Source organism: Podarcis bocagei (genome assembly GCF_964188305.1).
Source record: "Podarcis bocagei genome assembly, chromosome: 3".
Classification (NCBI taxonomy): domain Eukaryota; kingdom Metazoa; phylum Chordata; class Lepidosauria; order Squamata; family Lacertidae; genus Podarcis; species Podarcis bocagei.
The window spans coordinates 29,051,841-29,110,379 of record NC_138127.1 but is presented as its reverse complement, the minus strand read 5'-3'; the positions used below and the strand labels follow the sequence as shown (position 1 = coordinate 29,110,379).

General features: G+C 42.2%; 2 protein-coding genes across 3 annotated transcripts; both read left to right on the top strand.

Annotated features, from left to right (window-relative positions):
- Positions 1-215: 215 nt before the first annotated feature.
- UBE2J1 (ubiquitin conjugating enzyme E2 J1) lies at positions 216-13,702 on the top strand. Its single transcript, XM_081186676.1, has 9 exons — positions 216-332; positions 375-548; positions 7,109-7,182; positions 7,424-7,555; positions 9,124-9,208; positions 9,712-9,817; positions 10,377-10,506; positions 10,945-11,079; positions 12,698-13,702. The coding sequence occupies exons 2-9, from the start codon at positions 518-520 to the stop codon at positions 12,959-12,961; spliced, it is 957 nt and encodes a 318-aa protein (XP_081042802.1). The 5' UTR covers positions 216-332; positions 375-517; the 3' UTR covers positions 12,962-13,702.
- Positions 13,703-13,894: 192 nt separating this feature from the next.
- LOC308582992 (gamma-aminobutyric acid receptor subunit rho-2) lies at positions 13,895-39,920 on the top strand. Of its 2 annotated transcripts, XM_081186616.1 has the most exons (10): positions 13,895-16,076; positions 21,860-21,966; positions 27,378-27,445; positions 29,611-29,834; positions 30,459-30,541; positions 32,169-32,309; positions 33,386-33,538; positions 34,410-34,606; positions 34,713-34,850; positions 36,456-39,920. In XM_081186616.1, the coding sequence occupies exons 1-10, from the start codon at positions 15,886-15,888 to the stop codon at positions 36,762-36,764; spliced, it is 1,611 nt and encodes a 536-aa protein (XP_081042742.1). In that variant the 5' UTR covers positions 13,895-15,885; the 3' UTR covers positions 36,765-39,920. The 2 variants fall into 2 exon arrangements, with proteins under 2 accessions (XP_081042742.1, XP_081042743.1); XM_081186617.1 differs by lacking the exon at positions 34,713-34,850.
- Positions 39,921-58,539: the final 18,619 nt, after the last annotated feature.

The window sequence follows — 58,539 nt, the reverse complement described above, 5'->3', positions numbered from 1 at the left end:
TGGGTGTAGAGAAGGCTAACCCTGTTAGCGAGTGCTGAGCGGGTACCTGGGGTTGTGGCAATTACTCCGGATTAGTTTACTCCGGATCAGTAAATGGAAGGGTGATGGTCTTTGCAGTGCGGGTCAAGGGGAGGTGCCGGAGACCTGAACGAAGCGGCAGGGGCAAGCCAGGAGTGCACCCCGAGGGCCGCCTGCCGCTGCCCCCTTCGGGAAGGTGAAGCGAAGGGGAGGCGGCTCCGTCCTCCTCCGAGTCGCCGCCGCCGCCACGTCAGGGGGAGTTTCCCGGCAGCCTGCGAAGAAACGAAGGGCGGGCGGCTGCCTCCTCCTCCTCCTCCTCCTCCTCCTCCTCCTCCTCCTCCTCCTCCTCCTCCTCCCGCCCCTTCCACGGTCTCGCCTCGCCGCCGGCGTTGCTGTTCTCCGCCCGGCCGAAGGAAGAAGCCTTACGTGGCCCCGGCGGAGTCCGCGAAGGGACGGGCGAAGGAGGGCGGGAGAGGGAAGAGGCATCGCGGGCGCCGCCATGGAGACTCGCTACAACCTCAAAAGCCCCGGTGAGCCCCGGTGGGGAAGGGGCGGGCGGGGGGAGAATTGCGAAGGGGTTCATCTTTTTTTTTTTTTTTAAAGGGAGGGGATCCGAGACGGTCCTTTCGTGGCCTTCCCTGGGAGATGGCACTGCGGGAGTTAGGATCCAGCATCACGCGAGCCCCTGGTTCGGATGCTCGGCTAGGCCAAGGCCACCGGCTCTCTCCCCGGCCTCCTCCGCCCGCTGCCGCAAAGTGCCTGGCAGGAGGAATGGAGGGCGGGGGGAGTCATTTTGCTTTATGTATTGTTATGGTTATGGCCCCTCAGTGGGTGCTGCCCTGGCGCTCCTCCTTCAGTTTCGATTCCCCAAGAGGGTGACGAGGAGGCGGCTTGGAAAACAGAGGTTATTCGTGTCACTGGGGTGGAGGGAGGGTTGTTGTTGTTGTTGTGTCTTTCAGTTGCTCAGGGTTGCGGGGGGGGGGGGGCATTCCTGCCCCAGTCCAGAGCTCCCCACCCACAGCTCATCTCTTGTGGCTCCATAAGAATCTTCTGCGTCTATTTTGGATCAAGCATATTTCCGGTTCTTCTGGCACACGTGTACCTAACACTCATCTCCATATAAGCTTGCAGTGTGTGTGTGTGTGTGTGTGTGTGTGTGTGTGTGTGTGTTTTCTTGCCTGAAGGATGCTTGTTCTTAAATTATTATTTTTTTTAATCGGGATGGGGCAGGAAAAAACTCCACACCATCACACTGTCAGTTCACATGACCAAATTGGTATGCAGGTTGAGTTGCTCTGTTTGTCTTATGGTACATATACAGGAAGCTGTCATCTACTGAGTGAGAACATTAGTCCCATCTAGCTCAGCAGTATCTACACTGACTGGCAGCTGCTCTGCCAGATTTCAAACAGGGGCCTCTCCCATCCCTACCTAGGGATCTTAGGGATTGAACCAGGAACCTTCTCTGTGCAAAGGAGATGCTAGTCTGTTTAGTTACAGGTAAAAGGTGTTTAACTCTAGCTGCATACACAACACATTTATAGCACATTCTCTCCCTGCCCCCCCCAAATCCTAGGAACTGTAGTTCATTAAGGTTGCTAAGAATGACAGCTCTCTGAGGTGTGTACACAGCCTCAGTTCACGTGTAATTTTGCCAGTGCAGTGTTATGAAAAGCTGTTTGAGCAGAGACATGGTAAATGAACACCTGAAGAAACAATCACAAGATCACTTAAGTATGTGGCAACCGCTATAGTCACAATTGATGTTGATAATGTGGAATTTGGTCAGACTCCAGCAGTGGTTGCCAGCCTTTTTGAGCCTGTGGACACATTTGCAGACTTGAGAAACTGTTATGGGCACCACACATGCACCACAACCATACAGAAACATGTGCACTCATACTCTCCCCACCCCATCCCACTCCCGACAGCAATTAGGCTTGAAAAAATGTTTTAGCTCCCCCTTCCTCTAAGTCTAATGGGGGGAAGCAATCTTCCTGGAGAGTGCAGCTGGCAAGGCAAGAGTTAATTGTCCCTCCCCAGCTTCAAGATCATGCCCAGTCAAGTCATGACTAGACTTGAAAAAGGCATTCTGTTGACTATAATAGAATATATATTTCAAGTGAAATTGCAACAGGGATGGGGATTTAGCATGGGGGTCCATACTTGTGGAGGGTTTATTCTTCTTTCCCCAATTATAAAGGCCCCCCAATAAGAAAAATTTGGTGGGGGAACCTGGACCTTGTAGGCACTGGCAAAGGCTTCTGCAGGTGCACCCATGAGTTCAATGATGGTGACTCATGCTCTAGTGTATTACATAATGGATACATTGTGAATACTGAAGCTCCACACAATGGACACAACTAATTGCAACCTGGAAAGTAGCCATTTTGAAACTTTATTTATGTACTTCTAGTACAAGATGTTGTACATTTTGATTTGCTAAATATTACCTGGCCAACATGGAAGTGGGAAGATTCTGAGTAGAAAACCATCCAAAGGGAAAGAGAGGTGAACCTCCTATATCCAGCCACTTGTTTGTCTTTCCCTTAGATTGCAGCCTTTATGACTGTATTTTGTTATAGAAAAAAACTGCAAGGCAAACACATGTGACCAATCATCACATGCAGTTTGGCTAGTGGGCCTTTTGAGCTTGTGGTAGCTGAGGCTTTGGTTAGTATGAGCTGCCATAGGCTCATACTCCCATACATAGGCTCATAGGAAAAGCTGCTGCTCAGCATGTGCTGAGCTCAGATCTGATTAGCTTTTGTACTCAATCCCCACTGTGATTTTTAAGACTGTTTGTGCCTGCATGGAAATAGCTGATATAGACTGAGCTTAGCAGCTGCCAGATTTCTCATGAACCTTTGAGCCAAGGTGGTGGTAGGTTCTTTCTAGTCTGACTGAAAGAAAAGATTATATGCTGCTACCATAGGCCTAAGAATATTGTTTCAAATGAACCTTCTGTTTGGATATCCTTTATGCACTCGCTGCCTTCAGTGTATCCAGTACTTTATGAAGTGTATGTTGCAAGGAAGTCTGCAGTCACACAGTTCTCAAAAGTTCTCAGAACACCCACAATTTGTGGTAGCATGGAGGACCACAAAGCTTACTTAAATCATGATGCTTTCTGGGTGAAAAATGAATGCATTTGAGACATACCTGAAAATGTAATGGCATTTTGTATCTGAAATGGGTTTTTAATGTTTAGTATACCACAGGTAGGGAACCCTGACTGACTTAAGGTCATTGCTTTCAGTGGGTCTACTCTGAATAAGACGTGATTGGATGCAACATTCTGGTGTCTGGAAGACAGTGGGTGTTGCTAGAAACAAGAGTGGGCAAAGCAAGGGATGTGATTCTTAACTTTGTACAGTAGGCTGCATTCCATTCCCAAAACAGTCAGAAATTTCTACTCATGCAACTCTCCTCATCCTTCATCCAGGCATCAGGTAGTATCACAGGTCACAGACACATTCCAGCCATGCGAAAGCTCTCAAGGAGAGTGCAGAGCAGTGGTGACTGTGGCCTGGGGAAAGTCCTGAGAACTGGACAGAGAGGCTGGTGGGTCACATTCAGCCTCTTGCCAGAAATATTGGAAGTACCTAAGTACAATTTTTTTAAAAAATGAACTCTTCTGCAATACAGCCTTCACAGTCAGTGCTCATTCCTCTACATGGTTCTCTGCATTTAATATACCCTACACAGTTACCAAGGAATATGGTAAGTCCTGCACTGAAGGCAGCCCTGTTTAGGAAAGCTTTTAATGTTTAACAGACTATTGCATTTTAATATTTTGTTGGAAGCTGCCCAGAGTGGCTGGGAAACCCAGCCAGATGGGCGGGGTATAAATAATTTATTATTATTATTATTATTATTATTATTATTATTATTATTATTATTATTATTAAACACAGTTAATTCTGAGTAATTGCACAGAGGATTCCTTTGTGACTAGCTCCAGAGTAGACACTATACAGAGTAGAATGCAAAGTTGCATTCTTGTCCTTCACAGTTCAGATGTGATTGGCACATCACTTTTCATACATATAGATTACTGTTTAAAGGATAGCTCAGTGCAAATATCTTCCTTGCCCCCGGCAATTACGGTAATTGGAATTGTTCTCTTCCCCTGTATACTCAACTCAGTCAAGGTAGGACAGAAGAATGAAAGAATGGAACATTTCAAGGGAGATTCAAGAATAGAGACAAAGAGTAGACATACTTTTTTTAAAGCTGAATATAAATTTCATGCCTGCAAGTCATAAGAGTATTAGTCAAAGTCACTATTGAATAAATGTATTTCAGGGTTATTTTACAGATTTATAGAAATGTATATACTATACTTTGTTTCAGGCTTAAGATGGTGATAAAGGAAGATATTGCAGACTTAATTAGATTAGAACTATATTAGGTTACATTGAAGCCTGCTGGGACAAAGAAGCAATAAATTATGGCAGCCACTTTGGAAATACAAAACTGCACTTAAATCTTGACTCACTAATCCCTTCAGAGTCAGAAATGAGAAGCAAAGAAAAACATGTGTCCTTGTGTTTAATAAATAAAATAATAAGAAATTTGTCTCTGTTTATACATATACACTGCATTAAACAGTCTGATAGGTAAATGGCCCAATGCTTGCTTAAGATTTTTTTTTCTCCACAAGAATGATAAAAGTATTATTTACTGCGTATTTTTAAAATCATGATACTGTTTTGGCATTGCGGGCATGTCATCTGCTACAGGGGTCTAAAGGTAAAGGGACCCCTGACAGTTAAGTCCAGTTGCAAACGACACTGGGGTTGCAGCGCTCATCTTGCTTTACAGGCCAAGGGAGCCGGCGTTTGTCCTCTCCGCAGACAGTTTTTTCTGGGTCATGTGGCCAGCATTACTAAGCCGCTTCTGGCGCAACAGAACACCGGCACCAGAGCAGTGCACGGAAATGTCCGTTACCTTCCCACTGGAGCCGTACCTATTAATCTACTTGCACTTTTTGGTGTGCTTTTGAACTGCTAAGTTGGCAGGAGCTGGGACCGAGCCATGGGAGCTCACCCCATTGCGGGTATTCAAACCGCTGATCTTTTGATCGGCAAGCCCAAGGCTCAGTGGTTGAGACTACAGCGCCACCAGCATCTAGGGATCTAGGGTGGAGCTAAAACTGCAATCCATCCTGATAGGGTCCTTCTAATCAAATGCTTGCCAATGGTTGGAGATAAAAGTACTCCAGTGAAATATAATAATGACCACTATCGAAATTTGTTTTCAAAGGATTGTGCCTGAGTCTTTATATTTGTTTAATGTATAATTTTAGGTGGCCTGTTAAAATTTCATATTTTGTAATCTATAAAATGAAGGCTGGAGTGTTTTTAATCCAGTAGGTGGCAGCCTCCCCTCTGAGGTGAAGTGACGTTCTGATGTTAGCAGTCCAACTTACATAAATTGTGAAAAGCAAAACGGTTCATCAGTATTGCTCAGAAGCTCTTGTCCTTGCCTTGCTCATTTGCCCTTGCAAAGCCTGCTTCTTGCCCTTGCCATTTCAAAAATTATTATATTAGAAATGTTATTATATACACTTATTTTAGTAGTAACTGAGTCTGGTGAATTGCATACTAAATCAGTGGCGCATGTCTACATGAATATGTGTTTGAAACAGAGGCATTAAATTAGAATCAAGATAAATCTGATGGATAATTATGGTTAAGATCCATACAACTTAGTTTGGTGTTCTACGCTTACATCAGATTTTTTTCCAGGCCTCTTATTGCAGCCTCTCATTCCCACCCCTTTCGCTGAAAAGCTGCTGCTGAAGGTCAGCCGTTTGGCATAACATTTGAACTCAGACTAAAGGCGATATCAACAATCCCTTTATGCATAGATCCTCTTTAAGAACATGGCTTTTTAGATCCCAGACAATTGCTTTGTTTTCTGTCACTTTGTACTGGATATGTAACCTACTTTGATTTTACAAACGTACTTGGAAGCACCTTTCTCCTAAAAAAAAATCTTGCTTTGAGATACATACAAATATATTTACTGAAATAACAAACCTTCACATTTCTTCAGTTTTTCTCCTTTTTCAGATGGGTGACTGGACTTCAAAACACCTATTCTGTCTTACTGCCTTTTAATTGATATATTCTATAATTTCTTGCTATATTAAAACTTCATGTCTTGTTTTGCTGCTCCCTTTTCCACCCCAGCCATCCCAAAGCAGCTGAGGCAGTATCCTCCACCACCTTGGGATGAGCGAGAGGCACGGGTGGGCTGCCTCTCCCTTGGGGAGAAAGAAGCAGCCCGTTCGTGCCTCTCCCTCCCCCTGCCCCCAGTCCTGAGGCAGCGGAGGCAGTTTCTGCTGCTGCCTGGAGACAGGCAAGGGGGACTGGTGAGGCTCAGCTGGGGGGCAGGAGTGCTTCTTTGAGCCATCTCACCCCCCAGCTGAGCAAGCCCCATGTCCCACCAGCGTGCTCAAGCCGGATAGACATGGGGCTTGTTGAAGCAGAGGGAAGAACAAGGTGTATTGTGTCTTGGCAATGCAGCTTGTTTCTCCATCTGCAACAGTATGAGGGCAGACCATGATGTTGGTTTCACTCAGCGGTATATCGCTGGTGAAAGCACCACCTCTCCTGAATACCTCCTCCCCTAATACCGGTCCTGAGCAATATACAGTGGTGCCCCGCAAGACGAAAAACTCGCTAGACGAAAGGGTTTTGCGTTTTTTGAGCTGCTTCGCAAGACAAATTTCCCTATGGGCTTGCTTCGCAAGACGAAAACGTCTTGCAAGTGTGTTTCCTTTTTCTTAACACCGTTAATACAGTTGCGACTTGACTTCGAGGAGCAACTCATAGCACGCGGTGTGGTAGCCTTTTTTGAGGTTTTTGAAGACTTTGGTGATTTTTGAAGCTTTTCCAAAATTTTCCCGACACCGTGCTTCGCAAGACGAAAAATTCGCTAGACGAAAAAACTCGTGGAACGAATTAATTTCGTCTTGCGAGGCACCACTGTATAGATATATCGCCAAGGCCTATCGGCTATAAGTTTTTGATACTGAAATCACTTACTGTGTTTTTTTCTTTCTTTTCTTTTCTTTCAGCTGTAAAACGTTTAATGAAAGAAGCTGCAGAACTGAAGGATCCAACAGATCATTATCATGCACAGCCCTTAGAGGTTAGCATGTGGCCATTCTGATAAATAAATTCACAACAGCAATGCTTATCTTGACCAGCCTCGCTTTCATTGTATTTGCAGTTATTGTGAAAAGCACATTGAGCTGGTTTGACTATAACACTAAGCCCATGGCTTAGCATGAATATGTGAGGGCTCCCAGATCATGGCCTCTGTTCTCCCCCATCATGTCCTCCTGTTGCTATTATATTCAATGTATTTCTGTATATTTGGTTGCTTGTAGGACAATCTTTTTGAGTGGCATTTCACTGTCAGAGGTCCTCCAGATTCAGATTTTGATGGTGGAGTTTATCATGGAAGAATAGTACTACCACCAGAGTATCCTATGAAACCACCAAGTATTATTCTCTTAACGGTAAGATTGTTTCTCAGCCATTCATAACAGCATAAGCACTTGGTTAGATCTACATCAGAAATTTGGTCTCCTTAAATGATATTTTTAAAAAGGTGTAAGCAAATAGAGACCCCTGGTTTTTTAGCCTTTCTCTTTGTATCCAGTTTGGCAAACTGGAACTTCACTTCTAGACTTTATGCAGGGAGCATTAGAAAGGTCCCAAGAAAAATGAATTGTGTTCTGTTCTGAACTCTGTGAGGCATTTTGTTCAGGGTGTTTTGAGAAATGGATTGTTTTAAGTGATTTGGAGAAGGCTTGGCAAGAATAGAATATGCTCAGTACCATTCAGGATTTTTCTCCTATTTGTTTTGAGAGTTTTAATAGTTACATTAAAAAAAAGGATTTATGTCCACTAGTCTTCAAAACATCACTACTGTTTTTTGTTCAGTTTACTGTATAACTTAACAAAATTACTAGTTATGAATTTTCCACAATTCCTAATATTTGAAGCTGTTTTTCAATGCATGCACCAAGAATGCTACATACATCAAAACAAGAAAAATGATTTCCCTCCTTGTGTGTGGGGGTGAGGTGGGGTGGATGTGTGCATAATTGTGTTTAGTTGCTATGATTAATAACTGTAGGCTAGGACAGGATTACCTTAATATTTTGGTCAATAAATTAAACTGGAGGAGCATTTTGATGTGACTTAGAGCAGCCTATGTGACTGCAGTCCTGCAGTCCTGTTGGTTATGCGGATTGTTTAGACAGAGACACAACATGGACTGAAGATGAGATCTTGAGAGAATCTGCTGTATTCAAAGAAGAGCAAACTGTATCAGGGCTATCTATCTCCCGATCTCCTGCCTATCTGGCTGGGTTTCCCCAGCCACTCTAGGTGGCTTACAACATATATAAAAACACAACAAAAATCAAACATTAAAAAACAAAATTTCCTATACAAGCAACAAACAAACTAATAAATCAATAGAAAACAACAACAACAACCAGTTTACAACAACAAGAACCACCAGTTTACAGTTATGCCCAAATTAAGATAACCACCGGCTCCAACTAAACATTTAACTAACACCAACCTGACAAAAACAAAACAGAGGAACGAAAATTAGAACCATAAAAAACTTTTTTGCCAGTTGCCGCAAACCCAGAGTTGTTCCCGCACTGTCCCAGTGGCCTCCCAGGAGCCTCTTTTAGCTGTTGAGGCTGAGTCTGGGCCCTGCCCCTATGCCAGGTGGAAATGGGCCTTGCGGCAGAGAGCGGTCTTCCTTCCAGCACTCATGTTTGTGTGAGTTCCTTTTTTAGAGGTGGTTTGGGTAAACCTTTGACTGTAGTTTCATCAATCTTTGGGAATACTCTGTTCTTTGAGCACGACTAAAATAATTCTGCTATAGCTGAGACTTCAAGTTTCTTTTCAGTAACATTCAATTACAGAATGTTGACTGTACAATTGTACGGTATCCCAAAGATCCTGTATTCTCTTCAAGCTAATTGAATCTTGACTTATGAAAATGGTTTGATTTACATAGTGTTATTTTTCTTTATCTTTCTTTCTTATGTGCCCATTTAAGGCTAATGGCAGGTTTGAAGTGGGAAAGAAAATTTGCTTAAGCATCTCAGGGCATCATCCTGAAACATGGCAACCATCATGGAGCAGTAAGTATCAGCTATTGTTGGCAGCAAAGGGCCTCAGTACACAAGTACAGTGTTACCTCGGTTTAAGAACAGTCCTGTTTATGAACGATTTGGTTTACAAGCTCCGCAAAACCAGAAGTAGTGTCCTGGTTTGTGAACTTTTACCTTGGTCTAAGAACAGAATCTGTATGGTGGAAGGTAGCAGTGGGAGGCCTCACGCCTCGGTTTAAGAACGGTTTCGGTTTAAGAACGGACTTCTGGAACGGATTAAGTTCGTAAACCGAGGTACCACTGTAAGATCGCTGTGCTACATTCAACAGCAGATCTTTCCTTTTAAATGTTATGTGACATTCCTGCTTCTCTTCAGGCATGTGTTGGACATTGGGGGCAGGATTTAATATATTTTGCATTACCTTGGGCTTATTTTTTAAAAATTACCTATTATAAATTTGTATGTTGAGTAGTTTTCTCCCCCTCCCCTATTTAGTACTTAACCTGCACCCCTCTTCTTTTTTTGATCACAGTAAGAACTGCATTGCTTGCTATTATTGGATTTATGCCAACGAAAGGGGAGGGAGCCATAGGGTCTCTAGACTATACCCCTGAGGAAAGAAGAGCACTTGCTAAGAAGTAAGGGTTTGTTTTTGTTTTTGTGACTATTTTTTTTTTTTGGTTGAATCTTATTTCTGAATCTTATTCCTATGTTCCTCTTAAGTTGGCTAGGTAAATCATATTATTTGCTAGTGTATAATGCTCAGTATGTTACATTGCATTCATAAGCATATTTACTCAGACGTTTGTCCCACTTTGCTTAGGATGGTCACCTTCATTTATTTTGTGCACTCTGTTCTTATCTTAGAGGACAATCCTATGAATGCTTACACTGAACATCTGGATTTACCTCTGAATAAACATGCAAAGGATCAGGTGTCAGCTATTCTTATTTTTGCATGTTCTTTATTAAATGAATACTTAAGAGCAAAACATTTAGTCACTTTTGTTTACTTACCATAAATATGTTATTGTCAAGAATGCACCGTGGAGCTAATAGATGGCAAAATTTAATAGCAATTATGCTGGTAGATCTATGGTAGACGTTATAATTTCATACATGTGTAGATTCATTAAGAATGCTGGATATTTTGATCACTGTTGGTGGTTCAATTAAATTAGTGTATAAACTTTCCAGGTCTCAGGATTTCTATTGTGAAGGATGTGGATCACTTATGAAGGAAGCCCTCTTGCCATTAACATCTGGAAGTGCTTCAAGCCAAGCTGACAAAGAGGCTAAGGAACTTGCCAGGCAAATTAGTTTCAAGGTTGTTTAACTATTTGCTGTTTCCCCCCCCCTCCCCAGTTAATTTGAATAGGACCATACCTAGAGTACGTTGGTTGGTGCAGCTAGCCAGGTCACAGTTCACTTGGAAAGAATGGAGGCAGTAGTAGTTGATTGATTATGTGGTGGGTTGGCCATACTGCTCTATTTATGGCTTCACAGTTTCTTCGGTGGGTTTCAGAATTATTGGTTGTACTGTGCTTTGGCAACCAAATGATGTAAGCATCGCAGCTGAGGTCCAGAATTTCAGGCATAAATTGAGAAGACACTTGCTCTGGAAATAACATTGCACACAATGTGTGTGCACTTGTTTAATAACAATTGAATAAATAATGCTAGAGAAGAGAGAAGATGCATTATATAACATGCCTGATTAGAGTTTTTAACTGATGTACCATTTGTGCTGTTTTGTCCTTTTAAGGCTGAAGTTAACTCATCTAGGAAATCTGTTGCTGAACCTGCAGACTTATCGGGATTTAACCACTTGCCCAGTTCACCTGAACACCAACAAGAAAGTACAACTCCAGCATTCCAGGACACCACCCCCAATGAAGTGGTAGGTGTTTCATAAATCTGAGAAAAACAAATGAAGGCAAAGACTTGGAAAATCCAAATAATATTGGTAGGATGTCACTTTAGAGCATTTTTCAAAGCTTATTAGCATTCCAGTAAAACTACTATTGCTGAAGTCCTGTCACCTTCCTTTACTCATCTGTTGCCTTTTGTCACTGTAGCTCTATGCAGATTTACCTGAGAGTAAGTTCCTTTAAATTCAATGAGGTTTATATCTTGATAGACATAAGTAGGCTTTTACTGTGTATGGCTTTTCAGAGCTGTTGGCCCGTAGAAAATCCTTTTCATCAGTTATTTTAGTTCTGACCTTGCTTACTATATTATTTTAACTTTTCTATCAAAATCCAATTTAAACATCTTCGTAAGCTAAGGAGATATATATATATAGGAAGAGAGAGAGAGAGAATATCCTGCCTTTTCGAATCTAAATGGTCCTTGTACAGAAGGTAATTTATTTGCAGCAGTGATATGGACTTGCCCCCAGAGCCACACTTGTTTTATCCCTAAGCCTGGGAGACTTATATAAACCAAAGCAAATAGAGGCCCTGCTCTTTAGTGATTTGCAGCTTTTATTCTATTAAATATGCTTATCATGTTCCTTTTTGTTTATAATCTCTCAAGTAAATTTGACTACATAAAGGGCAGTATTAATTCTGACCATTTTAAATAATTGTTTGCTTAATTATGACATATTAATATAGCCAAGAAGAGTGCTTATATAACCCATCCACTTTGGAAGTAACTGAGGCCTGGTATTGTGACAGGGCAGCTGCTTCTATGACTGCTGTGGATGCAATCTAAATTCACCGACAAATTGTAGACAAATCCCAGTTAAGCTTGTGTGTGTGTGGTGTGTGTGTGTGTTTTAAAGGTTGATGGAGCTGCAGATTGGTTTTTAAAAATCCTGTCAAATCGCGTCAGACCATCTGTTGCTTGGTGATGAGTATTTTCCAGCTATTTAGAAATACAGGCATGCTAATATTATGCAGATTTCCCCATCAATTTTCATTCTGTCAGATTCTTACAGAGTTTGTGATTTGATTCCTGCCCCCCTGCAAGTTTCATAGTTGTTGAGTGTATGGTTTGTCTTCTTAAGCATATCTATTTCACTCACCAGTAATAGTAATTGTATTTTGTGCTGAGAAGGGGGGAGAGTCAGTAATAGTTTGATTAACCTCACTTTAGATGACTTTGTTTTCATCTAGCAGCTCACTAGTTTTATTCCATTTGTTGGGTCATCAGAATGAGTGACACACATAAAACAAACTTCCACACTTCACACTATGTCATGGTTCAGCACAGGGATGATCATGTTGGACTCCAACTCCCATCAGCCAGCATGCTCAGTGGTCAAGAGATTATGGGTACAACAGGCTAGCCACTCTTGGTTTAGCACGACATTCCAGTTCATGCACAACCCTGAACCAGTGTGATGTAGTGGGTAGAGGGTTGATCTAGGAACTGGGTGATCAGGGTTCAAATCCCCTTTCACCCATGAAGCTCACTGGGCAGCCTCAGTGAAGTTGCCAAGCTGCATTTTGTTTCCATTCCATGTTCCATTCCATTCTGTTCTATTAAAGCCAGAATCTTTATTTTTTTAGTCTGAAAATCAGACCAACTCAGCCAGCTCAAGTCAAGAACAACATAACCAGCCTGCATCAAATAATACTTCTATGAGCCCTCGCCAGCGGCGTGCACAGCAGAGAAGGGTGCCAACTTCAACCAACTTCAATCAGGTTCAGCAGCCAAGGGTCAACACAAACCACATGGGCTCAAATGCGCTGATTCTCCTCCTTGTTTTAGCACTGGCAGCTCTTATATTTAGGCGGATATATCTAGCCAATGAGTATATATTTGAATTATGAGTTTTGGTCATTTTAAAAAAACTGTGACTTGAATTCTTTATTAAAATGTTCTATGTTGGATATGTCATGAGGATTGTTTACATGAAATTACTTTTTGTATTTACTCACTTTACGTCTGAATTTAATGTATCATGAGGTACATTAATATCTGCAAGAAAAGCACACCTTGATATTGGTGTGAACATGGACTATTAATGATTAATACAAACTGAGCATATAACCTGAGAGATGATGTACAGGATATATATCTGCATTAGCAGGATATTTAAGGAGTGAGAGGGCTGAATGCATCACTTGTGAGCTTTGGTGGGTAATTTTAACTGATAGACACATAAAATTGTGGTTTAATGCTATGTGGCAACATAAATAATTATTATTTTCAAGTGTGTCTATAAAAAATTGCCTGAGAAAGAACTTCTTAAATTGAAGAGCAGGTATACTTGCATAGTAAATATTACAAAACTGAGCAGGGAGGGGAAGTTGTTGATATTTTGTAAGTACATTTATTTCCTACACAACAAATTTGGGGGGGGGAATCCCTTAAATTGTAGGGTTTTTATCCTCTGTGAAAAAGAGGGGCCAGAACGTTGCTTGCTTTTCTTTTTAGTTTTAATTTTCCAGAAATTAGGATAATCTTTTGTGAGGTTTGAATGTCATTTTCTAATATTCAATTGTGTATATTTTGCTTTTTAAAATTTGAAGATCCTGGAAATAGTTATAAATATGTAATATTTACCCAGAGCTTATTGACTGTGACTTATTCCAGAAATATATATAATGCATTGAGATGATTGTTTCATGGGCCCATCATTTAATGAAAAACTCATTAAAGCATTTTCAAAACCCATAAGCAAAACAAGATATTTTAATCTAACATCATGTATGAAATCTACCTAGTGCCAAAAAAGACCCCTGAAATAGAGTGAAGACTCAGTATGAGTGGAAGCTCCTTTATCCAATGGGCTTTCCCAACCACTCCAGCTCACCAAAAGCCACTCCTTTTGTAAGAAATCCATTTCAGCTGATTTGAGACATCTTCACACACACACCCATACCATGCTGCTCTGGAAGATCTTTGACCTCCAGCAGTGACTGTTCAGGATGCAAAGATGTTGCAGAAGGTAGGCAAGGGCAAGAAAATCCCCTTTCCAGGGTATTTCTCTGTATCTTGCCTAGTGTAATTTGCATTTAAAAGTATCATTCTGGGCAGACTCCTGCCTGAGAAAATAAATCTTTAAATGTTTTTCCCCTTGACACAATATGCAACAATTTGTTGCGGGTCCTCACTTGTCTAAACTAATAGTAAACTCAGAGTTCTCCGAGCGCTGCTCCTTGTGTAGCCAGAGGAACGAAGCAGCAGCCCCAGAGTTTGCAGAAGTACAATATACTTTAGTAGGGAAAGCCATAGGAGTGGAATTCTTCCAAAAACAGACCAATGAGGATTAAAGATGCGCGTAAAAATGGACATAGGATGCTGGCTGACTGCTGTAGGAAAGGGGGAATGGAAAACGAGGGGAGGGGGAATAGAATGGACTGGCTTAAAACATGAACACGAGCACACTGTACTGCAATATTTGGTTGTGAGTTCCACTTGCAGTGCTATATACATGCTATAGAATATGCGGCTTTAAAAAATTGCCCTTAGAACAATCAAGATCAAGTCTGGTCCCTGTAATATAACACATAATCTTGGCCTGAGATATGGAGATGCCACATCAAAGTAGAAGCTACACAACTATTAATATTCAAATCTCACGAAGCCAAATTATTTTCTTCCTTGAATTTGCTTATCACATAGAAATGCAAGTGGCGCTGCCTGGCTATGCAGTAATTCAAAACAACTCTGACTAAATAACATTTTATTTTGAAAACAAGGGATTGTTAAAGTTGACATTTAACTTCTCATTTTAATCTTTGAGGTCCTGAGAGCTGTTGTAGTAGCTAGGAGTTTGACCCCAGAAATCCCCATTTCAGAAGCTATCTCACTGTAACAGCCTTAGGCCACCACACTCTCCCAGCCTCAGTCACCCATCTGCAGTATGTTAATAAAAACTGGTCTACCTTATGGAGTTGCCCCAAGGATGACAGAGATAGTGAGCGTATAGAAAGTGTTTGAAAATTAAAGCTCAAAATGTACTGCATAAGCATTATTACCTGCATTCATTATGACCTTTCAGGATCAGAAACCAACTGTGAGCGCTCTAAAGACAAACAATTTAAGCCATTTCACTTATTTTGTTAACAAGCTAGCATCTTCCTCCTGTTAAAGAAAATGGCACTTGATTTGTTACTTATCAGTTTAAGGTACCTGTATACTGCTTTTCAAGCAAACCCACACAGCAGTTTACAAAAGATTATTTACGAGCATTGATTAAAAATATGATAAAACTGAAGGACTATGATTTTAAAAAGCAGAGTGAACAGACTCTGTTTGCATGCTGACAGCTCTTTTAGATGGCTAACTTAACTACAAGATCACAAACTCTACAGTAGAGTAACACTAGGCTATGCTTGCTGCATTATGAACATGTAAGCACCTGCCTCTCATTGAAGAATGCTCTCTGTAAGTCACACAGTCTATCCAGCCTCCCTAATAAAAAAACAGAGAGAGATGGTTTTGCACAGTCTGGCAGAGGATTGTGCAATTCTGAGATTAGTGGCTAGAACAAAACTGGCAGATGGAGTTGCATTCTTTTTATCCAATGGCTTTCTGCAAAAGCACTCGTTTAGGACCCAGTGGAAATGTTCCCAGATAGGACTAACTTCTTCATGAGTAATGGCCAATCCCTGAGCAGCAAGGAAAGGAAGAGCTCTGAGTAGGAAGCCCTGGAAAGCAGGTTTAAAATATTAAAGCAGAAAAGCAGTTTTCTTTCTAACAATGATCACACTGATAAATGTGAGATTCTGGAGATGCAGCTGATTCAATGTTTAAACCAGCGTGTACTTACACGGCAGGCGGTTACGGGACTGAAGGAGAGTGGAGCAGTGATTCCCACGGAATGCCTTACAATTTTGCAAAACTAATTTTGCTGATCTTTTGTTTGTTCTTCCTTGTGGAGAGCAGAAAGCACAGGAAAAGGAGATGGACAGGACAAGTAGAGCTGCCGCAAATAAGGTAAGGAGTAGTTAAATTTACTGATCACTTCCTCAGTTTTCACGATATATTTTCACCAGGAAAATGCTCAGTACGTGTAGTTCTGCTGTATATTGCATGGTGTGCCTGAAAGTACATGCACTATAACTGCTGGTGTGTGAGAGAGGTAAAACTCTAGTTCCCCGAATAATACTAAATTGCATTACTGCTTTGAGAGCTAATATAATGATTCTTTTTACAAGAATTTTAAAAGATAATGTGATTATGGAACAGATTCTCAGACATGAACATTAAATATTGAAATTGCATCAACTGCTCTGTTAATTCAAAACAACCCGTAGGACTGCTTTTTATCTTGACCAAAGCCTATTGTAGATCCGAAGGTATAAAATATAAGACATAAAATATACTTCTCTAAATATCTTGCCTGTATCAGTTTCAGGATGTGCTCCCTGAAACCATGCATGTCTACTCAGAGAGAAGACCTCTTAGTTCAGTGGTTCTTATTACTAAATAGATGTGCAGAGGATTACAGCTTTTCTGTTTTATTTGTTTGGTGTTGGGCTTGTTGTTTTGTTGGTTAAACATCTATTTTTCTTTATGTATAAATGCCTAATACTCATATTTATAAATTCTACCTTTTGTTGTTGCAAATTATTTGGTGAGCCTCACTTTTTTTTTAGTACTGTAAGCATGTACCAAACAGCTAAAAGGTCTTAGTAAAGTTTTATCAGATTTAATATCATAGAGGCATGGTGAATGGTTTATATGAGAAAAAGATAATCTTCCCCAAACTGCTAAGCAACCCCAAGTATATATTATCCATTTTTATACTGAGTTATGTCATCCAGTGAACTGCATCTTACAGGACCATTTGCCTGGTTAAGACCTTATAAACAAAGTTGGGTTAATCCGTCTTATTAAATGGAAACACTGTGACCTTCATCTTTTTATTAGTTGTGTTTTCTTCAGCCTGACACTGTGAACTTAGAGCATGTTGCTCTCTAGCTTCGCACATGAAGTGATTACTAACTTCGTCCCAGTGGGTAAGAGATTCACAATGGATGAGCTGATTTATTTTATTGGACTGCCATTGTTGGTGGAAGATTACATTCTCTCCAGCAAAACTAGTTCACCTCATATTACTGGCCTCATTCTCTTGCCCTCCTGTGACATTTACAGTCCAAATCTTTACTGTGCAAGTAATTGGGAATGTTGTTGATTACAAAGACTGATCAATTCTTTGCTGTTTAGGAAAGAATTTAAGACAGCATTTATACCCTGTTTTTCAAAGGGGGATAAAGCCTTCACAAAACAGCTTGATAATAATTCAGATTTGAAATGTTACAACATGGTGCAATCCTCCAAGCAGGGTCCATTGTTTTTAGATGGCCTTACACAGAGGTCCCATCAACCTCTGCTTAAATCAGTGGTGCACTGCTTGCTTGAATTTCACCCTTTATATTAAAATCTGCAGGACCATACTTATCCATATAGATAAACAGGTCCCCAGGAAGGGCCTACAGATGCATAAATGGGCACTGGATTCTTGTTCATAGTTTTGCACAATTTAAGGTTCCTAAGAGGTGACTCCTCAGTACATTTTTCTTTTTATGGAGGAATACCTTTTGGTGTGAAACAAGATCTCTTGCTTAGATTCCTGCCTCCTGCTCCTGGATCTGACCTGTAATAATCCATGTGTCTATTCCACTACAGTCATAACATTTCTCACATGTAATCCTCCATGGTGAAAAGTATGCACGGGAACTGTCCCATCACTATATCAAGAAATTGCTGTACATCCTCCTATTGGTACATTTCAAAAATGGGCACTTTGCAGAATTTTTAAAATGAGAATAAACAGCTTTAATATACTATTTATATGTGGGATTGTGCGTATTGTTTAATATCATTCTTTAAACTATCAGAAACGGAATAACATGGCCAGTGGTCAGGGATGAGAGTTGTAGTCCCACCAGCACCTGGAGCACCACAGCTTCTCCAGCCCTGCTGCAAACAATGTATAATAATAATAATAATAATAATAATAATAATAATAATAATAATAATATTTTGGGTGTCTTTGTTGGGCATCTTTCAACAAAGCATAATAAAAAAAATCAAATGTTAAAAACTTCCATATACAGGACTGCATTCAGATGTCTTCTAAAAGTTGTATAGTCATTTATCTCCTTGACATCTGATGGGAGGGCATTCCACAAGGCGGGCGCCACTACCAAGAAGGCTCTCTGCCTGGTTCCCTCTCACTTGGACTTGGACTTGATATCCCACCTTTCACTCCCATTAAGAAGAAGAAGAAGAAGAAGAAGAAGAAGAAGAAGAAGAAGAAGAAGAAGAGTTTGGATTTGATATCCCGCCTTTCACTCCCTTTAAGGAGTCTCAAAGCGGCTAATAATCTCCTTTCCCTTCCTCCCCCACAACAAACGCTCTGTGAGGTGAGTGGGGCTGAGAGACTTCAGAGAAGTGTGACTGGCCCAAGGTCACCCAGCAGCTGCATGTGGAGGAGCAGGGAAGCGAACCCGGTTCCCCAGATTACGAGACTACCGCTCTTAACCACTACACCACACTGGCTCTCAAGGAGTATCAAAACGACTAACAATCTCCTTTCCCTTCCTCCCCCACAACAAACACTGTGAGGTGAGTGAGGCTGAGAGACTTCAGAGAAGTATGACTAGCCCAAGGTCACCCAGCAGCTGCATGTGGAGGAGCGGGGAAGCGAACCCGGTTCACCAGATTACGAGCCCACCGCTCTTAAGCACTACACCATACTTCACTTCTTGCATTGAGGGAGCCACCAGAAGGCCCTTGGAGCTGGACCTCAGTGTCCGGGCTGAACGATGGGGGTGGAGGGGCTCCTTTGGGTGTATAGCACTGAGGCCGTTTATGGCTTTAAAGATCAGCACCAACACTTTGAATTGTGCTCAAAAATGTACTGGGAGCCAGCAAAGATAGGTGGTCAACTCTCACTTCAAACACTGGCAACTGGACAACATCAGCATCCTCCACCACAATTTAGGACAGCAGAGACTGGCTTAGGAGGTGCAGGGCAGGTCGTGTGGCACATATAGCTCTGTCCAACACCTCAACGTCACTGACTGTCTCAGCAACTGCTACCTGAGGTGGCTGCCACACACACCCTAGCAGTAGGGCCAGCTCTTTTCTGGATTTTTGACCTACTCTCTGGGCAGAAGCATCCAAGAGAGACCAAGGTTTCCTCAAAGACCCCTTCTTCCGCATGAAGGGAAATCCTGCCATAGAAGGAAGGAGCCAATTTGGAGAGCTGGCTGTGGCTGTGTAAGTGGCATTGGGAATGCCCCAGATGGCAGACTCTGATTAATTGGAACTCTATTTTTAATCTGCTATCAAGCTGTTAATCGATTAATGCTTTCTGCTTCAACATATAGTGGCATTATTTCATATGGCAGTGGGCTTCATAAAATCTTCCTTTCCCTATCATTTCGACATTTCTCAGATTAAAAGTGTTGTACTGTACTTGTTTTATACTGTTTGTAGCTCTTTGTCGTTGTGGGGCACAGAAGTAGAATAAACCATTTTTTTGTGAGACCTGTCAGCACACAGATTTTAGCAATTATTAGCTTAAAAAAATACATTGTTGTTTTTTAACCCCTGACCACTTTTGCTTTAACATTTAGAAGGCACAATTTCATTTAACATTTAGAAAGCACTAGGAAAACATTTTTTCAGTGTACCAAACAAATACAACTCCTAATCATTATAATTGTTCACAATTTCAAACATAAGCTTGTTTACTAGTGAAGACCTACTAAATAAGTACAGTTAAGGTGCACGCTGTGGAAGAAGAAACATAATGTTGGAGCATTCAGATTAATGCTATCTGCGCCCTTTTACTGCCTCAAACAACAAGCATATGGGAGGAATTGGATGGTCATATTGAGTGGGTGGGTTGTAGCCAAGTGATTGGAGGTGGGGGATTTTAAATGAAGACATTGCTTCTTCCTCCAGGACCTCCAGCATCTCCCTGTATTCAGTTAAAATTGTTGTCACTTTGCATGTTATATAGATGGCAGGAATCACTCCTTTCCTGCTATAGTGATTCTCTTCAACTGATCCACAAAGCCCTCTCCAGCTTTCTGTGATCATAACCTCAATCTCCAGTCTTGTTCATTCTTTGCACTGACTCCCTAGTCTTTAACATCAGGTTCAAAAATGTCTCCTCTTCTTCAGGCCTTCCCACCCCTTGCCTATATGCAGAACACACATTATATCCAGCATTTTGACCACATCAGCAAGGCCAAGAGGGGGGTGGGTCTTGTTATCTGGGCATCCCAGGACCTCCATACAAACTGTCCAAGCTTGCACACCCTGGGGAGGCCACTTTAGTGCTGAAAACACAGCACTTTTACTTCACCTCCGGAGGCACACTCCATTGCCTCTTGCGTCTCAAGACAGACGGGTGCCAATAACAACCTCAGATGCTCTACTCATATATAAAGACAACACTATAGTAGTTGTGAGTGTGCTAAGCTCTGTACCACAGTCTCAATCACTCTCCACAAGTTGGAGGGCAAGCATGGAATGTCCTCCATGCACAACTGAGAATTCTGGAAGATTAGGGCTCTAAATTGTTCCAGGAGCTTCCATGAATGCCTGAGGCTCCCTGCTTCAGAAGTTTGTGATCTGGTTAATGGGAGCCCACAAAGGGAGCTTAGTGTGCTAATCCATGATTTCCCCACTGGCATGTTGCTTTGCACATTAGGATAGAACCCCTGAGAGTGTTTGTGACAAGGACATACAGCCCAAAATGGCATCTCCCATGACAACCAATCCCCACTCCCCACTGTAATGTTTGGCAGTGGTACACTACTAATGAAGACTGGGGCCACCATTTTGTGAGTCTCCACACTCCTGCTTCCTGTTCGTAAATGGGCATGGGGTATGATGTGGCGGAGACCTTCACCTATTGAGCTGGAGCATGTGTTACTTAATTCACAAATATGGCTGTCCCACAAAGACTTACAGTGTACTAGCCGCATTCCATATTATGAATACTTCAAAATGTTAGAAATAAATGACTAATAAGAGGCTGTTTAGGGCTGCACAAGTTTGGACCAAACTCAAAGAACTCCCATCAGTCTCAGCTAGCACTTTATCTGTTTCTGACTGTAGCAGTAGTATGTACAACTTTGCAGATCTCACTGCTAGAGCAAAGGGCTCTTGGGTCTTAATTTATTCTAATCCCCCCTCTTAAATCAGCAGTGATTAGAAAACTAGACATTTTCCTCTTACCTAACTGACCCCTGTATACCTTTAGCTGGACTGTAATTAAATTTCCACATATGTATGTTATATTCACTTTTATATCAAGAGGTTGCTCTGCTATCTTTTTGCTACTATGCTAGTGGTAACTATAAGGTCACTTCCATTCAACCTGTTTACTGAGGATTCAACCTGAATAGTTTGCACAAGCGTGGCAGGGAGGCTATGTGGCACTGAGTCAAGCAATGATCCACACTTTCCAGAGCATTTCCCATATACTTTCCTTGCCACAAAAAGTCTGTTGTTGTTGTTTTTTAAGTGGACATTTTGTGCAAGAACACCAAATTCACTTTTATCGTTCGAACTAAATTTGCTGGCATGTGCTTGAATCCCACCCGCAAAATAGTGACAGTCTGAAAGTACTTCAACTTCCATTGTAATATCCAAGTTATATAGAATTTCAGTATTATTATTATTATTATTATTATTATTATTATTATTAGTTGGATGACTAGGAATGACGGTTCTTTTGCTTTCCATTTTAGTCACATATATAAGAAGAACCACGACATGACCAAAACTCGGACAGGAAAAAGTGAACAGCTCCTGAGGGTAGATGACCATGATTTCACCATGAGACCAGCCTTTGGAGGTAACTGGAGGGGTGTTGCAAATTCGTCCCCACAAAAAATGGTGGCAACGGCATTGTGGGGACTCACTGAGTTCAAGTCTCCAGTATTGACGATTGATCCTCTTTGCACAAGTAGTTATTATTACTATTAGTAGTAGTAGTAGTAGTAGTAGTAGTAGTAGTAGTATATCCTGCCCATCTGGGCGGCTTCCAGTACATACAAAAACATAATAAAACATCAGATCTATAAATGTGGTGAAGAAGCACATGCTCCTACCCCATAGATTTTGCTGAAAATATTCACTGACCTTTTCTAAGCTGCACAATTTATACCTGTAACCCAGAAAGCATGTTAGTGGCAGATGCAGTACGTAAGCACCAAGCTGAATTTAACTGTAGGCATGCACACAAAGAAATCTGGGTACAACTTTGACTGGAGCTATGGAATTACCATCTAATTTGTGTCAGCAGCTCAGTGTGTTTACCTAAGTGATTGGGTCACAGCTCTTAGGATGTACCTCTTGGGTCTCATCCCTACTGTTGTTTAATGTGTAGTTTCCTGTACCTCAATTAATTCTCCATTGTCCATATGATGCACTCCTCTTAATCACTGCCTTGCCATACTTTCCCCTCCCTCAATTTGTTATACCAGGGATACTCTAAAAAGGAGACGGTATGAGAAAATTCGGACTAAGGGGGAGGAAAGTGGTGGGAAGGCATTGATTTTGTGGAGAATGTCACATGGACAATGGAAAATTGCTATGGCCGATGGCTGATGCAAATAAAGATTCATTCATGGAGGTACAGGAAGCTTAGTGTCCACTTTAAACAGCAGTATAGATGGGCCTTTGTCTCAGTTTGGCATGTCCACCGCATCTCACCATACAGGATATATAGATCCCATATGAATATATACCTAAAACCTTCTCTGTTCACCTCATGTATCTGACTTCTCCTTTCCTTGCATGTGGCAGAGCCTTTCCCTGTCCTAATATGAGAGCACATTTGATTTGACCCTTTCAGAGTTATCTCAGTGCCAATGACCTTGTCAGAGCTAGCAGATGTTCAGGTATTATTTACTACAAATATTAATATCTAAAGATTATGTAAATGTTTCATTTGGGCTCCCTTCCTCAAACTCTCACTGTAAGCATTTCATCTAGGACATCTCTCTTTTTTATAGGGAGTCCATGAATAAGCAGCTTTAGCTGATACTTAAAATAGCTGTATCTTTTCCGTCGAAGAACAGCCTAATACGGTTCCTGTGATATGGTTTATTCCCCACCCAGGGTAGTACCAGCCAGTTCCTACTGGGTGACATTTAATTGGCACATATGAGCTAAAAGCAGGTTTTGCTATCTTTTGGGTGCCTGTCCGCATGTTTGCAAAATAGAGAAAATGTCGTGGGCATGACACACAGACCGCAGCCATTAAGCACACTCTGTGGCTTGATGCATTGGCTACAACATAATGTTTATTTCAAGCATCAATTTGGCAGCAGGGAGAGGCAGGGGAGATGATCCTGTGGGCACCAGAGCAGGGCTCTGCAGATAAAAATGGGGCTGTACTCCCTCTGAAGGAGCGACTTACGTAGTTTGGGGATACTTCTGGAGCCTTTGCTGTCGCTTGAGGCTCAGGTGGCCTCAGTGGTGCAAAGTGCCTTCCATCACCTTTGGCTGGTGGCTCAGCTGTGCCCTTATCTGGACAGAGATAGCCTAACTTGTGTATATTCGGGTAGCTTCTATGTTAGATTAATGCTGCAAGTGCCTTCCTATCTGGTTCCTGCATTTGCAGGCTTGGGGGCACATTGTCAAAAGTTTTACACTACTTCTGCGTTGTTTAGACACTGTAACTGTGCTCCCTTTTGATGCTGTTTGGTCACTGATTCAGTGTAGGAGCGAGCACAACCAAATTTAGCATGTCCTTTCCTTGAAATGAAATCTATAAAACATTCCAAATCAAAGTGGACGGGAAGCACCTTGTACTTGATCATTGGTATAATTAAAACTGTGCTTATTTTTCATGCAAGGTCAAGTCTGGGCTTCAGTCTCCCAGATTATTAATCTCTTGCCTCTTAAAGGAGATCTAAAATCCAATCACAATTTGAAAATAAAAATATAGCAAATGTTGCTCACGGAACGACAGGATTAGCCACCACAGCCTGGAGCCTAGCGGGCAGGTGCAGCAGCATAAGCTTCTCTGCAGAGCCCTGCCAGCAGAACTTAATCCTAACCTACAGAACCTTCCAGTCATCCATGCTGAATCGCTGACGTAATGTTGTTGTGTACACAAATGTAAAAGCTGGAGTGACGTCAACCCTGCGAGGTTCATTCAGATGTAGGATTGCAGTATATGAAAGGGGGAAGTGGGGGGGGGGAGAGAAGCAAGTTATTCAAAGCACCATGACAGCCCCCACTTCCCTACAAGATCTTGGCTCCCAAGAAGCTCCTCTGCAGTGATGCAGCTAAGGCTAGACATTGCAGCTGAAGCCCAGCCCAGCACCTGCTTCCCTAAATGACCACCCCAGGGTCACAGATAATGTAGGTAGCAGCCAAACACCCCACATCAACACCTGGACTGCTGTGGGTCATGCCAGGGCACACCACAGCTGACACTGGTTGCCAGACATCTTTTCTTCATGTATGTATGTGTGGCTGGCCGGCATTGTACATGCTCATTCTGTTATTCAAAATATGTAAACAAAATATGTAAATGCTGTTTACAGGGACGGCTCATCCCATTTTGCCGCTTGAGGGAAAATGCGAAGTGGAGAGGCGTATTTAGGGGAGCATGACTGGTTTGGTTGCACTGGCACAGAGCTAGGGTTGCCATGTTGAGCTTTTTTTTTTTAAGGAAGACCCGAAAGTTATTGACTTGTCTAAGATCCAGGTCAAAGCACCGCCTTCCGGAAATTCCTCCCAGACATTCTGCCTTTGAAATACCACTAATGTCCAGGAAAATCCAGACGTATGGCAGAACCGCAGGGGCACCGAATTTTGGCATCACACAGGGTGCTGCTGGGGAAGTTCTGCCCCTGTAATTGGAAGTTTCATATGTTTTATGAAGTCCACTTGAGAGCTGTTATATACATTTCCATATTTTACTGTGATTAAATCAGATGCTTAGAAACACAAGTATAAGGATAAACATATCCAAGATAAGACAAAATTCCTAACTGAGGCTGCCTCCAAACTGTTAATATTTTGTGAGAGGGATTAAAGTGTGTACTGAGAAATGTAGGATTGCTCAGTTAAAGCACTCTGTTGCTGTAGCACAACAAATTAGCTCTCTCTCTCTATATATATAAGAAATTGACTTCTTTTCCTCTAAGAAAGTACTGTAACAGAGTAATGCAATGAAAAGTGTGGAACGAATGAGTGATTAATAGAAAATCTTGTAAATGTCCCACAAGCAAATCAGGATGAATGTTCGTTGCCGTATCACTTCCCTGCAATCAAATCAAAAGGAATCTACCCTCCCTGTAAGCTTTGTGCAAGCAAATCAGGAAGAATGCTCAATAAATAGGTCACTTGAAGGAGTCCTAGGCTCAAGCAAGCAACAAAATTCCACACATTAAAAAGTAGACGAACTGATGGAAGTAGGGAGCAAAGTTATCAGTGAGGAGGTCTCTCACACAACCCCTATTGAAATAGATGGAAGTTGCAGGTACCATGTGGTTTTTTGTAGGGCTTTTTCCCCAGCCATGACTCAGTTCTGGCATCTCTCAGGTGGGTGCCATTGCCATTATAAGAGAACAAGGCAGAAGTTCATGGTGAATTCCAGCACCTATTTTTCTAGAAAAATAGCACTGGTTTTTTTTTTCTGTTTCAGGGTCTCTCACCCCAGGCTAGCACCAGCCTCTGTGCTAGCACCAGGCTTATTAGCATATTGGCATTGGCCTCACCCCCTTTGGGTATGCAGCCACTCAACAGTTGTCCCCTCTAGGGAATTCAGCCTGGTGGGCTGCGAGGGAAAGATGCTCCCTATCCCTGCTTTATATTTACTGGGAGAGAGAAACCAAGCAAGCTAAGACTGGGGGCCACAGGCAAAATAAGCTTCCCAATCACCAGGCAGCTCCTACCACCACCACCCCCAGCTGCTCATTTGATAGGGACTTGTGTAAGAGACATTCCTCATGCATTGCATCCTAGAATCTCTAACAGATACTTTCAGGGTTTTCCATTTCTGTTCCCTTCCCCACCCTTTATTTCCTGTACGTCAGAGTTTTATTTTGTTTCCCCTTCTATAGTGTTAGTTGGTGACGAATTTAACTAATCATCTGGAGCAGCGTCCCTCCCCCCCCCCGACCTCCTTCTTCTACCACTGTGTAGTTTAGTTGGAAGCAGAGACAGGATTAAAAACCTAGCAGCTTTCTAATGACCGCAAGGATTAGCGAGATCAGAAATCTCTTGACATCTTCCTGTGACTCATCACCAGATGCTTAATTCAACAGTATGGTCTGCAGCACAGACAACCTTCTAAATCCACCCAGGCAAGGCTTGAGGCTGTTGGATTTATATTGTTTTTGATTCTATAAAAAGTGCTCACCCTGGCTGTAGTTTTTTTTAATGATTCCTGCTATTTTATAATACTACTCAGCAGGATACTCTTTAAAAATATATATATATTTCCACTGTGCTTGAACATAAACGCTATGTGATTTGTGTGTGATGTCAGGATGTAGACCAGGGGTCAGCAACCTGTTTCAGCAGGGGGCCGGTCCACTGTCCCTCAGACCTTGTGGGGGGCCGGACTATATTTTGAAAAAATATATGAACAAATTCCTATGCCCCACAAATAACCCAGAGATGCATTTTAAATAAAAGGACACATTCTACTCATGTAAAAACATGCTGATTCCCGGACCGTCTGCGGACTGGATTGAGAAGGCGATTGGGCCACATCCGGCCCACAGACCTTAGGTTGCCTACCCCTGATGTAGACTTTACAAAAGTCAAATGCGTATGGCAATTTAAAGCACTGTGCTAACAACTCTTCTTCTAGGAATATTATTAGCAGTTTCTACAATTAACTAATACTTGGAAGCAGTCAGATATGTAATAATATCCAAAACAAAATCAGGAATAAATAAATAAATGGAGTCCAGCAATTCCATTGTTGTAGTATATCCAATTTTGAGCTAGACTCTATGCAGCTATAGAAAGCTTAATATATTCAGTTACATACTATATTTTGGACATTTTTGTGAGATCATATTAATAGGAATATTTAATGACTCTCGTTTTTAAAAGGATGTTTATGAAATGCTGAAGGTAGATATTAATAGTTAAGGTATTAATAAGATATTTATATGGTATAGTACTGTGTGATTTCATATGGCATATTTAATGACAATTTTATGTAAATATTTGTATAAGAATAGTTTTTTTATAATAGGTAGTTTTTAATAGTTCAATTTCACTCTGTCACAGGCCCTGCTATTCCTGTCGGGGTGGACGTGCAGGTTGAAAGTTTGGACAGTATTTCTGAGGTCGATATGGTATGTAATTTTCAATTAAGGTTTGATTACTTGTGCCTAGTCAGGAAAAAAAAGCATATTTTGCTTCCAGGTAAAGGTAAGGTGTCCCACGCCTGAGTTTTAATTACAGTGGTACCCCGCAAGACGAATGCCTCGCAAGACGGAAAACCCGCAAGACGAAAGGGTTTTCTGTTTTGGAGGCACTTCGCAAGACGAATTTCCCTATGGGCTTGCATCGCAAGACGAAAGCCCATAGGGAAATGCTGGCGGTCGGGAGCAAAGACTTTCGCCCACAGCCGGCCTTCAGAAGAGGACCTCTTCTGAAGGCTGGCGGGGGGCAAAAGTCTTTGCTCCCCCCCCGCCTGCCTTCCCCCCGCCTGCCCCGGGCGATCTTAAAATGCTGGCGGGCGGGAGCGAAGCGTTCGCTGCCGACCCCCAGCATTTTAAAATCTCCCCGTGTCCCGGGGAGATCTTAAAATGCTGGGGGTCGGGAGCGAAGCGCTGCCGACCCCCAGCATTTTAAAATCTCCCCCTGTCCCAGGGAGATTTTAAAACGCTGTTCCGAAGCGGGGGGCGGGAACATCTGCCCCAGCCGCCCCACTTCGGAACGCTGTTCCGAAGCGGGGAGGGGGGCGGGAACAGCTGCCCCATCCGCCCCACTTCGGAACGCTGTTCCGAAGCGGGGAGGGGGGGCGGGAACAGCTGCCCCATCCGCCCCACTTCGGAACGCTGTTCCGAAGCGGGGAGGGGGGGCGGGAACAGCTGCCCCATCCGCCCCACTTCGGAACGCTGTTCCGAAGCGGGGAGGGGGGGCGGGAACAGCTGCCCCATCCTCCCCACTTCGGAACGCTGTTCCGAAGTGGGGAGGGGGGGCGGGAACAGCTGCCCCATCCGCCCCACTTCGGAACGCTGTTCCAAAGCGGGGCGGGGGGGGCGGGGACACCTGGCCCACCCGCCCCACTTCGGAAAGCTGTTCCGAAGTGGGGAGGGGGGCGGGGACACCTGGCCCACCCGCCCCACTTCGGAAAGCTGTTCCGAAGTGGGGAGGGGGGGCGGGGACACCTGGCCCAGCCGCCCCACTTCGGAAAGCTGTTCCGAAGTGGGGAGGGGGGCGGGGACACCTGGCCCAGCCGCCCCACTTCGGAAAGCTGTTCCGAAGTGGGGCGGGGGGGGCGGGGACACCTGGCCCAGCCGCCCCACTTCGGAAAGCTGTTCCGAAGTGGGGCGGGGGGGCGGGGACACCTGGCCCAGCCGCCCCACTTCGGAAAGCTGTTCCGAAGTGGGGAGGGGGGACGGGGACACCTGGCCCAGCCGCCCCACTTCGGAAAGCTGTTCCGAAGTGGGGAGGGGGGGCGGGGACACCTGGCCCAGCCGCCCCACTTCGGAAAGCTGTTCCGAAGTGGGGAGGGGGGCGGGGACACCTGGCCCAGCCGCCCCGCTTCGGAAAGCTGTTCCGAAGTGGGGCGGGGGGCGGGAACACCTTCTGAAGGCGGGCAGGGGGCGAAAGTCTTTGTCCCCCCTGCCTGCCTTCCCAGGGGCTTTTAAATCGCCCCGGACAGCGCAGAAGTCCTCCGCTGTCCGGGGCGATTTTAAAATGCCGCCCGCCAGCATTTTAAGATCGCCCCGGACAGCGGAGAAGTCCTCCGCTGTCCCAGGGTTTTTTAAAATATTGGGGGTGGGAAGAAAAGCTCTTGTCCCCCCCCCCAGCCTTCAGAAGAGGTCTGGGGACAGACTGTCCCCGGACCTGGTCTGAAGGCGGTTTCCCTAGGAACGCATTAATTGATTTTCAATGCATTCCTATGGGAAACCGTGCATCGCAAGACGAAAAAACCGCAAGACGAAGAGACTTGCGGAACGAATTAATTTCGTCTTGCGAGGCACCACTGTATTTCTTACAACTAATATCGTTATGAGATTACCACGGATAGAGATATCATTATAGGTTTGACTTTAAACAAAGAAGCAGCTACGTGTGTTATGTGTTCATAAACAGGTAAACAAGTGAGGAGGACAAGAAAGGCATTCCATTCCTCTGGAATGCTGCTAAAGACAAACAGTGATTCCGTACCTCAGCAGTGGATACATCATTTGGACTTTCTCCTCATCCATTCTACTCATTTCTTCACATGTGTGGAACATATAACCACAAGACACATTATCTCCCCTTTTTCTTCCTCTCTTTGCAGGACTTTACGATGACCCTGTACCTGAGGCATTACTGGAAGGATGAGCGCCTCTCCTTTCCCAGTCATACTAACAAAAGCATGACTTTCGATGGGAGGCTGGTGAAGAAGATCTGGGTGCCAGATGTCTTCTTCGTTCACTCAAAAAGATCCTTCATTCATGACACAACCACTGACAACATCATGCTGCGGGTGTTCCCAGATGGCCATGTGCTCTATAGTATGAGGTGAAAAGCGCACCAATTAGCTCAATGTGAACAGCACTGTATTGTTTGCCCAGAAATATATTGGAATAGCTCTACAGTGTAATAATAATATTTGATGGTTAATATCTGACAGCCGTTTTAACTAACACACTCAGGAGCCCTTGTTCCTCTGTATAGGTAAAGGTAAAGGGACCCCTGACCATTAGGTCCAGTCATGACCAACTCTGGGGTTGCACGCTCATCTCGCTCTAAAGGCTGAGGGAGCCGGCGTTTGTCCACAGACAGCTTCCGGGTCATGTGGCCAGCATGACTAAGCCACTTCTGGCAAACCAGAGCAGCACACGGAAACGCTGTTTACCTTCCTCTGTATAGCAAGTGGCAAAACAGGAATTAATATAATACCTGAAAGAAGGAGAAAAACCTAGTGCATGTGGCCTCCACAGTGATCCTGGTTATCTCAGCTCCACTAATTAATCTGCAATTACACTGTAATTTTATTAATCTACCAATTGAATCAATTACAACTTGCAGCCTGCCCAAGTATGGAGATTGGGGAGGGTACTATCTCCCTATATTTTCCCTGCACCTGTGACTCGGTCCTATTCCCTACCTAGCGAACCTGACTTTTCTTTTTGGAATTTCTAGGATCACGGTTACAGCCATGTGCAACATGGACTTCAGCCGATTTCCGCTAGATTCGCAGACCTGTACTCTGGAGCTCGAAAGCTGTACGTGCCATTCATGTTTCTATCTGCAATGTTTTCCTAGATGTCTACACAATTCTTTATGGATTTGTTTGAAGTGTGCATGTTAAAGTGAACATAGGATCCATGGGATCTGCCGATGACTGTGCACCACAAGCCAATAAATGTAGTCATATAAGAGCTGACCAAGCATAGAATCCAGCATATCAGAGACTGGATATATGTCTAGGTAAATGTCTATGTCACTGTAACCAAGGGGCAACCAATGGAACATCCTGCAGACCATGGAGTCTAGGAGGTGGAAAAGGCATGTTTCAATTATGCAGATGTTAATGCTGAGCATCCCTGACTCTGGAAGAGGCTTAATTGCTCTGTGAACCATAAATTTTACATTTGTGTGTCCACTGGCTGAAAAAAGGTTCACCACTCATGATAAATACGGCAAGATCCTATTTAGTATTACCATTTGGCCATGCCATGTTCCAACAATTTTGTGTATATGTACACTACAAATGATACTGTTTCTATAACAGTGCAGTTCTCATGGTTGCTGTGCAAAGAATCCTGGGAACTGTCATCTGGTGAGAGTGCTGAGAATTAACAATTTTTATGTATGCATGCATGCATGTCTCACCCATCTGGAACAAAAGTAACACTCAGGGTAGTGTGCAATGTTTAAAATTACAGTTTCATTTTTTTAAAAAAGGTAGAAAAGATCCCAAGCACACCACACTTATAGATTTGTTATTCCCAAAGTCCTTGAAGGAGAGGGACGGAACCTTAAGGTTACAATCCTATGTATGGCTACTTGGAAGTAGGAATAGGGAGAAATTCGGTTACTTTGCATTTGAAGGAGAACCTATCTCATCATCACTGAAACACAGCCATCCTTTGAGATTCACAGTTCTCTAAATTTTGCAAAGCATTTCTCCAGCCAGGAAATCTGTACAAAGATACATATATGAGTGCATATATGAGTGAAAATAACATACCAAAATGCCTTCCAAAAATGCTTATACAAGGAATATATAAAGAAATTGCATACAAAACTGTGTATATTGTGAGAATTTAATAGTAAACTCTTAACGATGTGGATAACTTAAAACTGTGATAATGAGAAATAGAGAGAAGCCAAAATCAACAGATTCACCCAGTCCTACTTGGGAATAACCCCAACCGAAAAGAGTGAATTTACTTCTGTGTAAATGTGCATAGGATTATGCAGATTTGAGTGTGAATCCCAGTGAGCTCACAGGAGTTACGGTACTTCTGAATAAATGTATGTAGGATTGCTGCATAAACCTTTTTAAAGTTTGAGAGTAGAGATATACTAATCAAGCATGTTTGTGTAATAATGCTTTCTCCTCCTCTGTCCAATGTTTGTTAATCTTAAGAACCCCAGTTTAGTTATGTGAGATTATTATTGTTTATATACCACCCTTCATCTGAAGATCTTGGGGCGGTTCACAAGATAAAAATACAGGAGATTAGTATCAGTACTAGCCAGCACCCAGGTCCATTATATATTAAAAAAAGACAGATTATTTTATTGCCCTCTCACATTAAGCCATTGATTCATCTGACTATTTCACTATTTTGCTGTTGACCTAGAAATGTAATATTATTTTTGTCCCATCACTACCCTCCACAGATGCTTACACAGATGAAGATCTGATGCTGTACTGGAAAAATGGGAATGAATCTCTAAAAACAGATGAGAAAATCTCCTTGTCTCAGTTCTTGATACAAAAATTTCATACAACCTCCAGACTCGCTTTCTATAGTAGCACTGGTATCAGGTTTTCTTGCTAATCCTCTTCTAAATGCCTGCCACGCTTATAACCCAGCCTCACAAGTTTGCCTGGTGAAATGCCAATAAAATTTCACTAGTCCCTTTTCTGTCTTTTGTTCATCATCATCATCACCATCACCATCACCCTGCCTTTCTTTGAAGGGCAAGATTCAAAGCTTTGCCCATACCCATTTTATCTGCACAATAATATTATGGGGTAGGTTAGGCTGAGAGATAGTGACTGGCCAAAGGTCATCCAGTGAGCATCATGGCTGAGTAGAGATTTCAACTTGGAACTCTCCAATCCTTGTCCAATATTCTAAACACTATACCATAAACACTGTCTGTTCTCTGTGAGTATTTAAAAATCATTGAGCATAACACTAAGGGTCAAACTCTGCATGTTGATTGATTTGCATTCAGGTGTCTCTTTTTTGTTCTCTAGTCTGACCTTAATAAGCACCTTTGAAATTTTCTCATGCTATTTGCATGGATGCAATCAAAGCATGACCAAGCCATTTTAAAATCATCTGCACATTCTATATTATGTAGGTTTCAATGTGGAAATGCAAAAAAGGTGTGGAAATACTGGAGATCAGTGGATGGTACTAAGTTTACCAAAAGCTGTGCGATCTTCTAAGATAATAATTTCCACAAGCACAAAGGCACTCTGTGTATATGTTAATGATCCCCAACCTGCTGTTAAGGAACAAAAGTGTCATTTTATATGGTAGTTTAATACGAACAGTATTAAGTACCTCACTGTGTAAATCCTTTGGCAAAGTCACTCTCAGTCTCGCTCCACATTTGTAAAATGAGAATAGAAACTGAATTCTTTAAATTTAATCACACAGAGAAAGTGTTATCTATATAATAGTATATAATATTAGTATTTCTTCCTTGTCTCTTTTTCTGTTCTTCTATTTTGTACTTTCAGAACCATCCTTTATCCCTGCCCTCTCTTTGCTGCACTTTTATCTCTGTATTACATACTATGTCTCACCTAATTATTGCTCATACTGCCATAAGGAGGCCTACCACACATTTTTTAATAGCTGCCATTTTCTCCCTAACAGGTTGGTACAATCGTTTGTACATCAACTTCACGTTACGTCGCCACATCTTTTTCTTTTTGCTGCAAACATATTTTCCAGCCACACTCATGGTCATGCTATCTTGGGTGTCATTCTGGATCGATCGCAGGGCTGTGCCTGCTAGAGTATCGTTAGGTGAGTGATTCTTCTCAACTTTTATAAAGGACGGCAGAGCTGGATACAAGGGAAGGAAAACTACAGGGTCACTATGAGCTATATCCAACCAAGTTACACTCAGACTAGACTCATTGGAGTTAATGGGCCTAAGTTGTGTGAGAGGCAGAGTCTAATTACTGCAGGGCCAGGGAAACTGTCATCCCCATATGTTGTTGGACTTTAATTCTCAGCAGCCTCAACTAGAATGACCTGTGGTCAGTAAGGATTGTTTGTTTATTGCATTTACAGTATATTTCACCTTTTCCTCCAAGTAACTTCAAGATGGTGTACACGGCTCTCCCCCCTCCTCATTTAATCCCCACTAAGGTTAGGGAATGACTGGCCCAAGGTCACTCAGGAGATTCAAACCCTGGCTTCCCAGGTTATAGTTCAACACACTAACCACTATACCACACTGGCTTTTGATGGGATGGGAGTTGCAGTCCAGTAACTTTTGGAGGTCAAAAGGTTTATCATTCTTGAATTACTGTATTCTCCAAACTAAAATGGGGAGAGACTAAGACCCAATGATTAACACTGAAACTAAGCTCAGCTTCATAATAGATGCTTGTTGACAGTAATTTAATTCTAAAATAGTCTATGCGGTCCAGTGTTCCTTCAAGTCAAACCCACTGATCTGCAAGTTCTTCCATTGAACACAGTGTGCCTGGTGTCTGACTGTGATTGCTTAGTGGTGAGGATGTCTGCACACCCTCACGCAGATTCTGTTCTTTATTATCACTTCACATGTACCACATTGAGCCATAGGTTTTTTGAAAACAGGTTCTGTGGCTATGAGACCTGGCTGAAATTAAACCCAATCCTTAACATTTGTGTGGGGCCTTTTCAGGGATCACAACGGTGCTGACCATGTCTACCATCATCACGGGCGTCAATGCCTCCATGCCTCGAGTTTCCTACATCAAGGCTGTGGACATTTACCTCTGGGTCAGTTTTGTGTTCGTCTTCCTTTCGGTGATAGAGTACGCAGCCGTGAACTACCTGACCACTGTGCAAGAGCGAAAGCAGAGGAAGCTGCGAGAAAAGGTGAGAAGCACTTCCTGCACACCTGACTAATATATTAGGGGCTAGTGAATACGAATGAGGAAAACTGACCCTTGTGTGTCTGTGTGTGTGAACAATTTTTGTCTAGAGCATGCAAGCTGACTCCGAATCCCTGACACCACAAAAGCAGGAGTTGGTGATAGTAGGAACAACAGAGGGAAGGAAACTAAGATCAGAACTGGGGAAGTCTGCAACCTGGGACTTTGGCAAAGACAATATAGGGAGGGTAAGAAGGGGGAAATTCAGTATGGCATTTCCCTGTGTTTGCTGCGTTGCTTTTAGGTACTTCTGATGAATCATGACGAAGCCCTGACCAGTCAGGTGCGCATTTCAAAACTGGATTCAGCCAGTATAATAGTAGGAGCTAGACGCTTGCAATACAAAATATAGACGGGCCTCTTGCGTTACACAGAAGTTGTGGCTTCTGTGAACTCTGTAGATTTGCTTTTATGCTTTCATTGTGTCTTCTGAATTGCACCCTGCCCTGAGACTCCTGCTACTGAAGGGAGCTTATAAATGACCTTAATTAATTATAATTTTATAATTAATTATGAATTAAGGGGCCGGAACAGATGCATGAATGACATATGCATCCCATTTGCACTTTCCATGTCATGTGCAAAGGGGTAGCTCGTGCATCTTTTCCACAATTAAACAAGCAAACCAGAGATCCACACATACAGCCAACGTGAATCTGATCAGGTGGATCTGCAGCTGAACCACACAATGCTCACTTGGGGCCCCAGTCAGCTGGCTTGAAATATCATTTAATGCCAATGGGGATACACATCCTCATCTGAAGCTGATTAGTTGTAGTGTTTGCCACTTGTGTGAATAGAGTTGGGTCCAGGCTCCTGTGCTTTTATGGTGCAACAGAGCTCACCCCATTGCGCAGATTCAAACCATCAACCTTCCGATTGGCAAGTCCAAGAGGCTCAGTGGTTTAGACCACAGCACCACCTGCGTCCCCCTTGACGATGAGGATGAGATGCTTCTGTCAATCTAGCAGTTTGAAAGCACACCAGTGCAAGTATATAAATAGGTACTGCTGCGGTGGGAAGGCAAACAAGGCTTTGTGCACTCTGCCTTCCGTCAGAGTGTCCCGTTGCGCCAGAAGTGGTTTAGTCATGTTGGCCACATGACCCAGAAAGCTATCTGTGGACAAACACTGGCTCCCTTGGCCTCAAGTGAGATGAGCGCCGCACCCCATATTCGCCTTTGACTGGACTTAACCATCCAGGGGTCCTTTACCTTTACCTTTTACCTTGCTTTTATGGCGACTCATATATTGTTGTTAATTGTAGGAAAAGGAAAAGTATAATTTGTGTGATCACCATTCTGAGTTCTACAGTCATTTATATAAGTCAGTGTTACTGTATAAAAAGAAAGGTTGTCTTTATCCTCAGCTATTTTTCAATCAAATTTTGAGCTGCAGACTTCCAGAAAATAAGAAAAGTATGGTAGTTAAAGGATCTCCAGTATTCCTATACAATTGGTATTGCACCTTTACTGCAAGGAAATGTAAGTCCAAATGGATGCAAAATTTCAGAATTAAAACTTATTGTTATCTTATGTCACACAAATAATATTTCCCACCCTGAATTCACCTTTGCTTAACCCATACAGGGTTTCATGAGCAGATGGATAGTACACCTGTATGGGTTTAGTGTGTCTTGATAATAACTTTGGGAAACTGCAGAAAAAGAGAATACGATTTTCAGTTGCAACATTAATGCATTTTCTGTATAAAATCAAGGTGTAATTTTTGTCCCCTGTTCTGTTTTTGCAATGCCTGAGTTTTCATCTGCCTTTTATTGTTCTCTTTTCTCAGTTTCCATGCACGTGTGGAATACCTTCTACAAAAACTATGATGCTGGATGGTATTTACAGTGAATCGGATACCAATAGCCTAGAAGGGTACCCAAGAGGCCAGATGGTGTCTGAGGAGGATAAGCAAGACAAGATGGTGGTCCATTTGGCCCTGAATAATGAGTCTAACTCATCAAGGAAGAAAGGGTTGAAGGGACATGTTAGCCTCCGTATCATGCAAAACACACACGCCATTGACAAATACTCCAGAGTAATATTTCCAGGCACCTATATATTTTTTAATTTAATATACTGGTCTGTCTTTTGCTGAATATGCTAAGGCAGTGATTTCCCCAGGAGATACTTTAAAGACTATTGTGATTTTTGAGGCTTTTTGGCCTCTGAGAGAGAAAGCAATCCCGCCCTGTTGCACCTTTGGAGTGTGTGTTGGAAAGGAAGCACTGTAACACACAATGCTATTTGGAGACCGTTCACCTGTGCCAGTTAATTTAGGCTTCCCATTCCTTTGTTAATTTTTGATAGTCTTGACCTTCATACTTGAAAACATCCACCTGTTGGCTTTGGATCTCAGTCACTGCATGTGTCTTTTACAAGTGGATGCTGGCAATAGGATGGCCGGATCTACACTTTTAAAAGGGATCTGGAGTAGATTTGGGGTTTGCTATGAAATGTTGAAATCAAGGGAAATTGCTACACCCTTAAGGTGAATGTGGTGGTTTTTTTATTATAAGGGGTAGCAAGCTGACACCTGTAGGGTTTGCTTTGCAACTACTATGGACAAACCACCCAAGATAACCTGCCTGATAAGAAAAAGGGGCTTCATATGGTAACTGAAACTGTCTTGAAAACAGCAGATTTTCTTAGGATGCTGTTTAAGAAGGCTGCTTTTACAAGTGAGGTTGCACATGATAGCTGGGTATCCCAGTGTATTTCCACAAGCACTTTTTACCTTTCTTCCCTCCTCACAAACTCCTGTATGTTGCAGGAGGAAAGTTACACCCCACCCCCACATCTTTATAATGTTCCCCGTACATGGGAACAAATTCAGTCAGGGGTTATACATTTTCTAGGCATTCAGTGGACTAAATGCTATTGTCTTTTTGGGGAGTAGGGCTGCCTAGATGAACATAAAGGGTTATTTCTTGCAACATAAGGATCAGGTTTAGGCATGGCCCACAAAGCTCTACATTTTGGTACTCTGGTTTTTCTTATTTATTTGAATTAGAGATGAATAACACTGGAAATATGAACCTGAAGCTCATTCTGAATGCAAAAACAGCAAAGAGTGGTGCCTTAAAGGTGAACAGGGTTTTTGCGACATGACATTTTGGGGGCTCATTTTTGTCAGATGTAGGAAATGCTATCTTCAGTTATGTAATACGCACACATAGGAACACATACAGAGAAAAAAAAATTTATAGACAATAATTCTGGGCTTTTCTTAAAGGAGGAAATATATAATGAAGACTCCTATGTAAATATTAAGAGGGGGATATCAAAAGCTGGGAACCATGCAGGAAATGGAGCAGAGAAGTATCAGATACATAGGCTAATTTATCTTCGTTACTTTGCAATATGTAGGTACCCCACTCCAGAGATCCTTGTTTGAAGTAGTAAGAAAGGACAAAGGGGAACCCTGGAATTAATCTCCACATCCCTCAGCAGATATTAGAAGCTTGTCAGAACTGACAACATTAACCAACCAGTTGTATATGCAACCTTGTGTGCTGGTCCTGATTTCTCCCCATGCTGCAATATTTAGCACATGTGCAGGATTGTACAAAGAAGGGCAATTCACAAACAGAAGCTCATTTCTATATGTAATTCATTCTCTCAGTTAAGTGGGTATAAGGTTGTAGCTGCACCACATTGTGCCTTAGTTTCCCCATCTGTAAAATAGGGGATGATGAACTAGCCTACCTCACAGGAATGTTTTGAAAGCTTGACTGACTAAGAATGATTGCTAAGACATTTCAGATTCTTTTTTAAGGCCCAGTGTAAATGTAGGGTGTTATTTTTATAATGAATATACAGGGCCATAGCTGTCAATCCTATTCGGAATAAGGGAATTTCCCTTAAAAAATGGGAAACGTTGACAGCTGTGATACAGGCTCAGTTTGCATATCACAGTAATAATTAAAGGTTTGTGGTGAACATAGCAATCTGGGCTGTCTTGCTCCATTCCCTGCTAATGCATAGAGGATGCAAACCTAAATCCCTAGCATAACATTATGTCTGAACCAGGGATCGTGGTTTATTCCTGACCAGCCAAGTACAAAACTTGGCCTACCATCATGATTTGTTTAGAGCAGCAGTGGCCTTCAAAGTGGTTTGGTGCTGCTTACCTGGCTTCCCAATGTGGAGGTCACTGCATGGAGGGTCAAGAAAGCTGACAGGTTGGTGCAGTGCAAGTTCTGCATCAGGACAAATCTGATTCTCACTGACCTCCCTGCTGCTTCTCCCATCTCCTTTTCAGTTACCATCAACAATCTCTGTGTTGGTAAGCTATCCTGTTCTGCCCCACTGACTGCAGTGGTTTTGAGTGAAACAAATAATGATCCCTGGTTTTTATGCAGTGCTAAACCAGAGACCATGGTTTGTTTCTCCCCAGCACTATGGGAGAGAAGAGCAGGTGTAATTGATTCATGCACAGTAAACCATGGTTCTGGTTTACTGTGAAGTGCAGATGTGGTCAGTGTAACTTAACGAAGCAGCCTGCTGCTAATTAGTACATTAATGCGAAGTATAAAGAACTACCAGGAAAACTGGTTTCCTATACATCAGGCATGTGCAAAGTCCATTTCGGGGGGCCTAATCAGCCCACCAGTCAGTTTAATCTGGCCCCTGTGGTCAACAACTTTGGCCAGCCCTTATGGCCCTTCACTTCATCCAATCTGGCCCTCTTTGAAAAAAGTTTGGACACCACTGCTACACATGAATCATTCAGAATTTTCAGGAATAATGGGGCCAAGCTAGCCATGGTTCACCACAAGCAACACCAGTGGATTTGCACCAGGGATAAATGTTTAACTGTAATAAAATAGTGTACATACAGGTTAATTTAACTTGCTGTGTAAATAATTATATTGGCTACAGATTGTTATTTATTTTTACAAGCTCTCTTGCTTAACCTATCTAGTGGCAGGAGAGAGTTATTCAGATGCTACATTCTGTTTTGTCTACATGATCTCTCATTTAAATGCTATGTAATGAACTTTGTTCTGAAGAGCTTAGCCTTAGGTAACTTAATATGCACATGTGCATGCATAGAATATAAAACTAAGTGTTTCTAGCAGATGGAGTTATGTGTCCTGGACATGGGTACGGGTCTGGGATTGTCAGTTACTGAAATGACAGTCTTGAGCAGAAGCATAGTATTGTTTGACAGCTCTGAGACTGTATTTGCTGTCTCTGATTCAAAATTTTAGCTCAGTAGTGGATACCAATAAAGAACAAGACCTCTTAATTCCCATGCATTTGTGGTCATTCAGCCAACTTTTCATCAACCCAGGCAGTTTCTAGACAGGAGGTTCCTTGCAATATGATCCAGTCACTGATCTTGCATTGCAATTTACAAGTGAAGTTACAACAGACTTTCCACATTCATGAGAGTATTTCACTTTTCCAATCTGTACATCTCACTCTGTTCTGTTCACAACAGTGGCCATGGCATAGGTGCTCTGGGTGGGGCCATTTGCAGCTCATCACACATTGTTGTGAGTGCCATTTTATTATCTCATTTTTAAAATTTACCTTTCATAATCGCTGGAACACTTTTCCGGATAAACGTATTAGGGTTGCCATATTTCAAAAAGTAAAAACACCCCCAAAAACATTTTGGCAATAATGAATATTGATTAATATAACAAAAACTGGGCCATAAATTTAATCACGAATGTGTGCTGTGAGCTGTGATAGGTTCACTTTCCAAATATGCCACTACCCTTGTCAAAACACTGTCCTAAAGGAGCACAAAAGGTGTCCATGCCTCTGAAATTTATCATATTTTTCTGTTCTAAAAACCAGAAGACTTTCTGTGTTCAAAGAAAAGATGCAAGAACCACAGAGAACATACAGGACTGGATGATTTTTCTTGTGGATGCCACATATAAACCTAGAAAACGTAGCATCACAATTCAACACCCTCAGCCTCAAAGAGGCATGAGAGACTTGAGTTCAAATCTTGCCTCAGTCAAGGATTCACCTTAACACCTAAGCAGAGTTCACTCTCTTTCTGGTCAGTAAAATAAGGGTAAAATATGAGGATGAGGAAATGTCATTTGTGTCTTCATGCTTTCACCTTGAACTTATCCTGCAAAAAGAAGCACACTATTGCATTGTTGATCAAATTGAGCGGTTCCATTTATTATTCTGCAGTGTCTCTGAAACGGAAGTGTCTGGTCCAGGAAAACGGCAGGCACAGCAGTCCTACTGAACAGCTTGTGACATTTCCTGCTAATCTGCTTGCACTTCGCACTCATATGCCCGTCTCACGTGACTCAGCTATAAGCTGACAATCACAAGGGCAGAGCTGCGACCCTGCTGAGGCCACATTACTATCCACGAAAGTAAGTCAAAGATGACTTTGCTCCTGCTCTGTGCACAACAGACCCCACCATGCCATTGAGTCATAGCAGCCTTAAGCTGCCTGTTTCCTTTGGAAGAGTCTTTCTCTCTTTTTTTGAGAAAGATAGCTATAACCAATGATAAAGAGCCTACAGAAATACTATTAAGGCATGTTAAAAGCAGCATAAGGTTGGACATTATCACTGAATTTGTTGTTTCAAAACAGGTTTGTGGGGGGAAATGGGTATTCTTGTAACGTTTCGGAATTTATTATATTTTCATCCCAGTTTCCAATCAGCAATCAGCTCCTAATGTAGCTCATAATTAAAATCCAGTACAGTGGTACCTTGGGTTACAAACACTACGGCTTACAAACACTTCGGGTTACAGACTCTTCTAACCCAGAAGTAGTACCTCAGGTTAAGAACTTTCCCTCAGGATGAGAACAGAAATTGCGCAGCGGCACCATGGCGGCAGCGGGAGGCCCCATTAGCTAAAGTGGTACCTCAGATTAAGAATGGTTTCAGGTTAAGAACAGACCTTCAAAATGAATTAAGTTCGTAGTCAGAAGTACCACTGTATAAAATGTAGCTAAAGACCTTGATCCACACTCCTCTGAAAATATCCAGCTCTTGATAGCTCTCTTCCATTCAAAACACTCAGGAAATGTCCAGCTATTTCCTGCCTGTTGGAGAAGAGGTCACCCTGACCATTCTGGGCCATTAGCCAATAGTCTGCTTAACAAAAGGCATGACCAGCCAAGCATCCATTGCAATGCAGTGAAAGACAGAATAAAACACTGTTTTGCAGCATAACCTTAAAAAGTTATGCTTGTTACTTTTTATTTTAAAGAAATCACTTTTTGATACAATAAACAGCTTGGTTTTGATCTACACATCCAAAAGAATGAGATAGTAGAATCCTGAGGTGGTAGAGCAGACTGTAATACTTCAGACTACTGGTGGGGTGTGTGACTTTTTTAAAAAAATTACTAATCTATGTTCAAGCTTTCTGCAAGTTAAAAAAAAAGACCCTCACAGAAAGAGTCTGTATCCAAACTCACTCCTTGCTGTTGCTAGTTTTCTAATTTCAGATTTATTTACTTTTTTAAAAAAAAACAACCTTATAGGGGCACTGAAAAATGTGACACACACATACACCCTACACACAGTCTGAAATGATAAAGTGCATTCTATCATGTATGGACCCTTTCTTTCCATTACCTCCTCTTCTACTGCATGTGTAGACCAGGCCATTGTGGGATTACGTTAACAAGGCTGGGGAATGGCATAATTCTTGTGTACACAGAAACTCATCTAAACTGAAGTTGAAACATTTCTAGGATGCATCCACAAAAGCCATTTAGTGTGGAACTGTCACACTTTGTTCACTCAACTTTCTCTTCTACGTGATGTCATAATCAATCAATCAATCAATCAATCAATCAATATTTATTGCCGTCCAAAGACCAACAAAACAATTCCAAAACTAGATACAGTTAAAACAACCAGACAGACAGATGGAATAAACCAAGGCAGTCATTTTTTTTTTTACCTAGGGCATAATGATCTTTGTTTCTTATAACCTCCGAAAGAAACTTTGCCATGGCCAGTGTAATATCATTTGACCTGTCTTCCAAAAGATATTTAATATGGGAGGCTTCGGATTTTCCCAGCAAATTTGCCAGTAAGGGTTTGATCAGTTGATGTCATAATCTGAATGTTGCCCTCCTGTATTTTCTCTGCTGTTCTTCTGTCTTTTCCCAGAGCACTGAGCATTCTATTTTTGTCTGTATGGAAATACAGTGGTACCTCAGTTTAAGAACACCCCTGTTTACAAACTATTCAGTTTACGAACTCTGCAAAACTGGAAGTAGTCTCCCAGTTTGCAAATTTTACCTCGGTCTAAGAACGGAAGCCAAACAGTGCAAGGGCACCGACAGCGGGAGGCCTCATTAGGGAAAGCGCACCTTGGTTTAAGAACGGTTTTGGTTTAAGAACGGACTTCCAGAATGAATTAAGTTTGTAAAATGAGGTACCACTGTAGGTCATCACAGATGCAGATGCTTTTTGGTATGTAGACAGTGAGATAGAAAAAGAAAGCAGGCCTAGATAGCAACATCAACTTATTTCCAGTTAGTTAGCAAAATACACTCATAAAATGGTACATTTGTGGGCATCCATGATGGATAGCTGATTTAAAAATATGTAGGTATGTGTGTTTCTACTTTTCATATCTAGCTCAATAGATAAATTAAGTATGTCCTGTTGCCTTGTTAAGGGAAGGCAATAAACTGTCATCACCAACTGACAGTTGGTTAGTACAGATTAATTCCTAATGAAGACAAAAACTCTTTATGTAATGTAATGCTTTTGGCTGTGGATCAAGGGTTGCAATCATTCACCACTGCAAACCTTTAAATCCGGCTTTGTTCCACAGGGGTGGGGAAAGCCCCCTAAAATATCTTCCCATATCTAAAGTTACTCTTCAACCAAGAAGAGTGGGAGATTCAAATTCGACCTGTAAATAAATAGGCTACATTTTGCCAGAGAAGTGATGCTATTTTATACTCAGAGATATTTGGAGTAATCAAGTGAGGTAGACAATGGTGCAATTAGGTTACTTCAGACTCTGCACTTAATAGTCTTATGGGGTCTTTAAATGGTGATGTGTTATCATTTCACTTCAAAATGTTGTAATGCAACCTGGCTGCATTTGGGGACCCTCCTGCTTATTCTGCTAAGAATCATAGAATTGTGGAGTTGGAAGGTATCCCAAGGGTCATCGAGTCTTGCCCTGCAATGCCGGAATCTCAACTATATCATACATGACAGATGGCCATTCAACCTCTGCTTAAAAATATCCAACGAAGGCACATCTACCCCCTCTCATGGGAGTCTGTTCCACTGTCAAACACCTCTTACTGTCAGAAAGCTCTTCCTGATATTTAGTGATAATCTCATTTCTTGTAACTTGAATTCATTGGTTCAGGTCTTAGCCTCTGGAGCAGGAGCAAACAAGCAAGCTCTATCTTCCATGTGACAATCCTTTAGATATTTGAAGATGGCTATCCTATTTCCTCTCAGTCTAAACATACCCAATTCCCTCAACTGTTCCTCATAAGGCTTGGTTTCCAGACCCTTTATCATGTTGGTTGCCTTCATCTGCACACCTCCCAACTCTTTACAGAGAAAAATGCCAATTCTTTTAACAACTACAGTAGTTCACCGATAACGCCAGAGAGCAAACAAATATCCACCCCCCAATATGCTGAAACTCGACAGGAGAGAACCAAATTACTTACTAAAAGACACTGCCTTTCTCCATATACATTCCCATTAAGTGATGCCTGTGGGATGGCAGGTTTGCACTAAGTGAAAACTGATGAACAGGTTTCCTTGTAAACTAGTTTCCTTGTAAAATAATCGTCCTAGCTGGCCGGGCTAAGTTCTAGCATCAGCATCTTAAAGGGTGAACCATGTTGCCAAAGTGACAACTAAGTAACAGTTCTTTCCAGGAAGGGGTAGGAATTTCCACACCAACTTACCTGACTGAGAGGACATCATCTTGTAAGTTAGAAGAACAATAGCCATAGTCTGTGTGTGAGTTGGGTGATGCTGGGAGCTCAAGAGACACAGAGAAGGCTGCCCTGCCCTGTGCTGAATTCAAAACCACTGCTAAGATTCCCTTAAGAACCTAATGGGGAAACAAGACCTGTTGTGGTTGTGAGGCCTTCCACTTCCTATGCTCAGGTTGTATATATATGTAAATAAACCATATATCCTAAAGACATCACAGTCTCAACTGACCTTTCCAAGTAAACTGAACTCTGGGTAAGCATTGGAACCTCTGGAGTTTGTAGCCACTCAGAGACTGGGATGTGTGCAACATCATTCTCCTCAGGCTTGGACACAGAGGGTTGTAATACATAGTAATACAGGGAACCAGGCAGAGGGCCTTCTCGGTAGCGACACCCGCCCTGTGGAACCCCCTCCCACCAGATGTCAAAGAGAACAACAACTACCAGACTTTTAGAAGACATCTGAAGACAGCCCTGTTTAGGGAAGCTTTTAATGTTTGATGCATTACTGTATTTTAATATTTTGTTAGAGGCCGCCCAGAGTGGCGGGGTATAAATAATAAATTATTATTATTATTGAGAACAGCAAAAATCAGGTGTCTTAAGTAAGAAGTAGTATTTCTGCTGGCACAAAACCATTCTTGGGCACGAGCATTGTTTATTGGACCATTTAATAATATGAACTGTTCTCAAATCATGAGCAGCGTGTCAGCCTGACAAAAATGATCAAGAGTGTGAAGATAAGCACTGACAATCTCTTCTTATGGTACAAGATGAGAACTGTTGCAAATTCTTAAGGTGTCACTGAGGAAAAGAAACTGAAATACACACACACAAAGGAAATGAAACAAAATGAATAAAAGGGCATATAGGATGTGCTGGAGGGGTTGCGCCCCATTTGCATGCATTTACAATTAGAAACTATAGGAGCTTCAGATCAGCGGGAAAAAAAGGAGTAGAGCTTATCCCTTGCATTTTTAGAGTAAGGACAAAGGCCATAAAACACATGTGGCACAGAACTGATGGTGGCTAATCACCTAACAGTTAAGAACCGGACGTTAGCACAAACTCTGAATACCAAACGTGATACATTTTAAAATGTGGGGAGTACACTGGAAAAATCAGATAAGAGCAGCCCAGTTTATATCAAAATCAATTACAAAAGCATTGTGCTTTACCACTGAGGGAAGAGGGCATGTACTTGCTTTTATTGACATTAGCAGCAAGGATACTAGTGGCTAAGCAAAATGTACTCACTTTGAAAACCTTGTATTGGAACAATAAACACTAGGGCAGTGAATGTACCCCCTGATCTGGTTTTGGGCCTTATTTGGCACCTCAGATTAGGCCCAGGATGACAAAGCCCAGGTCTGATTTGGGCCATAAACTGAATCAGGCTCCTATATCACACAGGACAGAATAATAAAGAACAATATTTGTAATTTTTTAAAAAGTTGCCAAGTTTGAAAGGATCTTAATTTCTGCTATGGGCAAAATAGCCTGGCCAGCAGCAACATGTAACTGTGTGGCACACTTTAAAATAGACTGTATGAAGGCAACCTATAATGTACAAGCCCGCTGGTCTTAGGAAATGTGTTTGTGTGTGGAGGGAATATAAGTCTTGGAACAGCAGTGTCCGTTTGAAGGAGCAGCAGGAACTCAATGGTAAGAGCAGCCTTCAGAATATGTAAACAAAGCAGAGCAACCTTCAGAACGTAAACAAAGCAGCATTCCCAGGCACATCCCCACTATGCAAATGCAAGGAGCACAAGGCACGGCCACCACTTTTTTGTTAAGCCTGCGGCAATCTCTGTCCAAGGCTATCTCACTATGTCTACAAAAATGGGAAAGGAGAACTGGATCAAATCCAAAACACAATTCACATTGCAATTATAAGAAACAGAATGACCTAATTCTCTGTGTTGCAGCAAATTAATTTGTAACAAGGGAGAATGACCTAGCCCATGGAGGCAGGGCAGGGGTGCTTCCATGGTTCAGCATAAGGCCTCCACACAAGTTACAACTGTCCTGATTTATCAAGCAGGACCCTAATTTTTCACGCTTGACCCTGGTAAATCGCCATTTGTATTTTTGCCTTTTGGGGAAGGCTTGCTGACATTTTTGTTAGCGTTAATTGCTAGCGATGGCATTCTTCAAGACTACGCTCCCTCACCAAAATCTCAGAATGAGACAACAAGAATCTCTGGTGTAAAAGCATGTCTGAATGTGTTTCAAATGTGCATACATGAAAATTCATGAACATAAATGATAAAGCTTGACATTTCTCTCTCTCTCTCTCTCTCTCTCTCTCTCACACACACACACTGCAGCTGCTGTGGTATGTTTGATAATATGTGGTATATTTGACAATCAAATGTGGGTCAAATATATTTAGCCTGAAGAACAAACACCCACAAGGCGTCAAGACAAGTTACTGCACAGCACAAGTCAGCGTCAGACAAGTTACTGCAGAGAAAATTAATAGAGCATATAGAAGGAGGCCCTGTCAATGCCCTCTATCCCATCTATCATCTCCTACTAATCCCCACTTCCTTATTTTGCTTAACTCTCCCCAATTCCTTCATTTTTTGGCTCATCTTTTTTTCTTCCAAACTCACAACAGCTTCCCTGCCTACTTGTTCTCCCCAGTAAACAGCCTCTATCTTTCTTATGGCCACAATCCCCTCTCTCTCTTTTTGACAAGGAAATATGAGGCATAAAGAAAGGAAAACTGTGTGTGCAAATATAATGTGTTAGATCTTCTAGACTAAGAGAGCAATCCTATGGACCAGAAGCTGGCATAAAACAAGCTCCTGCAATTTAAGCTGGCACAAGGTTATACCAGATCCAAACTCTGTTTAACTGTGGCAAACCATTAAAATAGCATTTTATGTTGGGTTGCCAGGTTACGTGACCATGACCAAACTGCCAGAGTTTAGGATCCCCCTCTTTGGTTCTGCTCCAGCCATGTCCCCAGAACACCCACTTTGGGGGATTTACATCGGCCTTGGCTCAGCAAGTCCTGGTTGAATCAGGATGAGTAAGTTATGGAAGTGTATCTTTGACTGAGCAGGGGTTGGGGACTTAAAACTAGTTGAGCCTGACTGAATTAGAGATCTAGTGTATCCCATGCATCTCATCCCAGGAGACTTTGCCATAGAATTCCCCTCTGTGAAGGAATCCTATGGCACTTATAACTGCTGCATAGGGATGGAGGGATTTGGTTCAGCTCACATTTAAAGGTGAATGCACTCTTTCTAAAATAAGATGTGCACCAAACCATAGCCATCCTTCAAAATCTGCAAATCTGCATAAAAAAATCTATGTGTTAGTGAAGACAGCGTGCCAAAATGCATTATATATGGGGAAACTGCTTTGCAAAGATGTATGTATGTTAAGGGAAGTTGCACTAAAATGCTGATGCATTTTCATGAGGGTTATTTAAAAAATGATGTGGAAATGTTGAAAACCAAATTTAAGATTAGAAAAATGAGAAACAGATAAAAACTGAAATGGGCAAATTCACTCATTCTTATGCCTCACTAGAAATGTATAGGATTGTGTCATTAATAAAACTTAGGTCCCATTGAAATCAAAGGGACTTTGGGGATGGCTTAAATTTCAGTGAGTGCAATGGTAATTAGGAGCAGCCAGCTAAGTTTGAATCTAGCCCAATGTCTCTAAAAATAATTATTAATCTGCTTTATGTTTCCCCTCCCCTCCCTCAAGTTTAAATCATTTTTGCATGCCACTGTCACAGCACAGGAATATTTTAAAATAATTTGGGGGATAGAATTTGCAGTTTTACATTTGCTCCACCAGGGGGGAATAAATACACACACATTTTTTCACCAGACTAAACAGCCCGCTTCTGTTGGATATACATTTAATATCTTCTAGCAAGGCTCAATAGTTCGTTTCTCCCCCCACCTTTCATAACTCTGCATAGTTGGGGGGGGGAGTAAGCGACTCAAAAGATTTCCCCTACCCCAGTCTGAATTTTTAAAACTAAAATCCGATATGGCCTCTAGGAGGGCATCTCTGGGGGCATAGGACAGACCAAATCTGCCTCTCCACAGCTGGAGATATAGGTTTTAGGCGTTTAGTTCTAAACCACTGGAGACTATTGATTACTTTCAATAGTTATTGTCACAGTACAGCATCATTTTATAAGTTCATCTTTTCCATAAGCAGTTGCTTGCCAACATTTTCAGCTACTGATGTAATAGAACACGGTCAAAGCAGTATTTCCTCTTCGATCTTTTCTTTAATTCCTGGCTTGTATGTATCCCCTGCCTCTGCAGTTAGCATTCTGCCCTGCTCATCACTACAGAAGCAATTGCCTTGGGCTGCCCCGGGGTCCTCCTAGTTCATCTCCAAGATGGAATTAACAACTTGCATTGGGGATTCCATGGAGCATGAAATTAACAATTCCCCCTAGCAAAGGCTGCAATGCAAGGCACACCACTGGTCTGAAAGATGGCCAGCTGCTCAGGTCTGCTGCTTCTTCAGGCAGCTTTGCCTGAAGGCCATGTTTCTTCTATTCCCAGGGTTTATTGGCAGTTTATTAGAATTTCCTGAGAGAGGTCAGGTTATGTTAAAACCACTGCCTTCGTGGGCTGTTGGCTATCCCAGCAACCTACTTTTCCCCTCTTCTTATTTCCTGACTATTCTGACGCAGACACAGACACACACACAGAAACACACACAGAGCACATTTTTCCATAAGAAAATTAAGCTATCATTCCGAATTATCTCTGCTAGCAAAATCTGATCATTGTACAGTGAACCCAAGCAGGTTCACAGATCCTCAGCCTGACCTTCTTTGGCAGGAGAAAATAAGAACAGATGAAATCATGCAGAATATGAATGCTGCCTTTCCTATAGCACGAATCACCTCCCATGTTACAGTTGTGCAGCAGCAATCCCTTTCTTATCGACATCTGGCAGTTGCATTCCCCTTTCTGATCTTTCTATTTTTAATATCGTCTCTCTCTCCCTCCACCTCCTCTCCCTCCGAAGATTAAAAAATCTCTCAGACATTGCTGAGTTGTCCACCTTCTGCTGAATCATCAGTTCAGGAAAGCACTGCTCTGCCTCACGCATCGTAGGAGACCATGTTTGCTCTGCAAGCAATATGGAGTATAATGGTGAATCTTTACAGACTAAACTTAGAAGTCAAGGATCAAGCAGAAAGATTCTTCAACCTGCTTGAAAACAAGCTTGATCAGCAGACTCTCATAGGGGTTGGAAAAGGCTCCTTTAGTAGATGCTAAAGGAGACCTCCCTCCCAGTGCTTGTGGCAGATTTTCATTGGGACCATGGCATGAAAGGGTTAAACTCTCCCTCCTCAGCTTCTCAGGTCCAGGAAGCTACCTCCTACATCCCTCAACTGCTATTTACATTAAAAAAAAAAAAACCACATGCATATTAATTCAATCAGTGACATACTTAATTTTAAAAGAAGAAGGTTACTCCAAGCAACAAGTAGTCCATGCTTTATGGGTGCATTCAGACATGGGGAATATTGTGTTAGAGCTTCTGCCTCATTTTCTAATATTCCCAGTACCTCTATAGAACTGTGGCTTTTTGACCAATATGTCAGCATGTCATGCTAAATGTCATTCACAAGGCAACCAACATCATTGAGGCAACATTACTCTCCCGAGCTTTCTGGTTCTGCTCCCCCATGAAAACAGCTGGAAAGAATTGTATGCCAGTATACCTCCCCAAATTCCGTCAATTTACTATCATGGTTTTCCAGGTGAAGGGGGCTGCAAAAGCATTTTTCTGGAATCAAATAACTTGGAAATAAGTGCTAAACATGCATTACATTACATTAGTTCTCTGGGAGTGGTTTTTATGTTACCTTTATGTGGAAGGTCAAATATAATGCGAAAATTAACAGTCAGTGAAATGTCAGGGATATGTGACCATTTGGAGGCTGCTCAGAAAGCAAATTCTCCTGTGTGCAGCCATGCCACTACAAAGCTTGGACCTCACTCAGGCTGTACACACACTTCTGTTTACTCTGTGTCCAGTGCACTCCCACTGTTGGTTTGGGAAGCAGTGTACACACATTATCTGCAACAATCCATCTCTCTCCTATCATTTCTTATGAAATACTGTGTTTTGAAATTGTTTCCCCTGCAAACCAGCTTTGATCCAAAACGAACAACCTTGCTGTGTAATGTGTACACAACCATAGTTGCTTGTCACTGAAACTCACCTTTCTTTTGCATTCATCAGTCTGCAGTGTAGCTGTGGCTCTTACTTCTCCAGATAGAGACAGACAGTGCTTTTTTTCTTGAACTCTATGTGCCATTTAGAATATAGGATACTGGCTCAATACTGTCTTCAGTTATGGCAGAGGTTCACTTTATGCATTTTAATTAATTTTAAAATAGTCCATTTTCCACCATGTATGTCTCAAAGTGGCTTACAACAGTAAAACATACAATGCACAACATTCAAAGTTCAAGAATTTAAAATTGCAAAAAAGAAAAGAGAATGAGAGAGGGGGGGAAACACACCTGAGAAGCATATACCAAGATTGCAATTTCCACTCACTTCTTCATTCACCTGGGACATGTGTAGGGAGAAAAAGTCTGGAAAACCTAATCAAGGGAAGAGTTTTAAAATGCACATCAAGTAGCCACACCCACCTCTGTGGATGGCAGGATCTAGAACCAATCTAGATTAACAGAAACATGTTGAGGATGAGCAGGAATTATGTAGCCTACAATATCTGTACACTTGCTTATGGTTTCAAGCCTTCTCTCAGAAACTGGCTAACCCCGTTATATTATTTAAAGTAATCAAATATTCTAAGTTCAGCAGCAGAAGATTCAGACAAGGAATGCTGAAAATCAGTGAAGCTGAAAGATAATTTTGGCTGTGAGTGAATATTTATAGAGTGTCTAAGGTGAGGTGATGCAGAAACTCCCAGATCCATCCCCTGGCAGCTTCTTGTAGGGCTGGGAATGTTCCCTCTCTGAAACCCTAGAGGACCCTGGAGTGCAGAATGAAGCAACTAGACTGGTGACGGGTACAGACTACCATCATCAACACATGACACTGGTGTTTAAAGACCAGCATTGGTTTCCCATCTGCTCCCAGGCCAAGTTCAAGGTTCATATACTACTGTACATAGCCTTGACTAACTTAGGCCCAGGACACCTTAAGGACCACCCTACCCAGTAAACTGCAAGTCGGTCACTGAGATCATTAGGGGGAGGCCTATTGGTGGCTCTATATGGGCCAGAAGGACAATGCAAGCCAACAAGGGTGGGCCAAACTCTATGGAACTCCCTTCCACAAGAAGTTAGGCAGGCACTGTCCCTGCTGAGTTTCAGGTGCCTGGTCAAAGTGTATCCTATATCAAGAGGGTTAAGTACAGTAGCTTGTTTTACCTGAGTTTTTTTTAAATCAGTTTTTAGTAAAAAAAATTATTGTGTTACAAAACAACAAAACAAACAAATAAACAAGGAAAAGTACATATAGTGTCTCCACTTTCAATTCATAGAGTCTTACAGTTTGTTTACATTTGGTATGAGACACTATTGTCATAGACATTGTGCAAATGGGGGAAAAGTGAGAGGGGAGAGAGAGAGGAAGGGAGGGAGAGAGAGGGAGGGGAATATAATGATATTTTGTTCTATTGCATAGCGTTTAATTACCCTGTCCGCTTTCCACACAGAAACCGTTAAGTTGTGGGTGAACATATCAGACGACACAGCGATTCTTCAAACAGCTCTTGTTTATTCACAGGCCAGAACAGAACTGAACTGAAGGGTTCAGCCAGCCTGCTTATATAGAGCTCCACTACAACGCAACAGTAACCATTTTCTGTAACTATCCAATCACTGAACGTCACTTTCAACCCCTTATTTGCATATGTGGACTTGTGTGAAAACTATCTACAGTATCCCCCTGCTGGCCCAGGGTGAAAATTTCAGTACATAACAGAAACAGTACTGTCAGTATTCAGTGACTATGACTAACTCTTTAACTTTGCAGTAAAGGGCATACCCACACTTAACTTTCCTCTGCTCTTTCCAAGCATATCCTGCGATTTAAAGTTATCTGTCCTTCTCTTTTTGCTCTGGAGCTTTCCCCATGAAAATTTGCACTTTAATGACAATCTGCAGAAAACTTGAATTAATGTTTGCTCCAATTCAGCTTTAGATTGGACACAGAACATTTAAGCGTGGACCTCTGCATGGAAAGAGCAGACAACAGGCAAGTGTGGATAAGCCCAAATTTATTAAAAGTACCATATTGTATCAGTGGCCTGTTATCATATCTCTTAATCTTAAATTTACCATTCTCCCACGTGAATGATCAGAGGAAGCACTTTCTGAGGCTGAAGTTGAGAACTTAGACTCATGAAGGAATATTTATTCAGAGAAGACTCAAAAGTGGGGTGGGGGACTTCCAAACACTCAGATTTGACGGCACTCTTGATGCCAGCCTTGGGTGTCACATATAATACCTTGAACACATCTCCCAACACAGCAAGGACTCGTATTAGCCAGTACGGTTACCATACATTCACTTGCCAGGTTCCTTCAGAGAGTAATTCCTGGACTCTATTGCCCAAGTGGAGAGTTCCTAGCACAGTCTGATAGAAGACGGAGAAACTGAAGAACTGACAGATGGCATGAAAAGGAAAGCTGCTGGTGAGAAAGAGCAGCCTGGAGCTGAGAGATTTAGAAAGGGAGTGAGAATGAGAGAGCTGGTAAGAGATAGAAGGAATGCAGCATGGTAGAGACAGCATCTTAAGGGGGAGATGGGGCATTCTGGAAGGGGTGGTCCTTACTGGAAGGAGAGCATGAATGAAACAGGGCTGAAGAGAAAAGGGAGTTTGGGTATTGAGGTGCAGAACAGGGTCTGTGGGGGTTGAGAGACAAAAGTGAAATTGAGAGGGAAAGGAGGAAGGGAGGGGAGTGTGAGGGAGGAACATAAGGGAGAAAACAGAGGGCCTGCTGTTGTTTGTGAGGGTGCAAATAAAGCCAGCTAAATATTTGTGAGGGTGCAGAAGGTTACAGTGACAAAAGCAAGATGGGCAACAGCTGCAGTGCAAGGGCAATGTTGTCGGTGTTTTGTGTGGAGATGTAAATGAAGTACGTATCTTGGTTTGAATTCTGTTGTTCTTTTAAACAGAGCAGATCTGAGCAACATCCGGCCGCATTAGCTCATGTTGGCATGTGGCCAATTTTCAGGAGCAGCATTTGAGATTTCTGCTTCTTGACTGCATTCTGCCTTGCCTATTCCCCTTTCTTTATACAGTATACAATCCATTTAGGGATTTACACAGGCTTAGATGCACATGAACTATATTCTGCCTGTGTTTTTATTTTTGCTCTGGTTTCAGGAGACCTGGGGTCATGAGTGTTGTGGCATTTTATTTTCTCCTATAATAACTGCTAGGAGAATTATAAGAGAAGATAAACTGCTCCAACCACTCATATATTGAGAGATTCCCCTGGTTTCACTCTATTTTAATGTAGCCTCTGACTATCCCCATTTACCATTGGAAAGCCCCTCAAACACCCAACAATGGTTTTGAATCTGCTTGCAGCTGTGCAGATACCATTATGGCATCTCTCACCAATAACGGGGGGGGGGGCCTTTAAATGAAGGTCAGGATACAGGTATCAGCAGTAAAAAAATTAACAAACCAAAATCATGACCACACAAATCTGGTAAAACTGTATCAGACAGGCTGGGGATGTGGAAGGTATTTCCATGTGGGACAACAAATGAATCACCTCTGTTATAGCATCCCTCATTTCAAGCGCTTTGATTGTTCCTGACCTTGTAAGCTTTTGTCCCTATAATATTATTCTGTCCAGGGCTGGGAGCTAAGGTTGAGTACAGAACGAGACAATACCACAGCATTTTCAAAATGATAGCTTGCTTCATATTCTTATCCTAGGTTAAGACTCTCAACCATTTTCTTTCTACAAAAATGCCATCTGCTGGTTGTTTTACTGAATTTATTTATTTCTAGGGCTATAAAATATGTATCGTTTTTCACCTGAGCATCCCATGGCATTTCACTCAAGATGTGGAGCCGATAATGCCGTTTTTCTCCTTCAGCAACTTAGATTAATTAGAACCAGGTAGCTGAAGTGATGCGAAATATAACAGGAAAGAGTTTTATCACTGTACTACTGTATCAAACAAACAAACAAACAAACAAACTGCACTACTGTACAGTATAATTACAGGGATATATGGAAGTCCTAGCACAGAGGTGGGGAATCTGTGGCCCTCTGGAGGTTGTTGGACTCCAACTTCTATCCACCCCAGCTAGCATGGCCAGTGCATCAGGGATGATGCAAATAGGTGTCCAAAAGCAACCTGTGAAGTGTAGGAGATTCCCCATCCCTGACGTAGGTAGTAAGGCACAAATAGAATGAATCTAGAGACTGCTGATTCCAATTACATTTTCCTGGAGCCTAAAAATGGAAGAATAGTAACTTATGTAAAATGTGGACTATTTCAACAGTGACATGTTAAAATATATTGTCCATTTCAGGGAAAGGAGATAGAGCCTTATGAGGGGGGTTTTCCCAGGAGGTACCCAGCTTGAGGACTTAGTACTGTGGGGCTGAAATAGATGTTCAGGTAGTAGAAGCATTTTCATTGCGAAATTTATAATAATCTGGTTGTGATTCTTATGGTATAAGAAGTACTTGACATTGGATTTCCTTCCTCTTCTGTTATGGCTTGTATGTATGGAAGTTCTTGCCTTTATGTATAAAATAAAGGCAGGAGGGGAGAGGAATATTTCATGCCAAGTACACATCAGCCATGCATGCCTTTAAGATTACGAGACTCAATGTACTGTAATTCCCTCGTAGGAGGGCTTACTACTGGGCTTCTCTCTCACTTGCAGCTTGTTCAGAAGGCTGCCGCATATGCCACAGATCTGAACCTGTGATGCTCTTCCATTCCTCCATTCCTACACAACAGCAGAAAGCCAGCCTTGGACATTTGACTGCTCTAAGTGAGATATTAAAAATAATACTATCACTCCCATTTCCTGGCATAAAATCCTGGTCCTCTGGCTTCTCCACGCTTTTCAGTAAATCCAGGCCCCAATGGGGTTCAACTGCACATCTGCCAATGCCCACAGAATACCCTCTCTCTTCCTGCCTGCATGAGGTCTGTCTCGAGACCTTAATTACGGTAGTTCTTTTATAACTAAACTGCTCTTCAAATTGCTAACATGTGGGGGACAGAGCAATATAGTACATGTCTAAAGAACCAGAGGGAATTAACAATCTATGCAAGAAAGAAAACAAGGGAGTGACTCATAGAATTGTCGAGTTGGAAGGGACCATGAGGGTCATTTCTTCCAATCCCCTGCAATACGGGAATCTTTTTGCGCAACGTGGGGATCGAGCCCACGACCCTGAGTCTCATGCTCTGCTGAGTGAGTCAGCTTGTCATGAGAACATAAGAAGAGCCCTGCTGGATCAGACCATAGGCCCATCTAGTTCAGCATCCCATTGGTCAACCAGGTGCCTATGGGAAGCCTGCAAACAGGACCTGAGCACAACAGCACTCTCCATCTGTAATTCACAGAGACTGGTATTCAGAGGTATTCTGCCTCCAACAGTGGAGTGTTAAGAAGTGTGCAGTTTGCACACAAGCCTGCAATTCTCACAGGCTAACCTGACACTCGGCATGAAACCTGGAAGCACTCCAGAGTTCATGTGAGAATTGCAGGCTACACATGAGATAGAACAATGTCATCATAACTTGCAGTCTTTCCCTTCATGAATTTGTATAAATCCCTTTAAAAACCATTCAGGTCCCATTATTTCTTTTTGGAGCAAATTCGATTGTTTAAATATGAACTTTGTGAAAAAGTGTTTTCTTTTATCTGTACTGAATCTCCCATTCAGCTTCACCATATGTCCATAAGTTTTAGTATTATGTCAAGAGTGGGAGAAAATCTCTCTTTCTCTTTACCTACATCATGTATAATCTTATTCATTTCTGTCATTTTTTTTATTTCATTTATGAATCACTTTCCACGAGCCATTTGAAACATCACATGCACATATATACACACACACAAGGCTCCAGTTAAGGTTGAACACTTGAGCATCCCTGGGGCTGTGGACCTGCTCCTTACAGGGAAGTGTAAGCCCACCCAGGGCAGGACATTTCCCCACTTCTTGGACTCAAGAACTTGGGACCCATGACACCTCTGTCTTTTCAGGATTCAGCTTCAATTTATTGTCCCACATCCAGTCCATCAGTGCCTCTGGGTACCAGTCTATCACCTCAATTGCCTCTCCTGGTCCAGATGGAACAGAGAGAGAGTTGGGTGTCATCTGCAACAATCATCAGATGCAGCAGCGGTACCTGGACATTCAATATCACCAATTGAAACTATGGTACCAAAGCCAAGGTGAAAGACTGGCAGTGATATCAGTAATCAGATGGTTGTGTTCATTCAGAAACCACCATGAAAATGGATGACTGATCCACTGAACTGTTGCACAAATACATAGATTTTTTAAAAAATATTTAATAAATAGATGAAATAAATAGATGAAACGTTGTCTGCCTCTTGGGTAACTGCCACCTGTTATCTGATAGTAGGGCTAAACACTCCATATCTTATTATATTGTGTCGAGGTGCAATGCAATTGTTCTTCTTAATGACATGTGGAGAACCAGTTCGGTTTTAGTGTTGGACTAGGATCTGGAAGACCAGGGTTCAAATCCCCACTCAACTATGAAGCTCATTAGGTAACCTTGGGCCACTCACTGGCTCTAAGCTGAAGCTACCTTACAGGCTTGTTGTGGGGATTAAATGAAGAAGGAATAACCGTGTATGGCACCTTGGGTTCCTTGGAGAAAAGGGTAGGATATAAATGCAAGCAACAACAAAGGGGGGGGAAGGTGTGTAATGAAGTCAAATTACATTGCTGCATAGTTGTTTGTATTTGTAAGACCATGCAAAATGTGATGTTTGAGGCTCAGTTTCTCTGATAACACAACGTGTCAGCCTTTGCAATACTAATATGATATTGTTGGCCCTTTAAAGTCTTTCCAAAATCTGGCACCTTGAAGGCAAGCTGCTACTGACCTGGGCCCTTCAACTGTGACAGTCTGGAGTTGCTGCAAACACCCTTTTCCACCATGGCAAATGCAACCAGTAAGGTTTGGGATGCTGATCTCCCCTCCACTGCGTATTCCATCTCCGGGGTTTGGAATTTTCTGTGAGTTATTGGGAAGGGAACAACGGGTTCAGCTATCTTGGGGTTAGCATCAGAGGTCAGCATTGTTGGGCATGGGCCAAGGTTCACACCCCAGGAGGAGGCCCATTCCCAACCCCTGGATCCCACTGGCTCTGCTGATGCTCCTCCTTACTGTTATTGTCTCTTCACCTGTCCCCTTTAACAAAGTGAGCAGCAGCAGGAACAAGGAAATGCAGCAGCACCATCTTCTCGACATGCCTATTTCCTCTGGACAGTGCATGAACTGGGCTCAAACAGAGAGGGGCAAGTGAATGGGCAGCACTGACAGCAGGGAGGGAATCCCCACCCAAATAGTGCTGAGTTTTCTAAATCCTTTGTTAGCACCCATACCCTTTTCATGAACTGCCAAATACTGGCAACAATACTACCCAAGCCTGTGAAAACTCTTTATCATTTTCTTTTCCTATTAGATTTACTAGTCTACTTTGTTGAGATGAGAATAATAAGCTACGATTAGCTTATAAATATCCAGCTCTGGAGATGATTTGAAGTTCACTCTGTGCAGATCTTTATCACCTTATAATTGGATGCTTCCTATATCCAGGCACCCTGGCACACGGTCAGCAATGAAGCATAAGCCACAAGCCCTGCACGTTCCTTGAAGCACATCAATAATGGCATCTCCATACACAACAAGGACGGAGTGCTAC

Excerpts from the sequence above, each read along its gene's own strand:
- LOC308582992 (XM_081186616.1), top strand. The coding sequence starts at position 15,886 with ATGTTTAAACCAGCGTGTACTTACACGGCAGGCGGTTACGGGACTGAA. Across the intron at positions 30,542-32,168 it reads TACTCTGGAGCTCGAAAGCT|ATGCTTACACAGATGAAGAT; the intron begins GTACGTGCCATT and ends TACCCTCCACAG. Across the intron at positions 34,851-36,455 it reads GCAAAGACAATATAGGGAGG|TTTCCATGCACGTGTGGAAT; the intron begins GTAAGAAGGGGG and ends CTCTTTTCTCAG.
- UBE2J1 (XM_081186676.1), top strand. The coding sequence starts at position 518 with ATGGAGACTCGCTACAACCTCAAAAGCCCCG. Across the intron at positions 9,818-10,376 it reads AGAAGAGCACTTGCTAAGAA|GTCTCAGGATTTCTATTGTG; the intron begins GTAAGGGTTTGT and ends TAAACTTTCCAG. Across the intron at positions 10,507-10,944 it reads CCAGGCAAATTAGTTTCAAG|GCTGAAGTTAACTCATCTAG; the intron begins GTTGTTTAACTA and ends TGTCCTTTTAAG.